Raw genomic sequence first — 71919 nt, 5'->3', positions numbered from 1 at the left:
CCTTCACGCACCGACATCTTCCTTATCACAATCATTTGAACTCCCTCCCAAATATTCATTCTTTACTGTCTTGGTACTATTCTCTTTCATCATCCTCCACTTCCTTTCTTCTGCCGCGTACCACCCACGCTCCACTATTCGTGATTCATTAATAAGGTGGAAACTTGAAATAGATCCTTTCATTTTATCTCTTTCAACTATCTTGACAAATTATCAAGCTTTAGTTGATAAGTAATTATATTTTTAGGATCAATATTACTTAAACTGTGCTGTTAAACTTTTTTTATGGCAAAACCAATCCTTTCAATTGATTTTTTTTTTAAAAAAACTAACGTGGAGTTCTTAACATTTAATCTTCATATTAACGATGATCAAATATAAAAGATCAACGATTAAGTTCTTTACATTATTGCCTAGAAAAGAAATCAACTACGAGAATCAACTCCAATAAAATTTACATGTGTTTCACATAGTTTATAATTCATGTGAATTTTAACAAATAAAAAAATGTAAAATTTATGTGTTTTAGCATAAACGATTTGGGTCATCTCTTGCCCATTATTTCATATGCCTCATTTGTCTCAATCTCACCTAATTACTCTCTCCCTTTCCCTAAGAATGTTTAACAAATTTAATTGATTGAAAAATGCAAATACGAATAAATATGAGTGGTAGTGGGAAGTTATAAAAAGTTTAGTTTTATTCTCATAAGAATGTTAGAAAACATAAGAATAACAATAGAATAAATTGTGTCTAAATAACATTCCTATAAATATTAAATTTTTAGGAACAATTTTTTAAAGCATGAAACAAACATGAGATTGTTGCATTTTCAATACCCTCCTAAGAATAACATTACAAACTTTGAATCCAACGCAACCTAAGACACACAATCGTGATTCTAAGTGTTAATTTTAGCATTCTTTTTTGAGCATTTGGTATTTTATTGTTGGTTATGATGAGGTTTGGAGGATTATCACATCAAATCTTAAACAATCATACAATTGGAGAAATACAACACTTTGAAATATGATCCTCTCATTTATAAATTTTTCAACGTTCATTTTTTCTTCTGATGTATGACATATTACTCATATTTGATATACCGACATTTATTTGTTGAAAATTCATTTTGAGTTCTACTATATTAGAAAAATAAGCTCTAAATAAAATGGCGAGAATCATATAATTTATTGTTGAGTGTTGAAAAGAGATAGTTAAGGTAATTATTATTGGCATCAATCTTGGCTTTTTAAGTGCTACTAGTCCTAACTCAACCCGTACATTCATTACCCATTTTGTTTGATCCATGAATGGTGATGATTTTACTAGTGACTTGTGACTTTGTGTGATGCATTGATGGGTCATAATTTTTTAATGGTTGCTAATGGGGTTAGAGTTTGGTGTGAATCCATGTGGTAAAGTCATAGCCGGGGACAATGTTGACGACATTTGAAACATTGCCACGTCCAGAGGAGAGTGATCTTGATAGAGACAATCATGGGCAAAGAGGAGTGGCGGAAAAGTATAAGATGAATAAAGATCAAGAGCATTTTCTGCTCTATGTTTTCTTTTTAGATATTTTTCCTTTATTATATTTTTTTATGAAAAATAAATGTTATATTTACGTTTGTTACCATGTATAAGATTTCTACTGTTGTTTATCAATTAAACTTCTAAACATTTAGTTAAGGGATTCAAACTTTAATTTTTACCTCTTAGACCTCTTTATTGTTGGTGTTAAATATTATACTTTGCAAAACTCAAAACATGTACCGAAATCAAATGCAATCCAATTTTTTTTTTGGTAAAAAAAGAGGGCAGAGCCCAAATGCAATCCAATTTAATTAATGAAACTGGTTTGTTTCAACCATCAATAAAGTTGAAAACAACCCATACATAAAATCTAGCTCGACACGTCTCTAATCGTGATATAAAAATTTAGCATCGAAGTTGTTAATCTACTAAATAAAATTCAAAATAACATATATATTAATTATTTTTTAGATTAACTTTATCTTATTTGTCCGAGTTTCGGTTCTACATCATTTAGCTCAAATAAGTTGTCTAACTCATCCTCTTATGATAGTTGATTCTTGATTTTGTGGTGTGGACTTCGGATCTAAAAGTGTATTAATGTTTATGTCTCAAGTTCAAATTCTCAAATGTCAATAATTTATGTCCTAGACCAATTGAATTTGTCCTTCTTTAAACCAAATAGCAATTTCTAAAAATAAAATATAATTTTTTTGCACAAATAACCGTTTATTGTTTGTGGCAATACTAAACAAGTACTCCCTCCGTCCCATAATAACTGAGTCATTTGCAAAATAAAAAATGTCCCAAAATAATTGAATCATTTCACTTTTCAATACAATATTAATTACTTTTTTCCTTTATAAATTTAATTAATAATATTTTCACCACACCCAATTCAATATATTCTACTTTACATTTATGATAAAGAAGAATGCACCAATACTTGATAAAAGCATTCAAAATCTTTTTTTTTTCTTTTCATTTATACACTTTTCTTAATCTGTGTGAAATCAAAAAATGACTCAATTAAATTGGGACGGAATGAGTATTATAATAAGATCGCTTTCCTTGTAAAGGAAAAGAAGGACTTTACTTTTGCCTAAAAAAGTCTTTGGAAAAATAAACTCCAAAAGGAGTACTAAAACACCTTTTTGTCAATGAGGAAACCACTTGCGTTTATTTTCTTATGCTTTTGTCACATTTAATATAAAAAATTGGTTTGATTTTTTTTTTTTTTTTTTCAATAGCTTTATACCACATGAACACAGGAAAATTAATAGAAATAAAATTTGAATAATATTATTTGAACACCAAAAAATTGGCACCATATAAAATACACCAATTATGCTTATTGATATGGTGTTGAACAAAAAAAATACCCTTTTCCGAGGAAAAATACTTATGTCTATAGTTTAAAATTTATACACATAAATAAGAGTTTTGTAGTATGTATACAAGTAAAAGGATCTTGTTCTATGCAAAATTTATTTTCTATTACTAGATCACTATGTCACATTATATCTCATTTGACATAAACCCTTCAAAAAATCTCATTTAATCTAATAGTAAAACTAAATTGATTTATTGGTGGAGATAAATGTGTGCATAGTGTAAAATCAATCTCTTTGCATAGCATAGAATCGATCATAAACGTTATCGTGAGTTTAGTGCAGTAAATAAAAACATTTATTAATATAGATAAAGATTAATGTTTAAACTATAGACACGTCACTTATTCATCCTTAAAAAATAAAATAAAATTTAATAGTAAAACGACAACCAAAATCTAAAGCTTTAAAAAAATTATCATAGTAAAATATATTGATCTAACCGTGAAAATAAATTTATAAAAAGAATATTAATGAGTGTCTTTAGACTATTGTATAATAAGGAAACAAAAATAGAAAAATTGTATTAGAAAGTGGTAAAAAATGGTTAAATCAACTTGTAAAAAATTTAAAAATTATTCTTTACAATATAAAATTATTAATTTTGATTATCCTAACAAATGTTCTACAGCACTAAATTTTCGTATGGTGCAAAATCCATCTCATCTGTGTAGCACACAACTGACGGTAAATAAGATGAATGGGACGTCGAGTCATGAGGCACCCAATAATTGGAACATGGTTAAACGACAACCAAAATATGGACCCAAATTATATTTCCTCCTAGGGTCCGTACATCATGTGACTCACACGTGAACTCTGGACCCTGATGTTCATTCATTGGCTTTGTTGTTTTGAGATAATACAGATATATGACCAAACTGCCCCTGCAAAGGATGGTTCATAATTATGTATAGACTTCAATGATTGGTTGTGAACATTTTCGGTACTTTATTTCTTTCATGTGTAGGACCACAACGCACACTTACTCACGCGCATGCACACACCCAATTTTGATTAGACTTCACACCTCTCTTAGTCATGTCTTTGTTTCTAAGAAAGAATCTCATTTCAATTTTATTTGTCATTAGCTAGCTACCATATATGTGTATGTATGTACTTCTACTTCCCTCCCTCACAGCATTCAGCCATAAATTATTCAGTACTCTCCCTTAGCATTATTGTACAAGTTTGTCTCTTTAATTAGAGGTGAGCCCTACGTATTTAAGCTATAATTTGACAAGTAGAGCATTGGGATTATGAACTAATTTATGTAGTACTCCTCTAGATCATTTTATAAGAGACAAATTGATTAACTAGAGTTGATGTATTCGGTTTATAATATAGATCAAATGCATCAACTTTTATTGACTCATTTATTTCTTATAAAAATGGTCAGAGGAATAATATTTAAGCATTTAAGAGAGAAGCAGTCTTTAAAGAGTGTCTTTAGAACATTCACTAACATTTCTTTTGTTTTAATTGCATACTTTGTATTTATGTCTATCTTAATTTGACTTGCAAACAACAAATTTCTTCAATTCACTCAAAAAAAACAAATTTCTTCAATTATAAATGAGTTAGGATTAAAAAATTAACCCGATCAAATTTTATACTTAAAATAGGAAAATGTACAATTAAGCCCTCTTGTTCCCACATCTTTTTTTAAAATGCTAAAGGATAATATTAAGATTTAAGCCCTTTTGGTCACTTGTACTTCCATTCCTTTGTCTCCACATTTATTACAAGTTCATGTAGGAATACTATATTAATGTATGTATCTACTACTACTAGTACTAACTAGTATTCGTCCTATCATAATGAGAGGGGGAGATAAAGAAGGATAGGAGAGACAAAATGGAAACGATTCAAACATTAATAATAATAGTAGCACAATTTGTGAAAGAAAGATGTATGTTGACATTAGGCCAACCAAATCACGATAGCTAGGTAGTGTCAACTTACGTTGTCATAAATGTTGATCTTGAAGGGCCAATAATTTGTGACTATTTATCTCATAAAAATATCGCAATCTAGTCAGCATCTTTCACCAATTAAGGTTTTCACAAATTATTAAGTTATATTCGTTGTCAAAGTTGATAATTAATGGATTATTACATCAACCACTACCCTACTCTCATTTCTCTGTTCCCCTCTTGTCAAAAAAGATCTCTCTGTTCCCCCTAAAATCATTAGCTTGATTATGGGGGTGGAACTATGGGCATGGACAAAACTCACACAAACTAGTAGTTATAGCTCCCTAGCATATGTTTTGTCCCAAACATAGAAAAAGAACGCAACAAATTTAATTGTTTTGGATTGAACCTATGAATTCATCAAATCATTGGTTTAGTTCTTACACTACTACTCAAACTATTGTATACCCTAAACATGCCACCAAAAATTGAATAGATGAAAGTTTTGTTTGATAAACAACTCAACTAAATGTGTGTAGAATATGTACTTATTATACAATGGTTATATATAAGCTATTTCTATATAAACTATTTAGGTTTTATTAAAATTATAAATTGTTTTCATATATTATATATTGGAGAGCTTTTGGGACTAAAGTTAACACAATTTATAGATATCTTATAAGTTGTTTATGTAAGCTCTTTCAAACATATATTCATAAGTGCTTGTCGATAAATAAGTTCAAAATAAATCAATTCAAACATGCCTAAAATCTTTTTTTTATAGGGGGATATGTTATAAAATCTCTTGTTTATTAGTGGGAGGTTAGCGTGAATCCTTGATTATTATTAAGTTCTAAAAGTGAGACCAAGAGACACCACCCCCTTATTATATGTACTTATAATGCTGAACAAAAACCTTTGATATTATAGTATTGTTTGCATGCATGGTTTGCAGAAGTGTTCTCTTTCCCACATGGATCCTACTTGGCACATTATTTTTCCATTTCCAAGTTGTGCAGAAAGACAGCGAAGCACACGTGTAGAATGTCTATACCACGTGCACTTAGGGTCAAAGTAATTACTTTGTGTTTTGGGCTTGATCTGGTCAATGGTCAAGCCTCACTTTCACTTAATCATGATCATCATTATATAATTGCTTTTCTCATATTGGTAATGATATTCTTAATTTCTTCCTTCCTTTTTCTCACATTTCTTAGCTTCCTCCCACTTTCTTTAACAGACAATGCATACTCGAATTGTGTGATTCTCCACACGTGCATGTGCAACCACCTACAAAGGTTAACATTTCTTAATACAAAGGTTAACATTTTAAAGATCTGGCCATGTGACTAGCTGAGCTGGTAATCATGTGATAAACCGTTAAACGAATCCTTAGTTGGTTGGGTTATCATTAAGAGAAAAGTTAACACCCTGACCATGTATACTTTAGTTTTATGGATTTAGTAAAGGATCGTGCTAAGGATGAAATTGAAAATAATTGATGTAATACATAATAATATACATATAATTTTTTAATAACAAGTGTGTTTTTGTCAAAAGAAAAAATAACAAATGTGTTAAAACTAATTAACGAGTGACTGAGTATTCAATATACTCTGATAAATCATTACAACAAAAAATATATATACATTGATAAATGTTGCCGTTATACTAAAATATAAGTCTCCGTGAGCTTAGATCAGTTGGTTGAAACAATGCATAAAATATACAAGATTTGAGATTCAAACTCCGGCCACTACCAAAAATATATATATATATATATATATATATATATATACAAAAAAAACAGTGAATAGTTTATTTCTTCAATTATTAATATTTTTGCAAAAGATACAAAAAGGGTGGGAAAAGGTATATAATTATTCATATAAATCATTATTCGATGATGATTCGGTTTTTGTTGCTTTGCACGTGCGGTGGATTTTGTGGCTCTTGTTTTAGTTGAGGGGTTAGAAACCCAAAGTGCTCCAGCGGACACCAATGCAGGATGCCCGTGCTTGATGTAAGATTAATCTAAGCAACAAGGAGCAAAGGGTATACTTTGCTATATATCAAGTGAGAGTCGAAAATTCAAAATAGATTTTTTTGGAAGAAAAAAAAATCATATTAGATGAAAATCATATTAGGTACTCTTACTCAACACCTCACACTTGAGAAAGAGAATGTTGATGTGTCAAGTGTGAGATAGAAGTTCAACATTGAATGAAAATAAAGGAGAGATGTTGAGTGTCATACGGCAAATTCTATAGTACATTTAAAAATTTGAGTGTACCGGTACACCAAATCATTAAATTATTAATAAAATAAGTTTTTTTTTTTAAGAAAAAGAATTATTTTCTATCATTGACAATTATAATAATTCAATCTTATTTATCAAAAGCTTCGACGAAATAAAATTAACTTTTTTTGTATTTTTTATTACTCATAACAAAGAATATTGATTATTTTTTATGAGAAATTGTTAAAAATTTAATATAATTCTTATAAACAATGAAACGATGTTTTTTTCCCTATGAAATTATGTTTTCTAAAATATAAATATTATTAAATAACATTTTATTTTATAAAATGGTAATTAATTTATAAATTTATGAAGTAAGAGTACCGGTACACCTTAATTTGTGAGGTGTACCGTAGAAGTTCCCGTAAGATATATGTAAGAAAACAAATATATCAACACTTGTTTGATTTATCTAACTGAGGGTGTTGATTTATCCAATGTTTTAAGGTTCCTACGAAAGTCCTAACATAGCAATAGAAATTTACAATCTTGGTTTTTACGACAGAAATGACGGGTTGATTGATTTTAGCTTTATAGCAAAAAATATTAGGTCTCATTTATTATACGAAAACATTTTTCATAATATATGTGTGAGTTTTGTTGAATTAAGATGATTTAGGTTGATTTGGATGATTTGATGTGTTTTGATGATTTGATGAGATTATGAGACTTATTTTATTGTTAAATAAAATAAGATTTGATAAGAAAATAAAAATATTTAGTTGAGGGCTGTTTTGAGATTTTAGATAGTTTTGGGGGAGAAAGTGAGATAAGATAAGATATTAGGAAGATGTATATAAGAGATAGACCTAGTTTAGAAAAAAATATTGTTGTACGTACGTTTTTGGAGAAAAGGGAGAAAAACCAAGAGAAGAGCAAGAAAGACCTTGGAGGGCTGCGATTTCTGTTGAGGCAAAATCCCTAATTAATTTTAAAGATAATAAACTTTAATGATTAAGGATTAAATGGACTTTGATTAATTCCTTGGTATTTAACTTGTGCTCTTGAGTGCTTTCACTAAGACAGGAACAAGGTTTGAATCATACCAAGATGCATATAATCAAAGGACATTGAATCCATGAACTAATTCTGAAGTTCAGAAAGTTAGTTCAGAATGTTGATCAGAGAGTTGATCAGAACGTTCTGATGATAGTTCAGAAAGTTGTTCATAAGCAACCCAGATTCATCAAAAACATGAAGAACATGCAAGTACACTTGACATGAATAAAAGGTCTAGAAAAGTACATCTGCATGGATCTATCAACAAATAAAGGCATGGACAAGGAACTATGTCAAAAGGATCTTTAATGTTCATCCAAGACTATGAACATTAAAGTACTAGGAATATTCCAAAGAGAATATTGTCCTAGATGATGCATTCACTGCACTTCAGTTGTATCTCACTATTAGGTTTGATTACATTAAAAGTTAAGTCTTACAAATCAACCTAAAGTAAGAACAAATGGAACATTCTGAGATCAGAATGTTCACGTCTGCACATGCTTTCAGCCATGAACAGTGTAGTTGGTGGAAAGATGGAAAAGTTAGCAAAAGGAGATCTTGCATCAGAGATAACGTGTACTCTGAACAAAATCAAGCAAATCTCCTTGAAGCATGGGCCTGAAGATTGCAGATCCACTATCCTCTCTCTCCTTCACCAAATCCAAGACATATTTGTTTCAACTTTATCCTACTTTTTCAAGCAACTTTTGATGCATATGGAGAAGTAACTTTTGAGGGATAAAACTTGAACAAATCTCAGGTCACGTATTGGATGAACTCAGGAACTCATCAGACATTCATCCTGGATGAACCCAGATGAAGAACATCATGAATATCAAACATTCTGATGAAGAACACAGCAACATTCTGATGTTCATCCTGGGAACTCAACAACATTCTGATGTTCAGAATGTTCACCCAGATTTTCAAGTAAAAGCTTGTGGGGCCCAGGACACGTGGCATAACACCATTGGTCACCTTACAACGGCTATATGAGCCCAAAGACTCTATAAATAGAGATCAAAGGCTCAGAATTACTTGCACAATTGCAAAGCATACAAGAAAACAACAAAGATTGTTTGAAGCTCTTGCAAAACTGAAATTGATCAATCTCTAAGGCTTTCGTTTACTTAGTGCAAATCAATACTCCTTGTTATCTGAAAGATAACTTCTTCCTTCTCCTGTGTTTGATTCACAAACATTCAACCTCCATACAAATTGTAACAAAGTCTCATCTAGCTTTAGGGGTACTAAAGTGTTAGTTTGAGCAAAGGTTGTAAAAGTCTAAGTGGTTAACTTAGCAACAAGGTGCAAGCCTGCTGAGGCTTAGAGAATACAGAATTGTAATTGTTCAGGTGAACAAAGATTGTAAGGTGCAGGATTTGAGAGGTTATCTCAAGCATCATAGTGGAAACTCTCACAAGATTGTGAGGAGTGGACTAACCCACATTGGGGGAACCACTATAAATTCTCTGTGTGTTTATTCTCTCTTCCCTATACTCTTTATTTACTGTATACACAACACACACAAACACTTTTAATTTATTAAACTGTTTTTGCACTCAGACATCAGAACGTTCTGAAGTCTGCTTTTAACTTAACCATTCCAAGTTTCAACTTGAGAATCAATTTTAAGTTACAGGTTTAATTTTTAAAGGGTCACAATTCAAACCTCCCTTCCTTGTGACTATTTTATCTACTTCAATTTCTACACAATAAGGTAAGGGTGAGACTAATAATTCAGTAATGTTAATTGTTGTAATTCTGATGATTAATTGACAAGGTTATGATTGATTTAGAGAAGTTTTAGAATTAGGTCAAAACCCTAAAAAATTGATGATCAAACGGTAAAATTGTGTTAGATTGATGTAGAAACCGTCCTATAACCTTAGAATATGTTTAGGATGAATTCTGGGATTGAAACTAGGCTTAAAACTTAGTTGGATGATGATTTTCGTGTAGAAAATGCATTATGTCCGAGCCAAAATTCATCGCTCGCCATAGCGAGCTATGATCCTCGCCTCGCGAGTGATGATGTTCATCGCTCGCCACGCGAGCCTTAACCTTTCGCCTCGCGAGTTACTTGGTGTAGCTCGCCACGGCGAGCAACCCTACTCGCCATAGCGAGCTTGACCAGAGAGCAAGATGTTTTATGAGTTTTTGACTTTTGAGTTGAACCTTAGATGCCTTTGAGTACCTTTAGGTAACTACTATTGATTAGGGAATGATTTAGAACGAGATTGAACTTGGAACAACCTTAGTTGGAATTCTGGCTTGTACTCGCCATGGCGAGTTGATGCTTTCGCCTCGCGAGCACTTCCAGAACTGAGTGTTTTTTAGGATTGTGAGACTTGGGTTGTTTGGATTAGTTAGGAAAGGAACTTTAGGTGCTAATGAGACCTAATAATGATATTGACCAAGAACTGTGAAGCTTTATGAATTGTCAAATGATTATGAAGTGAATTATGGATTGAAATATACTTGCTTGAATTATTGTTGAATGATCAAGAAAACTATTGAGAATGATTTGTTATTTAACCTGATGTGATTTGATTATGCTGCAATTGTTATTAAACTAAGTTGCATGAATATGAATAAGTTGATGATGAACTCCAAATTATTGGAAGTATAAGTGATAAGTTGATTAAGATGTTTTTGTTGTTAGAGTCCATGCATTAGCATTCATTGAGCTTTGTCCTCACCATGATAGGAGCTTTGTCCTCCACACGTTTTAGGAGCTTTGTCCTCCGCACGATTAAAGTATATTAATACTTATGATGATGATTGGTACCACATGCATATAAGTGTCTAAGTTGCATTGTCGCATTGTCAAGGTTTAAAGGTGTTTATGTTATTGATGAAGATTGAAGCTGTGATTATGTGATACTTGTTTATCAAAGATGCAAAGTTGATTAAGACTGATTATGATGTTAGTTATGATTTTTGAATTATAATGATTGATGTTATTGTATTATGAAATCTCACCTCTTCTGCTTGAAAATGTTGCTCTTCGTATGAGTAACTTGCAGGTGATCGTGCTTAGTGTGCAGTTGTTGTTTGTGAGTGGCCTTGCCTCACTGTGTCGTCTAGGTCGCTCTGATACGTAACGGGATGGGGTGTTTGATATGCATGCTTCATTCTCTTACGTGAACATTTATGATAATTATGTTATTTTTGATGTTGATTAACTGATAAAACATTTTAATGGGGCCTACGTGCCAAAAACGATTTATGGTTTATGAAACAATTTTCCGCTGCAACGTTTAAGTTATTTGGTTAAATTGTTATTTAACTATTATTGGATTATGTTAAATGTGATATCCCGTTTGTTTATGTTGTTTACTCTGATAAATGTTTAAGAAATTTTCATATTGAAAAAACGGGGTGTTACAGTCAACATTCTTCTTTATATATATATATCGTCTCTTATTTTATATTGACATCAAATGTTGCCAAAGACTTTACTTTTGATGTGTTGAATGTGAATTATAAATCTCATTTTGAATTATAAAATTTTGGGTTAATTAAGTTTTTGGTCCCTATAAATATCTGCAGTTTTGTTTTTAGTCCCTATAAAAATAAATCACACTTTTTAGTCCCTACAAAATTTTCTGTTAGTGTTTTTAGTCCCTGTTAAATTAAAATTTGTTTAATTATGCTTAAACTTCTAAATTTTTTTTACATACATGTTCATAACATCGTAAGACACTCTTTTGTAAATTTTTTTTAGTTTTTTTAACATGTAATGAATTAAATATGAATTTTTCTAAAAGACAAATTTTCAAAATTATATTAATGAAAATTTGGACCTAATAATAAAATTTTAAGTTACTTTTTTGCGGAGGAACTTAGTATAATATTCTAAGTAAGTATGTGAAAAATATATGTTACAAATTTAAAAGTTTAAGCACAATTAAGCAAATTTTAATTTTACAAGGACTAAAAGTATGTGTTGGTCCCTGTTAAATTGAAATTTGTTTAATTATACTTAAACTTTTATATTTTTAAATGATTTTTAACAGACATGTTAAGAACATTATAATAATCTCTTTTTATAAAAAATTAGAATTTTTTAACATGTAATGAATTAAATATAATTTTTTTTAAACGCCAAAAATTCAAGATAAAACTAACGAAAATTTAGACCTAAAAATAAAATTTTGAGCTAATTTATTTTGGCGGAACCTTTTATAATGTTTTAAACAAGTATGTGAAAAATCATTAAAAAATTTAAAATTTTAAGCATAATTAAACAAATTTTAATTTAACAGGGACTAAAAACACTATCGGAAAATTTTGTAGGGACTAAAAAATGTGATTTATTTTTATAGGGATTAAAAACAAAACTGCAGATATTTATAGGGACCAAAAACTTAATTAACCATAAAATTTTAGAGGAAGATGCATGTGATGTTTAAACTTACCTATTGTTACTCTTAATCCTATATTGTAGTTGTCCACGGTGGATATAGGTGAATTTGGGATATTGTATTTTGCTAAAGCATGTTTTGCCATTTTGGTCCTATCGGATGGTAAAGGATGCGCAAAATATCACATGGGTGCAATGATTATATTTTATAAATTTCATGTTGTTGAGGTATCTTATTCCTTTAATTATAGCATCAACGTAGGCTCACATTAATCCAATCATTTTGCTTGTTGATTCTTCAAATGATGAAAGGTTTCTATGTAATTATATGAAGCATGAAACAATGATTATTATAAACTAAATTATTATATTCTGTTCGAATTTCGTTTCTCATCTAAGATTTCTTTCTTTTCTTCATTGAACTCTTATTCAAATTCAACCAACCATGATTCATGGACCCCAAATACTATATGGTAGCCCCACACGAAATTAATTATAATAGAGACTGGTGCCTTGTTGTGAGCATGAGAGGGCCATCATCTTGCTTTAAAAAATGTATAAACATGTACCATATTTGCAGGTGTGTCCCCTACTGTCCATATCTAATGAGCAATTAGAGAAGCTTTTTGTTGGTGCAAAACGTGGTCTACTTGCATTAACGTATTTAAATAGACCATAGATTGTGGCTTAATTTCTTAATTTGCTTTAGAATAGCTTTTGTTGGAGAGTAAGAGGGTTTCATACTTTTTATGGATTGCTACCAAACCGAAGTTTCGGGTCACATGTCACTTGAGATCTCCAATTCTAATTAAATCACGATGATTCAAAAAATTGCTTCCCAGATAATAATACTCTTTCATTCGGACCCATTTATTTTTCTAAAAGCGATTACAAGAAAGTGTAGAAAATCTCCTTTAAAAAAAAGTGTAAAAAACTGATAAAAATAACAATGACAATGTTAAAAAAATAGTAATTTTTTATCAAATAAAACTAGTATTTTCTTAATTTCAATTAGATAACATTTGTTTTAAAACTAGTTGCAGCTATACTGTTGTAGAAAACATTCAAATTTTTCTAAAAGTTTCATCGAACATTTGAAAGAGAGTTTTTTAATGAAGAAGTTTGTAAACCCTCTCATTATACATAAACTTCACTAGAAATATTTTTTTAAGTAAAGATAGAACTAGTTCATTTCATTCAATAGTATTTGGTACAAACAAGGAAGTATATCATAAAAAATATGGGGTTATGATGGAATAAGATACTGTAGCTATACTATAAACAACCATATATTTTGTTTGTCTCCTTACAAAACGCATAGAGAAGTTGTTGTGTGATGCCCAAAGGTGTTTACAACATAAAAAATAAAAAATAAAAAGACTTAATTGATCTGTCGATCCTTTAACTTATTTTTTTTATTTAACTTGGTCCAATTTTAATAATTTTAATCCACTAAAAAAAGAGACCGTTGGATTACGGAGGTCTATCAGATTTTATAATGTATCATTAACACCTAGTTTATTTACTTTCTTCTTCTTCATCACTAAACCCAACAAATTTCATCATCTTCATCATAAAAATCCAAAAGAAAAAATAAAAAATTAAACATTTCCTACAAAATTATTCATGGTGGTCGAACCAATATTTTAACCGTTTTTGGCTTTTTAATTTTATTTTCTACTTCAAGTGAGATGTTATTCATCGACATCCAGATTTGAAAAATCAACAAGGTAATATTATGGACTTTTTGTGATGTTTTTTTTTTATAAGAAATCATGGGAACATGTCATATTTGATTTGATGGTGGTGGTTGTGAATCGTGCTGTTTCCGAAGGTTGTAGCAGCAACCACCATTTAGTTTGCCAACGCTCACGCTGAGACAACTAGAACCACAACTTTTTCCCAATGGCGAGTACCAATTTGTTTATATCCAAAAAATTTCAGTTGAGTTTTGTTACAAATGTGTTACCACTGTGATCGAAGGCGAGGGAAGATGGTTGTGAGTGGAGCATGACAGCGATGGTGTTTGCAGCGGAGAGATGGTGTGTGATGTGAGAGAGGAACAGACGGCGGCAGAAGCAGAGGTTGTAAGCGGCGATTGCATCGAAGGGAGGTCGAGGAGGGTGGGAGTGGAGGTTGTAAGAAATCAGATTCAAAATAGGTGGTTGAATCCTATTTTTGAAACGGGTTGGATTCAGAAGCTTGAACATATCAATGCTCCTTCTGTTCAAAAACCCCACATTCCAATTATTTTACAAACCCAATCTTCATCATTCAAATTTCTTTGGTGTTGTTGTTTGGATATTTAACCTGCCTGCTGTATGTGTGTTGTTCTTCGACCAGTTGACACTTTTAGGTTTAATTTTTTTTTTCCTGGGTTTAATTGATGAAGGATGAATGTAGATGAAGATGAAGGAAGAAGAAGAAGAAAGTAAATATAAATTAGGTGTTGGTGATACACTATAAAATCTGGTAGACTTCCGTAATTCAACGGTCTCTTTTTTTAGTGGATTAAAATTATCAAAATTGGACTAAATTGAATAAAAGAAATAAGTTAAGTGACCGGCAGATCAATTAAGCCAAAAAAAAAAACATCATCAAATTCGTCAAGAGGGATGGTATTAGAGTTCATGACATCTACCGTAATTGTACAATATGACTTAGAGATAACATGTTGTAAAATTTGGATAGCTTCATGGAGACTGATTGCTTCAGCCTCAGTTGAGGACGCACAAAATACCCCATGATTTGACATGCTGAGAAGAAAGTTCCCTGTTGTAGGTTGTAATGGAATTGTTCTTAAAGAGGACGCAATCAACGTTACACTTCACAACGGCCGGAAGCGGTGTCTCCCAAATAGCAACAAGTGTTGTACCTTACACCGAATGTTTTTCTTGTTGCATATATCTTCATTCATTGAGGATGTCACTTGCCCAATTCACAATGACAGGAAGTGGAGTATCTTTGTCTTCCCATATTTGGTGATGTGACATTTCTAGAGGCTCCACAATATCATAGATGCCGAGGCAAGAATGGATGAAGACAACCTGTAAAAAAAACTCAAATAAAAGAGTGGAAAAGACATTAGTGGTTAGCAACAATTCATGAACAATGTTTTTATGGCTTTTCGACAAAACAAAGAAGGTGTGCATTTGCGATTCCACAAATTCTTCACAAACAACACATGTATCGTCACATGGAATCCCCTATTGCAGAAGATGAGACAACTTTGCGAGGCGTTGATGGGCTAGGAGCTAGATGAAAGATAGAACTCACGTTGGAATCCTCATGGATTCCAGATATGACCCCAATAAGTGGTTATGTTGGGCATTATTAGACTCGGCTACAAGTGTAATAAAAAACACTATAAGCATATTTAATCGAGTATAAGTTTCCCTTCTCGGGTATCTCGAAGATCTCTTTGTATAGAGGAATGCTAAGTATGGCCACTGCATCTGTGAATGAGAAGATGGAATGGATCATATCCGGATCCCATGAGGATAGGTCTGGGCTGGGTAAGTCACGTGCCTTTAGATCTTCCATGTGTGGTGGCGGAGTCGTTGAGGGCTTATGCGAGGTGAGGGAGAGAATCCAAGGCATGGACCAAGCGTCAATTTTAGAGTTATCACTAGTTTTTCATTTATAACCCAAAGTAGCGAGAGACTGAGAACTCCATGTGCTCCTGCAAGCATAGCTTGGATTATGACCGAGATCACCTTCCAAGAAATCATGACCAGGGAAATATTTAGCTTTGAGGTTACGTGTGAATAAGGAGCTAGGATCATTGAAGAGTTTTCAACCTTGTTTACTAATGATAGATAGATTAAAGGCTTCTGTGTTTCAAACACCAAGAACACCACAAGACTTGGGAAGAGTAAGCTTATCCAACCTTGTCCATTTTATACCTTTTTGCCCATTCTTTTTCAAGCCCCAACATAATAAGTTCATCATTCTCACAATTTCCTCGTATAAAGAAGAATGAATCAGGAAAAAAACTCCCATATGATAAGATGGGATAATATGCGCAATCAACTTAATAAGGATTTATTTTCCCATCCGTAAGAGAGACCTAAAGCTCCACGATTGATACTTTTTCCATACTCTTGCATTGAGGTAGTTGAAAAATGATTTTGTTACTATGCCTAACCATTGAGGGAAGACCTAAATATTCACCACCACCAATGCTTTCATTAACACCAAGGAGAGATGAGATGGAATTTACCACATTGCGAGAGATATTTTTGCTAAAAGAGATACCTAACTTATCAAAATTTATGGTTTTACCAGACGCGGCTTCAATATCTGAGATAATGTTTTTGAGACACGGTGCTTCAGAGACGAATGTCTTGCAGAAATGGACGTTGTCGTCCGCAAAAAGGAGGTAGCTTATAGGAGGAGTCTTGTGACAAATATGAATACCATGTAATTTCCATTGAAGCTCATGATATTTGAATAAAGACGAGAGACCTTCATCGTATTAAATGTAGAGATAATGTAAGAGATTACATCCGTGTGTGAGGTCGCGTTCAGGGGTGATATTACCAATTTGATCACTATTAAAAATAACTTGGTACTCGACAAAAGTGATACTCATCATCATCATCTAAGAAACCCATCGAGTGCAGAAATCCATTATAATCACGACATCTTGCAAGTAACTCCAGTTAACAGTATCAAAAGTCTTGGGTATATCAAGTTTCAAAACAACATCACCTATTTTTCCTTTGTGCTTACAACACATAAAATGGAGAATTTCAAAGGCTGATAAAGCATTGTTCATGATGGAGCGGGAGGTAACGAAAGTTGTGTGCTCGAGGGAGATATATTTCCTAATTAGAGGACGAAGCCGATTAGAGAACTTTGGAAATGATTTTGTAGAGGACATTGCAAGGCGAGATAGGGTGGAGGTTTTAATGGTTTCAAGATTAGAGGACGAAGTTGGTTAGCAAGAACTTTATAAATGATTTTGTATAAGACATTACAAAGTGAAATGGGGTAGAGGTTTTAATGGTTTCAAGATGATCGCCATTTGGAGCCAAAACTATTTCATACTATAATCATGTTGACAAAACAAACAATATATATAATCTTAATACTAGTAAGTTCTAGCACAAAAGTTTTTAGAAAGACAAGATGTTTCCTTCTAATCAAAGTTTTTGGGTTCACCCGTGGCTTCCCAATAACCTCATGGAGGAGGAGATGTACATAGTGTGTATGTCCAAATCCAACAATGAAAGTGACAATAGTTGGAGTTCTAATTCCTCCAATTTTCCCCTTCTTCCCCGGCTAACCAACTCATTGTCATGCTAAATGGAATGAACATGAGTTACGTATGTACGTGTCCATATATTTAATATGTTATTTGCTTGCTTTATGCTCAAACAGGATGACTGAATCTTGATGATATTTTAATTATCTGTTTCGGTTGAAAGAAAAAAAATGATGTTTGCGTCCGACAAATTGTTAAAGTTTTCCGACGTGGTTTTTGTTCATTGTAATGATAATGTTTTTCTGTTTTATTTTCTCAAAACTTTGTTTCATCAAATGCATTGACTTGTTACATGTAACATGTGCTAACCCTATGTTATACTCACAGTGAGAGCACCATTTACTCTAAATTGATCGTGGATATAACTTTGAGAAATTGTTAGAATAATGTATCCTGAATCTTATATTTTCATTATCGATTTGGTGCAGTTGAAATGTTTAGATTTACTTTTCTTGGCTTTGTGTAATGAATGATTAATGAGCAATTTGCTTTGCTAATTGTTTGAAGTATTAGCTGACTTCATTAAAATCAACGTGAACTTTAAATTCTACATATACTTTTACATTTCCCGAGCATGTATTTTACAAAAAAATTATTTTAAACATTTATGATGTATATTTTGTTTATGAGAAACTCTAAAATAAACATTTCCGTTCAAATTAAACTTTCAGAAAACTCATATTTTAGCTTACCAAAATAAAATCGAAAAACTCTTAAAATCATTTATGACGTGTGAACTTTTGGCATGTCATATGACGGTGAACTCATACAGGCATTCGAATTGTTAAAAGTGAGGATGAAAAACTAAGGAGTAAAAAGTAAAATGGCATAAGAATAAAATTGGAATTTTTGAGAATTTGTAGGGGTGAGTGAAGGTACATACGTAGGAGTATATGGCAAATTTTTTGGATTATTACTTTTTCTACCCTGATCATTTATCGCGCGCCCTATTTTTCTATGCAAATGTCCATGTGATTTTCGAATTTTATAATTCGAATTGAGTTTCCCTTTGTTTTGGGTTGGAAAGACGAGTTTTTTTTAGTAATTTTGATTTTATAATCCAAACACTCTAAAAAATAGGGCGCGTTCCATGATTTTTCAGTTTATAGAATCGAAACACCCCCTCTGCACCCTTATTCAAGGGAAAAACAGTTCGGATTATATAAATCCGAATTGTATCAGCACAAATTATAAGTTTGTTTGTAATATGAATATTGAGTGTAAGGACCACATTAATCTTTATAACTTTTATCATCCAGTTTTAGGTCATTGTTAGTTGTTCTCGGTCGATACTTGATCAGATTGCTTCGAAATTGTTCCAGAAAATCAGGAAAAAAAAATCAAAGATCAAGACTTCCATTTCGTAGAAGAGACTTTGTGTTAGACTCCGCCTATCAAAATTTAAAATTTCATCGTTTTGACCAATTTTTCATTTTGTTTTAATTTTTCATATTCTTAGAAAAATCCGAAAAAAATTGCCTTAGTTTTATTTTATTTTAAGAATTTTTAGTGGTATTTTTATTTGACATGATTTTCAATTTTTTAACTTTATTTTTTGTTGTTTTTAAAAGCGAAATTCGCAACTGCTGAAATGAGAGAGATTATGATTACTGTATATGTATACATAAGTATTATTCGGATTATATAATCCTGAACCCATAAACATTTTTGTAAAAAATAACAGGGTGCGTTAGAAGTTTATAGCGTGTAAAAAGTAATAGTCAAATTTTTGTATGTTATAGAAGTAGGAAATATAAGAAATTCGGGTCCAAGATGCATTACCGTTCAGCCCAAATAAGTTGAAACGAAAAAGAAAAAAAAAACAAGTGTTTCAAAAACCCTTCAACTCCAATCTGTGTAAGGTTTCCCTCTCCGAAAGCTTCCCATTATTCTCTCCGACCATCGACGGCGTATCTCCGGTAAACTGTAGTCACCTCCATTCCCCAATCTCCGAGCATCTCCGTGTTCTTGAAAATTTCACGGAGTTCACCGTTTTGCTGAATAATAATGGATAAGAAGCTCAACGGAGGCACCACCGTCACTGGCGCCGCCGTTTCTAGATCTTGTTCATCAACGCTACAACCTAACTACAGTAGTCGATTAGTTCAGGTAATTATAGTTCAGTCTTAATTTCAATTTCTGCGTTTTTTTTGTCGTTGAGCTAGTTTGTAAACCCTAGCTTCCAATTCAATAACGCACTGTTTGGTTAGAAATTTTGTACAATTAGTTTTAACCTAGAAATGTTATGTTAGGATTTCAGTTATTTTGAATGATGATAAGTTTCTGATTATGTTTGTTCTATTAGTTTGCTGAGCTCCAATCTGTGTATTGAGTATTCAAGTTTGATTAGCTTCGCAGTTTTTTATTATTTACTTGGAATTATGACAATTAACATTAACTGTCGAGTTTTAACTCTCAGCTATAAGACCGACAATGTTGTATGAGACAGAGTGTTGTGATGTAAAAAACCAACACAAAAATATAAATTAAGCTTAGCAGAGATGAATATGCTTTGTTGTATGTGTGGTAAGACTAGATGAGATAAGATTAAAAACGAGAACATGAAGAGAGAGTTGGGGTAACACGTAAAGTAAAAAAGATGGTGGAAACTAGTCTTAGGTGGTTTGGACATGTAGAGAGGAGACCTGTAGATTCTGTAGTAAGGACTACGGAGAGTAGGTCAGTTGGAGGGTAATCAACTCACTAGAGTCAGAGGAAGGCCTAGAAAAACTAAAAGAGAAATTGTTAAGAAAGATACAGAAATTAATGGGTTTGATAGGAATATAGTATACAATAAAACATTATGACGTCGTTTGATCCATGTAGCCGAGTTCACTTTGTGGGATCAGGCTTGGTTGTTGTTGTTGTATTAATGTTAAAGTGTACTAGTACCTTTTTATTTTTGGTGTGTGTGTGTAATTTGTAAACCGCTCTATCTGAATGCATTCAATTCTGATTCCAACACTGCTCAAATGAGCTACACCCTGGTGGGGTTTTTGAACCGTGTAGTTTATATTGCAAACGTAGATCCGTGGAGTGATGTTTGTTTTAGAGGACTGCGAGGAGTTCTTGTGGTAACGTGTACTGTAAACCTACTTAGAAATTCACTACCAAAAAAAAACCAACTTAGAAATTGAATTCTTGTTCTTTATTAATTAACATATTCCTAATTTTACAAATCTCATAGTAATTAACATGTCTGGGTTATCTCACGGTTTTGTGGGATGGGAATTTTTTGGGTCGGGGTAACGAGCTATAAATTGACCGGTGAAAGTGAGCACATGTCATTTGCGAAACCTATTGATAATCATAGTTATCAAGCAAGGATAGCAGTCCGTAGCAGCTGACCTCAAAAAAGCTATAGTGGGATGGATGACTGCTATTCTGAATTTATCCATACATGTTTAATAAACTAATGCTAGATATATAGATGCCAAACCATCAAAATAATACTCAAAGTCAATAAATGAAATAACAATTAAATGCCACAGGTCTTAAGCAAGTTATATAAGTAAAAAATGCCAAAAAAACTGAAGAAATCAAACAATTTTAATCTTCTAATGCTTAAAGTCACATAACGTTAGTTTTCAAAATATAAAAAATGGCTAGTAAAACAAGTTTTTATTTTCTGAAGCATTTAGGGGCCAATACATTCGTGAAGATTTGCAATTTTGGCTGCTGTTGCGGGTGTTACTGCTGCTACAGCAGAACACTCTGCTGCATACTTCCAGTTGAGGTCACTGGCTGCTCCAGTCCGCTATGTTGCTATGCCATAGTGTGCTATTGACAACGTAGTTCATACTAATATTTATTTTATGGACAGTGCATTTGTTGTTACCCATGTCAAATCCTTCATTTGGTTGTAAATGGAATTTCAGTTCAAATTCTTATTATGCCTATTTAGCTCAAGAAAAAAAACTGTATTTTGCTGTAAATAGAGGTTAGCATTTCATATTTTTCAAATAAATGATTAGTGTTTAAGAAAAGGGAAAAATTGACCTTTGACGTTTTGTTTCAGGAAACTTTGGAGCACTTGGCTTCCATTGATCTCATTGAATTGTGCAAAGAAGCTAAAGTTGAGCGCTGCCGTGCCACTAGAGATTTAAGAAGCTGTGGTCGCTATGTCCACCATGTGTTGAATTCATGTGGGCATGCCTCATTATGTGAAGAATGTAGTCAACGGTGTGACATCTGTCCAATTTGTAGAAGCCCAATTCCAAAGAGTGGTACTAAACTGCGTCACCGACTTTATTATGAGTGTATGGAAGCCGGCCTTATTTCCAAAAGGTGTGATGAGAGATTTCAAGAAATAGAAGATGGGGAGAAACAATTAACTGCTGACGTCCAACGCCTTTATTCTCTATTTGATGTCGCACTTGAGAATAACCTGGTTTCCTTAATTTGCCACTGTATCCTTTCTGTGTCACTAATTTTTGGCATAATTTTTTTTTTTTTTTTTAAAATATAATACCCATTCATTGGTAAGGGAAGTTATGTTAGCAAATTTTGTGTTCGTATTAGTGTTATTGTCTGAGACTAAGAGTAACTCAGTTTGTTTTTATTCTCCATTCCCCATGTTTTGTATTGGTTCTGTTGTCTTGTAATTTTGCCTATTATCTCTACTTTGCATTTTCTTGACCAGAAACTTTACAGATATTACAGATGTATGTATGGATGAAACCGCTGTTTCCAGCGATCCTATCATAGCATTTTTGTTGGATGAAGTGGTAGTGAAGGATTGGTGCAAGAGGACATTTAAAGACATCATGACTGAACTACAGGGAATTTGTATCCTTTAACCTTTTTTAGCTGTTGGTATCTAAAGCTAATTAGCAGTATGACCTATTTTTCGAACTCATTACAATTTGTCTCCCTAACCGATTTTACTAGATAAACTTGACATCTCAGGAATGAATGATAGATTAAGTTTACTTCTAAAATTTTCATTATACTTGAAGGGCATATCAAATGTGCTAGACATTTTGGAGTCATCTTTTAAGGGTACTCTTTCAGCACAACTTCATGATCTCCACCATCTTCAAGAGAGCATATTAAAGACGAAGCAGGTTTGGTTTTTGCAAGAATTTGTGTTCAATGTAGAATCCTATATTTTCTATAATTCTTGAATTTGCATTGATATCTACATGATACTATGTTTTTAATCTTGAAAAGTGTGGATGTTGTGACCTTTTTTTAGAAAATCATAGTGATGTTATATGTTGTGTGTTAAAGGCATTTAGTGGAAGTATATGATATTTATCCTTACCTTTCATTGATATTGTTAGTATACCCTATTCTGGTTACCTTATATGTCTTTCTGTCTCAGAGATATGAAGTTCTTATAAGTATAAAGTAGCTCGTTGCAATCCTCATTCTGGTGATTAATTTATTTAATTGTTGTACCCAGCATATGGAGATTATTATTTGGTGTACCAGACATAAATTTTTGGAGAATGTGAGATCTCGCTTTTCCAATAGTTCATCATGGGCTTCAGTTGTCCGCAAACGGAAGTCAGAAGCAATTAGACGTGCTTGGCCTGATGCAATAAATGAATCCATGGAGTCAAAGGGGCATGATGGATCTCTATTTATTGAAGATGCATTGCATAATCTTGATTTGGATGAGGTGATGATGCCTGAAATTGGAGATGGATTAGAAGTTGCAGCCTTGCAGAAAGAGGACACATCAATTTTCAGGTCCAATACTGATCATGTGCTGAGTTACTATCCCTTCAAAAATCTTCGAGTAGCTGCTGACTTACTCTTTTTGCATGGAAGTTCTGATGTGGTCATTGCAAAACAAGCAATTGTATCCTTTTACTACCCTTACATTTTATTGTGGGTTTGGAACTCTTGATGTTCCTGTCGGTAATGATTATTATTTTGGGCTATACTTCTTTCTTTCCTTAACTTCCGTAGTTCCTCTATTATTTGTACGATCGCCACTGGACTATTCCTGATGAAGAATGGAGAGACATACTAGAGGACTTTGCAGCTACATTTAGTATTAGCAGGCACTCATTACTTGAGTCTTTGACTTTTTACCTTCTTGATGATCACACAGATGAAGCGTTACAGGTAAGTTCGGCATAATATTATGCTTGATGAGTTTCAATGCTTGTTTACCTTGGTGAAAACAAAATGATAAATCTATTTATATCAAGGTTGCTTTACTGATTTTTTTTAACTATCACTGATGATAAGGATTATATTCATCTAGGGAAAAGAATCTAGGGACTCTAGCAGTATGTATATCTATTATATATTGGAATTTTATATTTGATTCTTATATAAAGCACGCGATGGTGAGAATGTAATGGAGCTTGACTGCTTGAGTTGTACACTACATGCTTGTTTACTATTATTTTTTACCCTTTTGATGAAAGGGCAGGTGCTATTGTTTTTTCTCAACGTAAAAGATCCTGATTGTTTGTCAAGTGTACCAATGGCAATAAATAATAGCAACTAGAAAATACAATAGCAACTAGAAAATACAATGGCAACTAGAAAATACAACCCCCCCTTCCCAAAGTTAAAAAGAAGTTAAAAAGAAGTTAAAAATCTGATCTCGGAATAGTTGTGTTTGTGTACAATTTGTTGCATATCGCAACATTAATGTATTATGGACATGTTTATTTCCTTTTAGAGTAGTAATGTGATTTATTATTCTGTTAGGAAGCATGTCGCCTTCTTCCTGAAATATCTGGCCCAACTTCCCATCCTAAAATTGCTGAAGTACTGTTAGAAAGGGGTAGTCCTGATACAGCTCTCATGGTTTTGAGATGGTCTGGACGTGATGGTGGGTTACAGATGAATTCACTTAGGGATGCTGTCACTGCAGTGCGGGTAAGGATTGAGTGTGGGCTTCTGACTGAGGCATTTATGCATCAGAGAGTTCTCTGCACCAAAGCAAAAGAAAAGACTTTCAATAAAGGATTGTCTGGCGATACAAAAGAGAATCAAAAAGGCCAAAATAGTACTGGGGTTGAGTGGGTGGAGGTCCTGGTAACAGAGATTTGTTGCCTCTGTATTCGAAGAAACTTGGTGGATCGAATGCTAGAACTGCCGTGGAATTCTGATGAAGAAAAATACATACACAAGTGTCTTTTGGATTATGCTATTGAAGACCCCCTAAGGGCAACTGGAAATCTGCTCGTTGTGTTTTATATTCAGGTAATCAACTTCAATAGCTTGTTCCACTAATAACATCGATGCTACTAATTTATTGATCTTGTTAGTCCATCGCTTTTGTTGCTTTGCTTGTGGTGGTCTTTGCAGTTGTAATTTTTGCATTTTGTAAATGTAACTTTGCTCCCTTCCCCATGTTTAATTGGTCCCTATCACGCATGTCACTATTATACACCTATTTGGGTTTTCATATCCTTAGTAACAATTTCTTATACATATTTCTTCAGCATCTACTATCATCAAGTCCTTGCTTGCCCATTACCTATATCCCATCCCAGAGCAAGTATAGTTCCCTCTGGTTTATCCTGCCAGATCCACTGTTGGATGAGTAATTGTCTTTACCTCCTGGAATTGTCTGGAGTTTTTTTATTGAACCCATATCTTGTATAGGCTTAAAATGCAACTTGCTTCCTGGATTTTCTTGATGTGACCCTCTTCTATAATATTTTATTTATGGCCAGTTCCTCCATATCAGTTGTGAATATGATTGAGAGCCTGTTCTTTACTTCGTTCCTGCATAGATCTCATGTGGCTTCTAAAGCCTGATCAATGGATCATATGCTGTTAGCCTTGGTATTGATCCGGGCTTTATATACCTAACTTTCATTAGGTTATAATTCTTGCCATAAATAAGCTCGAACTTTGTTTTGCTTCTAAAATGTCAAGTTAATTTAGCATAACTTTCTAACAGTAATATTTAATTTTGACAAGACAAAATTTGTGGCTTATACATTTATGATTTATCTGGTTTCAGCGCTACAGATACTCTGAAGCATATCAAGTTCATATTAAACTCGAAAAGGTGGAGCAAGACTTCATTTCAAAAGGTTCTATCAGTCAAGAATTTTTACCAAGATTGGAAACAGCTATTCAATGGAGATCCAATTTGGTTGTAAGTAATTTAAAATATAGTTTTTTGAAGCAAATATTTTCTGCCAGACTTATCCTCGAACCACAACAGGCATTAGTTATTTATTTTCTGGTTTGCAGTCACGGCATATATTGTGCTCGTTCTATAAATAATTGAAATGTTCATAAAACTGTCATTGTTACATTAAGCTTGCAAAATGATTTTACATTTGAATGAAACAGAAAAGAAGCTTGGAGTTGTTGCCAGAAGTTGAGCAGGAACAACTGAGAAGCGGAAACTTGAATGAGAGTGCTGCTACTTCTCATGGGGTAGTTGAAATTCCTGATAAATCTGATGTTCATCAGGTTCAAGATTCAACGTCAACCAGTTTATTGATTCCTTCTTCTGCTAATCATTCTCTCATGCTGCATAAAGATCATACAACCGCATTGTTGGGGTCATCAACTTTAGCGACTTCGGCTAAAATCGGCACACCTTTCCCCACTACTGGCTCTGAGCTTGGTAGTTTCATTTCCCCATCACATCCTCATGAGGGTTTGTTTGCCAATAATGAGAGGGTTTCAAGTCATCAAGGTAAAATTGCCAAAATTCTTAGATATGACAACACTCCAACTCCAAGGAATCATAGGATCTGTCTTACGAATGGTTCACGTCCGAAGGGATTTAGCAGATCACCAAGCAATTCCCAGGAAAATGTGCCAGACAAAGTATTGCCTGGACTTGAACGGAACCTGCTTTTTGGTCATGATCAAACTAGCAGTCCCATGTTCTCCTGGAAAGCTACAGCTAGCCCTGTTGCTAGATCCACGCTCAGCTCTCCTAAAGAATTTGCAAACAACATCCCAAATATGTATAGTAGGAATCTACAATCACATAAAGATGATAATAGTTGGAATTTAGGGTCTACTAATGATCCAATGGATGTTTCTCTGAGGTAAGAATCTAGTTACCCCTTTATTTATAACCGTTTCTTTTCTTTTGTGGAGTTTAGCTGTTATGTACAAAATTGGTTTAATATTGTGTAGACTGAATTCTTCTTTGTACTTCATGTCTTTAGCCATACAAAGAAGAAATTAAATACTGAAGTGAACATCAATGGTGGACCAAGATGGAGATCCGATGAAACTAGTGATGAGGAAGCAGAAGGTCAAGAAAAAGCGATGGATATAGCTCATTATGCAACTCCATCCAGAACAATTAGACGAAGCAGAGTTGCCAAGAGATGAAAACACATCTTTTTTGGTAATAGGATTCTTGGAGTTTCATGAGAAGAATCAGGAAGGCGCACATGCAACAGTTTTTTTTTTTGGACGAGAGCTGTGCTTTTATGAAACTTCAAGCTTTTACTTGCACATTTACACTGGTCTCGGTATTACGACTAATATTCAACGAAGGAAATATTTAGTAAAAGGTGCAACTATATGCCCTTTTTCCTTTGGCGTTTATCCGAGTTGTTATATTTTTTTCTCTTGGAGAAAGATTGTTTAAAATTGATTATGTTTTGAGAAAATTTAAAGCTGTAGTAGGGAATGTATTGATGTATTAATATTCTCTATAGTGAAGGCGTGGAAGGATGAATTCACAAGCCGGCTTTTCCAAGTTCGGTAATTTTTTTTGCACTTCTTGAAGCTGAGATTTAAGGTAGCCAGCTTTATATTATGATGATGATGGTGGATTATAACGTTCTCAAGCTAGACCTAAACTTCAAATATTTTCGACAAATATATATTTGTTTCGTAGTGTATAAACCATCTTACTTTCCATTGATGAATGAGATACTTTGAAGCTAGACCTAAACTTAAATAAAAAAAACTTCATGATAGAGGTGGCATGGTGTGACGTAAGATGCTTGAGATCTATAGTTATATGTTCTAAGATTCGACTCTAGTATATACAGATGAAAAAACATAGTATGATGGAAGATGTAAATCTTTTAAATAAATTCTCTTCCCCGTTAAAAAAGAGCTCCTTCAATCTCTCTCAATCCTCTCTACCTATCTATCTCTCAATATCGAGATAGGTGATGATTAAAAAAGTAAAATATAATAATAAATAAATATGTAAGAGACTCGAGACTATTTGAATGAGGAGTAATACTTATTTGAATGATAATAAATGATTTTTTCAGTTTAACCAGAGATCTTGAGTCTAATTAACTACTAAGAAAACAATGGTGGTATTCTTAAGAGAGCTTTGTCATCTATTCGTTGTCATTGTTACAGGGATTAGTCTTTTCAATTGTTATAGAGGATATTTAATTTACAGCAAAAAGATATATTGAGGGAATTCCAACATTTTTCTAATCTATTTTATAAATAAACTGTCCTTTCTCTTATATTTTTCTGCTTCTAAAATTTTCCGGCTTCTATCCCTTTCACATTGCAGGAAAGATACATTTATCAATAGTAAAAGGTGTAATGGTTTGGTTTGGTTTGTTTTAAAAAGCAATAATACTTACAAAACTCGATTTAGTTTGTTCAAAATTTTAAATGCTTTTTGCGACATCTAATTTAAATCATATGTTTTGTTCTTTGGTATCAAGTTTCATCCGTTGGAGGAAGTTATATTCAAGATGCGTACACTAAACATGGATACCTCATTTAATTAAGATTCAAATTTTGTTCCCATTGTGAGAGTCTAGTTCATTCTACTATATCTAATCCCGTTGATTTTAAATCAATTTTTTAATAAAAGAAATCTAATACTGTTATGAAAATAGACAACTCTTTATGCTTAAGATAAATAAATTTACTCTATTAAACAATGTTCTAAAAACTACTGAAACCAGGACAAATCCTTGATTGAACCACAAAAATATTTGAACCGTAATAAAAACATATTCAAAGTTTAACAATTGAATCGTCTGAATCGATTTCTAAAACACTAATATTGTGATAACAAATGTATATGTAAACAATATTAACAAAAGTTTATTTCTCAAAAGGGACTTGATACAATTAATATTGGAGAAAATTTTGACAAATATATTTGTTGTTGTAGAATATTTAACAATCGATATTTTGTTGACGATTGAGATTTTTTTTAACTATATGATTTTCAGTGTTCGACTAGAGGTAAATAAACATGGTCAAAGATTGTTCCGAACACAAATCTGAGTTTTGGAACTTTAAAAAAATTCGCTCTTAAGTCTTAACTACGTTTATTTTTCGAATCTTGGTCCTTTTAAAAGATCTATGTATCTCTAATAGTGACCAACCTGATAAAAAAGTTTCCGTTAAAACTAGCAGGAGTAACTCTAAGCCCCCTATTTGACCTGATCTTTATTAGAATTTGATGCTTGATTTTTTTAAAAAGGATCTTGTTAACCGATGTCTTTGGACATTAGTTAACACACTAAAAATAGAAAGAAAAGTAAAATTTCTTTTAAAATGTATAATACAATTTTCAAGAGAATATTTCATTTTATATGTCTTAACAAGTGCCCTAGAGGCATTTGTTAATATCTTCCTTTTAAAAAATACTACATCCATTCCTTTTTAATTGTCACTTTTTGACATTTTACACAAATCAAGATAATCAATAATTGTTTTTACTTTTGATGCAATAAGTTATTCTTTTACTATAATAACCTTATTCATTTAACATCTCATTTCATATATTTCTCTTTCCGCAATAAATAACTAAGGATAATATTGGTAAATCAACATTTAATATTGCATTGAACTTTAAAAGTGACAGTTAAATAAGAACAAAAAATTTCTTCAAAAGAGACGGTTAAAAAGAAACAAAGGGAATATAAACAAAATAACAACAAATAAAATATTGATTTATTCCGCGAAATATTTTCTCTTGAAACATCCCACAAGGCCACAACCAAGTTTTATTTTTCTTTTTTAACTTTCTCATGTTTTTTTATATATATATTTTTTCATTTATTATTTACTATTTACCAAGTTTTTTTTAAAAGATCTATTTACCAAGTTATAGACATGATTTCTCATGTTTTTTCTGTGACTTTTAAGGTGCACAAATATTTAAATTGGTGTACCGATACACAAGTGCTTATTGTACCATTGATTCAAGAGTTCAAAATTCAATGGCTTAGATTCAGAAAAGACAACTCACTAGTGAGCAGTGAATCTTCAAGAAAATGAAAATTGCTTTTATATATTCATAAAAAATATAATGAAATAAAATAATTTAAACTAAAATAATTACCTGATATTTGATTGGTGGTCCTGTTAAACTCAATTTTATTACATATTAATAATTCAATAGCTTTCGGAAAATAATTAATTAAAAACATTATTTTATAAAAACACTAATAGATATAACTTAATTAAAAATATAATTTTATAAAAAATAATTAAATTAGCATATATTAAAAAACCTATTTATGTATGCATTCATTCTTTTTACGAATGTTTAATTAATTATTTTTTTTAATCGGTGGTACATCTTCATTGTAAAGTTTGCTCTAAAAAAAAAAAGTAAATATAACGTAAGCAAATGTAACTTGGGAAAATTACCTTAAAAATGAAAATGTAGTGTAAATGCTTTTCTTTAGCTTTAGTATTTGAAATAGTACTTTGTGGAAATTGAAGTCGTATACATACTTTACAATCATAAACCTGGGGTACATTAAGTTGCCCTTGTAAAATTTGGTTCATTGAATTTTTAATATCATGGATCTATGGTTATAATGCACTTGTGTATGGGTACACAATTTATGTACTCTAAAAGCTACCGTTTTAACCAAGTTGTATGGGCTCCAGTGGCAAGAAGCTCATTCCAAGGACGTACCTGAGAAATATCGGGTTCGATTATCAGGGGGAACAACACTTGGCCAGTGCGCATGCCTCTACACACGAGCCGGATTAGTTGCTCACCATTGGTGGGTCGGAAACCAGTGCGAAAGCCAAAAAAAAAAAACCACTGTTTTTTTTATATCTTTTTGTTCATAATTTACTAGTTAGGTCAAATGCATCTAAAGGTCCTTTAAGTTATTCGTTTTTCCCAAAGTCGTCCTTTAAGTTTCAAAAGTACCAAACAAGTCCTTTAAGTTTCAAAAATCTCAAACAAGTCCTTTTAGTTTTTGAATCGTTTCAAACAAGTCATTTTAGAGGATGATGGTGATGATTTAGATGATAGTAAAAAGAGCATTATCCACCATTTATCATGCCTAAAAATATGACTAATTTTAAGTAGGTGTTAGGAGCCAGATTTGGTACCAAAGATGAGTTCAAGGAAGCAATTACCAACTATGTTATCTACAATAGGACTTGCTTGAAACGATTCAAAAACTAAAATGACTTGTTTGAGACTTTTGAAACTTAAAAGACGACTTTGAAAAAAATGAAAAAACTTAAAGGATCTTTAGATGCATTTGACCTACTATTTACTATGTTACAGACACAAAGTTTCAATCACCCTTTAAGCTGAAAGAATCTTCTCTTTTAAATGAATTTTCTCCATGCGAAATCGAACTCATGATTACTTAATTTCTTTCGTTTATGTGTAAAATTTTAAAGACCCACAAGAAACCAAATGAAACGATTTTTGCTTTATATGTGCCCTCAAAGCCAAAGCCACAAGAACTCATGAATACCTAAATACCTTGTTTTATAGGTATATTTGAGCAAATAGAGTGGCGAAAAGAGCAACTATGAAATGAAATAAACATTATGGGCTTGAATTACACAACAGCCCAAAACTTATATTAGTGTATCTGTCTGTCTGTCTGTCTGTCTAGGGTTTTCTTTGTTCTTACTACACCAGTGTTAGTGTTGTTCGCAGCTCTTCTTCGCATCGTAGTAGTACACTTCGCACCTCTTCTTCTCTATCGAAGATGAGGTAATTTTTTCACTCTCTTATTCTACTTGTCTCTATTCACTTTTTTTTTTTTGCTTCTTTAAGCGTTTTTTTTATAAATTGAGTTGCTAATTGTTATTTTTCATTGCTAACTGAGATTTGATTTATATGAATTTTAATGTAACAATGTTAATTATGCAACGAAAACAAAAATGGGTTTTGATCTGTTTGCATTGTTGATTATTGTGTAGTAAGCTTCAGAGTGATGCTGTGAGAGAAGCTATTACAGGAATCATGGGTGATTCCAAAGAAAAAAACCGTAAATTTGTGGAGACTATTGAACTCCAGATTGGTTTGAAAAACTATGATCCTCAAAAGGATAAGCGTTTCAGTGGTTCTGTTAAATTGCCTCACATTCCGAGACCAAAGATGAAAATTTGCATGCTTGGTGATGCCCAACATGTTGAGGAGGTAATAATCTCATGTTGTACTCAAACAAACTGTTTGTTGGATTCACAAACACGAAACACCGATAATGATTTGAGAAAAATGACATAATTCAATGTGCCGAACACTTGTTTGATAGTAGCAAATGCCTTCTATCAAAAGTAGTTATTGCTGAATTGAAGTCAACACGAGTTTCGAATGTGTGAATTCCCATTTATTTTTGTGCTATATGAATGTTTTTGGTTGATTGATATTAATCACTTATTTTCCTGATGAGTCAAATGACTCAATGTGACTTAGGATTAATAACTTATTTGAAGCTTATACTACAAGCAGAAGCGCTCATCATGATAAGCGCCTATGTATAAGCTATTTCTATAGCAAAAGATAAAATAAAGTTAGATTGTTTTTGGAAAAATGATAAGCTGTTTTCATAAGCTATCTTGGAGAACTTATGAAAATAAGCTGAAAACAGCTTATGAACAGTGAAAATAACCTGTTTTAAACAAGTTCTTCCAAACAGTGTCACAAAATTTATGCCAGTAGATAAGCAAATCCAAACAGACACTTAGTAACCACAATTCAACATGCTAATGTCTTTCATTTAGTCTTGATGGTAGTAATTTTGCATCCGGAGCATGGGATATTTTTTTGAATATATGTTTGTTGCTAAGTTTCTTGTGTTAATGTCTTACACTCTAATATGCATATTGTAGGCTGAGAAAATAGGATTGGAATCGATGGATGTTGAAGCTTTGAAGAAGCTAAACAAAAATAAGAAACTGGTGAAGAAATTAGCAAAGAAGTACCATGCCTTTTTAGCTTCTGAAGCTGTTATCAAGCAGATTCCTCGTCTTTTGGGTCCTGGTCTCAACAAGGCAGGCATGTGTTTTCTTTTGGGCGTTTTGGATTGCTGTCTCTTTAGTTATATTTTGTCCACATATATCCTGTTTATGTTTTATGTTAGTAATACATGTATGTATTGAATCATTTTAAATTACCAACTGTTTTTGGTTCATACTCTATCCGTTGCTTCATTTTATTTAGCGACCAGGTCTATTTGAAAGTTTGCCATAAATTGTTTCTTTCAAATTTCAATTATTGCTTGGGCTGATTTTGAAATTTTGCATGACTTTGCAGGTAAGTTCCCTACACTTGTTTCCCACCAAGAATCTCTTGAGGCCAAGGTTAATGAGACTAAGGCTATGGTCAAATTCCAGCTTAAGAAAGTGTTGTGCATGGGAGTAGCTGTTGGCAATGTCAGTATGGATGAAAAGCAAATATTCCAAAATGTACAACTCAGTGTTAACTTCCTTGTGTCCTTGTTGAAAAAGAACTGGCAAAATGTAAGTATTCCACTCATAACAGAGTAAAATCATTGCTTTGTTACCTTAATATTTTGTGGTGGTGATGATGAATCATTGGATGATGAGCAATAATAGGCCTACTATAACATCTATTTTGTTTTATAATTAACAAGTAATAGTCTGACATTAGAGGACTGGCTTTCAATATCCAACCCAAGTATATGTCTATTGAAGTTTTTGCCTCAACCTTGTGAAGATGTCGCCGTTCCTTGTTTTCAATTTTCACAGCATATATTTTTCATCGGTGTTGCTCTCAAGTGTTTTTACTGCTGTTTTCTGCTTTAGAATAAAAATAAATAATCTGGCTGCCATCGAGATAATGTTAACTATTTGTTGGTTTCAGGTTAGGTGCTTGTATCTGAAGAGCTCCATGGGCAAATCTTACCGAGTCTTTTAAAGGCTTGATTTTGAATACAATGAATTTGGGATTGTGCGTAATATTTTGTTATTGTAATAGCTGGGACAAGAAGAGTTTTTATCATCTTTCTACAATTTTGTTGGTTGAGATTTTGTTGTTACAATTTTGTGTTCTTGAATGTTGTTTAATTGGTTACAAACGTTGGATAATTATAGGGGAGCTAATTTTAATCCCCGGGTTTTACATCTTTTTGCCTCTTCTACTTTTTCATCTTTTAGTTTTGAAAATAGTAAAATATGATTCATTTTTACGCATTAAAAACTTTACTGATATAAATTGATCTGCCTTTGGCCGTCCATGCCTGCCTCGGGTCCATCATCCCTCATGTTGATGAAGACTGGTATTTATTGGGGACGGCATTGTTGGCTGAGAGTGGCTTAGTAGAACGAGGACCGTGTGTTTGACTTTGGTGTGTAAGGTAATGACAAATTCAGTTGGAAAAATCAAATAAGCGTGGCTTTATTGGGTAGTAGTACTAATTTAGTCAAACATTGGAATTGGTCGGAAAAATTTGGAAATATCCCTAACCCAACATTGGAAATAGATAGAAAATTATATAAATGATTTTCATTAAATAAATAAGTTGGTTTTTTTTTTTTTTTACTGTAAAAAAGTTTCATTCAAATGCTAAATTTGTATCCAAAGGATAGGATAGTTTGGGCATTTCTTGTCCATATTTTGAGATCAGTACAAGTGATTAAGATGGCCAAACACAAACTAAATGTTAACAAACCAAAATTTTAATCTTTAATAACCTGACTAACTTTTTCTACAAATGATTGAAGGTTAATAAGAATTTGAGATCCACATTCTCTAATTTCATCCAACAACGAAAAAAGATGTTTTCAAGTGTTTGATCAAACTGGTCAAGTGTTCTTTTAAATCGGTTATAAATGGTCTATGAGATAACCAATCCAACCGCATATTGAAAAATCATTTCGCAATTGAATTAATAATTTAAAGTATGGAATATTTTACTAAATGGTTAATAAACTTTATTAAAAGACGAATTATTTAAAAGAAAAAAAAATCAATCTTTATAATCTCGTGTATTATATCCTTTTATGAACAAGTTATTAAAACTTTTAATCCAACTATATGTATCTCATAACTGAATTCTAAATTACTAGGAAAACTTTTAATCTATATCTCATTACTGGACTCCAAGTCACTAGAAATTTTTTGTCACATCTTTGCCTCTTTTGACACAATTTTCTTTTTTTACACTATTTCTTTATCGACACCTTTTCTATTTTCACCTTTTTTCACAATTAAAAATTTCCTTAAAATAGTAGTACTCCCTCCTTTTCAAAATGAGTGTCACTTTAGCTAAAAAAATTGTTTTAAAATGAACGTCACTTTACATTTCCGATACAACTTTAATTTTTTTCTTCCAACTTTTTTCTCACACAATTTTCAATGCAACTTTAATTTTATCTTTTTCTTATAAAATAAGGGCATTTTAGAAAAAACGTTATATCCAATGATTATTTGATTCCATTTCTTAATCTATGTGTCAAAGCCTAAAACACCGTCATTTTGAAACGGATGGAATACCAGATAGAAGTAAGTCAGTCTTACCTAAAAAGCACGTGTGAAGAGATGAAGAAAGAAAAGTCAAAGAGTCGATAAAAGGAAAAAAAGAAAACAAGGAACTAGTTTCAATTCTAATGAAAAGTCGATACTCCACAAAGTAATGAATTAAATTTGGACCAAAGTTTGAAAAGAAAAAATCAAACGTGGAATATGTGTTAGTTAATCTCATTGTCATCATCATCATCACTCATCACTATACAAAAGGAAGTAGAACAAACACACTATCCTCCTCGTTCTTCATTCTTCAAATTCAAACCAAGACCAAATTAAGTGTTCCATTCTTCAAACCATGGAAGGTGTTGATCATTTAGCTTTCGAAAGGAACAAAGCTGAATTCGATGTGAACGAGATGAAAATCGTTTGGGCTGGTTCTCGTCAAGAATTCGAACTTTCCGATCGAATTTCTCGTCTTGTTGCTTCCGATCCGGTGAATGAATTCCCTCTTTCTTTCTTTTTCAATTTGCTTCTTCACTATGCAATTATCATTGCTTATACTTACTTGTGCTTCGATTTCTTCTGTTTTTTTTTTTTACTATAAAGTTGACTTCGATTTCTTCCGTTTTTCTCGGATATGTCACCAATGCTATCTAGATTCTATTTTTTTTACTTTTTCTATTTTATGTGTTTTTTTACTCTTTCGCGTTGTTTTCGCTTATCTAAAGATATTATCGACTTTGATTAAAATTAAACTAAACAAAATTGAAACCTCTTCTTAGTTAGTGTAGTCCTCAAATTCTAAAATGATAAATGAAATTTAAAATATAATTTATCACATTACACCTTTTGGATTTGTTGATTTAATATTGAATTTTTTTTAGAATTATTAATGTGATTAAATATTTTCAAATTCAGGAGTATTTATTTCAAAATTTCATTAATTTAAGAGGTTTAGAGATTTTTTTTTTTTGAGAGGTTTAGAGATTTAGAGATTAATGAGTTGGATCCTAACATGGTTTATGCTAGACATTACGGTTAAATTTGATCCCACTTAGTGACATACGGCTTGATTTTTTTTTTTTAGGGGATAAGGCTTGATTGTTGTTGTTATTGTATTAATTTTAGAGATAATTGACAGATTTAATAATTTAAAGGGCCAAATTGATTATTCATTTTGATTTGTTATTCATTTTTATTTGATCTTACGTTAAAATGTTGCATTTTATTTTATCTATTTTTTAAATATCTTCTCTAAAGGCTAGATTTTGAATTTTTTGGAAGGAGCTATGTGAAAATGATGTTACTCATAATTTATCTATAAAAAAATATCAATTTATATTTCATCTAGTTATGCATTCAGAGATTTCAATGCCTTGGCGATTAGTTAATGTTTTGCATGCCACTGTTCAACTTTAACATGTATGTAGGTAGCTTTTGTTTCCCACACCTTTGCTTTTTAGTTTGGTGATAATGATGAATGTGGTTTATTTAAAAATTTGTAACCTTGCTTGGTTGTTTGTCATTTCTAGGCATTCCGAAAGGATAACAGAACCTCGCTTGATAGAAAGGAGTTATTTAAGAACACTTTGAGAAAAACAGCTTATGCATGGAAAAGGATCATTGAGCTCCGTCTTAATGGTGAGTCTTTTTTTTTTTGGTGGTGGCCGGGGTTTGAACCCCGGCCCTTGCATATATTAATGCATTGTCCTTACCAACTGAGCTAAGCTCACGAGGACAATGGTGAGTCTTTTGGCATTAGTGTTGTATGCATTTGGTTTATGTTATTTTATTCCTTGGGACACAATTAGTTTCCTGTTACATTTGATATTTTTCATTCTTGAAAATTCCGTGTATTGTATTCTTTTACAGAACAAGAAGCTTCCAAGCTTAGATCCTTTGTAGACGAGCCTGCTTTTACAGATCTTCATTGGGTATAATTCAAGTTTTTGTCCTGTTTTCTATACAGCTTTATCAGGTTGTGTTAAACTATAATTATTCATATTCTTTTCCAGGGAATGTTTGTGCCTGCTATCAAAGGACAAGGAACTGATGAGCAGCAGGAAAAATGGTTACCTCTAGCTTATAAGATGCAAATAATTGGTTGCTATGCCCAAACTGAACTTGGTCATGGATCCAATGTTCAAGGGCTAGAAACAACTGCAACATTTGATCCCAAAACAGACGAGTTCATTATTCACAGCCCCACATTGACTTCCAGCAAAGTGAGTGAAATGGGTGATGTCTCCCGAAAGCTTTTACAGTTATTTTCTGTTTGGGATTCTATAATCTTATAATGTTATTAAGTGCACTGACAAGTGCAATCAGGGAAAACAATTGTGTTTCTCTCATTCATTCCTCAAGTTTATTTGTCTGTATTTGGATATATCATGACCTTTTATTGTTGATTTAAAACAGTGGTGGCCTGGTGGGTTGGGTAAAATATCCACACATGCTATTGTTTATGCCCGTCTTATTACTGAAGGTCAAGACCAAGGAGTGCATGGTAACTGCCAAATTTAATCATCCAAATTTCTTGTGTTAGACTCAGACGCAAATTTATTAACTATATGTGCTATTTGAAGGTTTCATTGTCCAGCTGCGGAGCTTGGATGATCACTTGCCTCTGCCAGGTATAACTGTCGGAGATATTGGAATGAAATTTGGAAATGCAGCATATAACACCATGGATAATGGAGTTCTGAGATTTGACCACGTACGAATTCCAAGGAATCAAATGTTAATGAGGTAGTTCAGTTTTAGATATTTGTCCTTTCTCTAGTCTCACCAACCAAAAAACCGATAATCTTAGTTGGAGGTTTAATAGTATATAATTTATAGTACATAAATGATCTGTGAAAGCAAAGTTACCGCAGTCCTAACCACTAGGCAATGTATGTGGGTGAATTCACAAAATGGGAGACTGAATCAAAACCAATACATGAATAAAAATACTTTTAGTCATTATCTTCAAGTGAATACCGGTAGGGGGAATATTTAAAGTGGTTTATCTATGAATGAATAGCATTTCTTTGGAACCCACTTCTCTTACAGCAGGCAAGAAGTTAGCTACTTAGGACTAAATGCCTTGTTAATAATCAAAGATTGAAACATTGACATTATTATTTGCCACTTCTTTTTTAATGCAATTGTTAATAGGTTTGCTTTTAGATTATTTACGTGTGTACTTAGATAACTGGATAGAAACGACGATTGAGAAAAGCAAACAGGAACAAAGGGCTGTCTTCATCCTGTGTAGAACTCATCACTCAGTTGTGATGGGTGGGGGAAAGATCTGTAACAAATAAAGCATATATTAAGATGACCTTCTCTAATCATTTTCAATATTAGCGTGCTTTTCAGTCTTTGTCAATAGAATAATGTGGCAATTACTCTGTTTTTCAATCTACCAGGGTTTCACAGGTCACTAGAGAAGGAAAATATGTACAATCCAATGTTCCAAGACAGTTAATTTATGGAACTATGGTATATGTGAGGCAGGCAATTGTAGCTGATGCATCAACTGCTTTGTCACGAGCAGTTTGTATTGCTACCAGATACAGTGCTGTTCGAAGACAGTTTGGATCTCAAAAGGGAGGTCCTGAAACACAGGTAAGTTTTAAAACCTATTGGTGCAAGTATATTGCTTGTTGGAGAATTCATAGTCATTATAGATATGCTAATGAAGATTCTTTTCAATAAGTAAATTTGATGAAAGCGATAAAAAAAAAGGTTGAACCCAAAATTACAATTAAATATTAGCCAAATCATTTTAATTAAGTTGTTATTGGTTGTGTAGATTGAGGTAGTTTTTCTTTTTACAAAAATAAATAAATTGTTTTTGTAATTCTTGTAGCAGGAAGGTTGATGGGATTCTTCCTCATCTTTGCATTAATTATTTGATATTGACTGGATAGAATAAAATTGAATGGTTAGAGTTGTCTTTTTAAGTTTGATGTGTGTGTCTTACTTTGTGCTATCTGTTTCGATTTAGGTGATTGATTACAAAACACAGCAGGCTAGACTCTTCCCATTGCTAGCTTCTGCATATGCTTTCAGATTTGTTAGTGAGTGGCTGAAATGGCTTTACACGGATGTGACTCAAAGATTACAAGCTAATGATTTTTCAACATTGCCCGAGGCCCATGCTTGCACTGCAGGGTTGAAATCCTTGACTACTTCTGCAACTGCTGTATGTTGCTACTTAATATTACTTTCTATGCTGATTGGTTTTAGCTGTTCAATTTAATTAATTTTTTTTTAGCTTCTTTAGATTTCATCTAAATGATTGTTTTCGCGATTGATTCATATGTGGGATTTTTTGCTGTGCCATCCTTTCGTGAGATTCCACAAATGTTACCGACAACTCTCCTCCCTTAGTCTATCTCCTTATGTTGAAGCTCATTTCCTCATTTCTATAGTTCCACCTTATGCTGATCAATTTGTTATTTGAAACATGTGAATATTTTAAAGACATTGATGGATTTTACTGTGCATTACTGCTAAAACTTTTTACATGAACTCTGCCGATATGAGTTTGAAATTTAAAGTAAAAAATAACACTACAGATCAGATCATGTTGTGATTTATATATTTTGCAAGATCAATATAATTTGTTTACCCTTAATTTATTGTTCATTTCAACTATTTGTATGTGGGATAACTGGCTGGATGAGTAACCTTCTCTTCATTTAAATGATTAAAATGTGTTTGTTGCTGTCATGTGTTATTACCCTTTAATTGTACCATGTCATATACGTGTTCTTCACTTTGTAACTCTGAACTTTATTGAAATTCAAATAAAATAACTTCCATTCACAGGATGGAATTGAAGAATGCCGTAAACTATGTGGTGGTCATGGTTATCTTTGTAGCAGTGGTCTACCTGAGTTATTTGCAGTTTATGTTCCTGCCTGCACATATGAAGGAGACAATACTGTGCTGCTCTTACAGGTTTGTTAATTTTTAAATATCTTATACATCATTCCGGTTTCCATTGTTTAATAATATCTGTTAATTTGTTTACCTACTTCCATGTGGGTGCGTCTAAAATCTTCATGTTTTTATATATGCCTATTGGTATCCTTAGTACATTTTTGTGTTTACATTAGCTGCCTGATTTAGGATGTTTTTTAGGAATTATCTTGGGATGTTTTTGATGACTAGAAAATCTCATATAGGTGGCAAGGTATCTTGTGAAGACTATTTCTCAGTTGGGCTCTGGAAAGAAACCTGTTGGTACCACAGCTTATTTGGGTCGAGTGGAACAGCTGATGCAATATCAATCTGATGTTAAAAGAGGTATAATGAAATCGTAATCTTTTTACAACTTAGGCAATGGTTTCGTTTAATATCACTAAACATGCATGTGTCCTTTGATTTGTGATTTTATATACTTGCTTTTTATTCCTTTCAGCTGAGGATTGGTTGAAGCCTAATGTAGTGATTGAAGCATTTGAAGCTAGGGCTGCCAGGATGTCTGTCGCTGTTGCTCAAAATATTAGCAAGTTCTCTAATCCCGAAGAGGGTAAATATTTTGATATGTTGTTTGAATCACAAGCTTTATTGACCTGTCTGTGTAGTTTATTTCTTGATTGGCGTGTTATTGGAGACCGTAGGCGTTTTAATTTTTTAGTAAGAAATCACCCACCTGCAGTTTTACGAATAGACTGAATATGCAGTCCTGTTACAAAATTGCGATTTTTTTTTATTTTTTATTTTTTGTAAATTTTGTTCATATAGGTGACACAATGCAAAGCTACACGTTTTATACAAAAACTCTTTTAAGGCGTGTGTTAATTTGTTATTGTAATTTGTGCAACATGATTGGATATTATTGTTACTTGCTAATAGCTTTCTGATGTTAGGTTTTCAAGAACTATCAGTTGATTTAGTTGAGGCAGCAGCTGCTCATTGCCAGTTAATTGTTGTTTCCAAGTAAGTTTCTACTGAATTCACTCATCAGTTGTTTTTAATTAATGTGTCGGTGATTGCTATCCTTGTGAGCTTCATGATTGCATATCTATATTTACAGTAATACTCAATTGTCTCCCGAAAGAACAAGTCTATATTCTAGAGAAACACATAATAGTAGTCCCCTTTCCTTAATTACTTTTCATGTAGAGTCCAAATTTGATATCATAGAAAAGCACTTAACAGTAGTCCACTTGAAGACAACCACTTTAAAATAGTCCGAAAAAAGTACAGTGTAGTGTAGTAAATTTGAGAACATAGAAGTTGATCATATCATAACCTTGTGTTTTTCAGATTTATAGAGAAGTTGCAGCAAAATATTCCTGGAAAGGGAGTGAAACAGCAGTTAGAAGTTCTGTGCAGCATTTATGCTTTATTTCTTCTTCATAAGCATCTGGGCGATTTTCTTTCCACCGGCTCCATTACTGAAGAACAAGGATCACTTGCCAATGAGCAATTGAGGTCCTTGTATTCACAGGTTTGTCCTAAACGATTTCTCGTTAATAGCATTTTCTGCTTAATATTAACTGTATTATAAGAAGGCTGATGATTTTGTGTGTTGTTAATTAGGTTCGTCCTAATGCAATCACGCTTGTTGATGCATTTAACTACACTGATCACTTGCTTGGTTCGGTTCTTGGACGATATGATGGAAATGTGTATCCTAAGTTGTATGAAGAGGCTTGGAAAGATCCTTTGAATGATTCAGTTGTTCCGGATGGCTTTAAGGAGTTTGTTCAACCAATGCTTAGGCAGCAACTTCATAATGCTAGACTCTAGAGTCTTTTATAATTGCGCTGGTGGTACTATTTTTATTGAAAATGGTCAATAAAGTTGCATGGAAGGATAAATAAATGTAGATGAATACATACTAGGGGAACTTTGATATAATCAGTTAATTTCCATGGTTAATAACATTCATGAGAGGAAGTAGCAAATTCGGTGTATCTGGAATGGAACTAGAACATCATTATTGATTTATGTATAATTTTTTTTGGTGAATTTTTTTTTTTTTTGCTGCTTGTGACATGTACTGCATTTCTAGGCATAACAACATCACAGGCTTATGGGTTGTGATTGCTTCCAACATTGTGTTATTTTGAAGTTCTTTATGTAATTTATACTTCTTTTTTTAATATTTGACTTAGTGTCACATCCTAAGTAAATTAGCGAATTTTTTTTTTTTTTTTGTATATTTTAAAAGTAAATAAAAATTGTTGTTTTAGATCAATAAAAGAAACAACTGTTATTAGTAAGATTATCTCTTTCAGAATTATTTTTAATAGAACTAAGAAATTTCAGAAAAATGCAAAAAGTTCAGAGGCAAATGACGGGCGCTTCAATGGTTGGCTAAATTGTTTAAACTATTATTTTTTAAACAACCATAGGTAAACTATATTAGCTAATCAATTACAGTCTTATGTTGGCAATATTATTGGTAATCGGAGGAGAATCACAAAGTGAACAAAATAACGGTTAATATAGAGACAACAGATGCATGGTTTAATTTTACATTTCATTTTAATTATTATTTTTTAAATTTTTTTATGAAGTAGAATGAGAAATAATATGAATTTAAAGAAATTATTTGACTGGTATTCATGAGTGATACACCAGTGTTCAATTCAAAAACCTTAAACAAAGGATCATAAATGTATGCTTTCAGAAGAAAAAGTATGTATGCATTGAAAAATATTTGGTTAGGAGAGAAAAAATGGTACAGGGAAAAAAATCTACTTTATGTATCCAAAAACAGTTGATCTATAAAAAAAATTAGTTAAATGCAGAAAGTATTGGGGAGGACTTTGGGAAAAAAGAATTTGCAAATGGAAAAAATATGGAGGTTTGAGAGGGGAAAACTTTGAAAGGTTTAATTTTCTTCATAACTCCAAAAGAAAGCCATAATGGTTGCCATGGATGATTATTAATATAATATAAAAATATTCAATGGTTAAATTTATGAAAATTTAATGTATAGATCATGTTTAAATTGAAGTGGTCTACATTCATGAGTCCCGCAAAATTACGTGAATCCGATATAAATTTAGTATGACTCGTGTGAATTTTAACCAATAAATGAGAGTGTGTTGAAAACTTTTAATGTGTTTATTTGAGAGTGTGGTTTTAACATTATTCATTTTTGCTGCATTTTTAGAAAATAATCAACTTATTTTAAGATCAATCTCATCATCCACAAACAAAAACTCTTATTAAAGGCAAAACAAAACTTTGTATTTACTGACCCAAAAATATTTTACATCTTAGAGATTCAAACTCAAAACTTAGAAAGGAATACACTTCCAAATCTCAAGCTTCACCACCTAGCCTAGGTCTTAGGTTAACATTATTCATATGTAAATATGGGTGGGGGATCACTCTATACCCATTCTCGATTTATTTCTTTTGGGACCAAAGAAAAAGGCAAAGGGATGCAGACAGGCACTAATCTCTCACATAAACATCAAATTAATATGAATTGTGATACAATGACATTTCATATTTCCATTTAATTGCGATGCAAGAGTCAAACGAGCTACTATCATTTCTTTTGAAAAGGCAAAGAAATATGCTTCAAATTAGAATCTTAAGTCTATGCTGGCAGAACAAGAGAAAGCTGAATCCAAGGCTATTGAGAGAAAATTCTACCCAAAGTATTTTTTGAGGCTTAAAGTGAAAATTCAGATGTATCTTTTAAAATTTATTTCTGTTTGATTATAAAACTATATTTTATCTTTATTGTAAATTATAGAGTTTTTGTACTTTAAAATATAATTATTAAAGTGGATGTAAAATTTTGATGTGTGTGAATTTTATATTGGAGCTTTATGGATTTGTTTAAGAGTAAATAGGCAATTACTCCCGTGCCCGTCTGTCCGCTTTTTCTATTGCTCTAACGTAGATATATACTTGATTATGTTTCTTTGTGTAAATTATTATATAGATATTACATCATACACAAATATAATTTATTTAACACGTATAAGAGTAATATATAAAACTTATGACTTGTGAAATAAAATCTGAAGAATACAAAACTCTTGGTTTAATTTAGATCTGATAGTTTGATAGTTGTCTGTTATCACTGCATTTTGCAGATTGCTGAAATGAATAAAACTGTCTAAACAAATTAGAAATCAAAATCAAAATTAAATTTCATAAATAAATTAAAAATCAAAATTCTATAAAACAATTAGTTTATAATTTGCTGACAACTACATACACCAAAAATGGAAATTGGCTTTATATATCTTTATAGAAGATTATAGATTACTCTTTTACTTCACCCGTATGTGGCTTTATAGAAGATTATAGATCATTCTTCTTCTTCAATCTTCACCCGCATGTAGATGAAACCAATCCAATCCTTTTGTTATCGATTTAAAGAGAGAGATATTTTGAAGGAAAGGAGAATCATAACCCGCATGTGCCTTCATTTTATTGATTTGAGTGACTATCTAATAATTGAAAATATAAAATAGAGATTGACAATGAAACCTGATTCATTATATAAACTCAAGTGATGAGAATTGACAAACTGTATAATGTCTAGGCATAAGAACCATACTTTTTTCTCTAAACCATGAAATTATGAGAAAGAATCTTTTAACATCCACTACCTTCAACATCTTTCTCAAAAACATGTTAACCCAAATAACTTGCGTTACCATTGATAAAAAAAAAAAAAAAAAAAGTAAATGTTGTATTATGAATATTATTCATGAATGAATTTTGAAAGAGAAAGATATTAAAATTAAAATTTAGAAACATACTTGGCATTGTCTTCTTTCCTCTTATGTAAGTGATTTCACTTTTTTTTCAATTAACTTATGTTTCCGTCAATTAGAAACTGACAAATGTAAACCATCAATATTGAAGGTGTATAACCAACAAATAATAGTAAAAGTGAAAATTCTTAAATAAAAAAGTTGAAAGAAACCAGAAGGATGTTAACATAGAGAACTAAAATTTATAGTCATGAATCTCTCTATTCCCTCTCCGATATTTCCTCCATCAATAGTGCGGTTGTTTTAATATCAAAGAGCAGTTACATTTTGATTTTAAAATTTGATAACTTATTTCCTTATTCATCCGTTGATATTTTTTTGGAATAATTGCAATAATTGAGGGGTAAAATAGGAAATAAAATAGGCTACACCTAAATCATGTTTTGCCTTTATTAATAGTTTATTAATAGTTATAGATTATTATTTTAAATCAAACTTAATTAACCATGTTTAAAATTAACACATTAATCTTTGTATTTCATTTATATTTTTTTTAATGTGCTTTAAATAGTCAAATAAATCAACTGTCGTGGGATGGATGAAGAAATATACTACTAAGCACATTTATTTATATATATTAAACCAACTGATATCATTTACAGTATTTTTTTTTCGAGTAAATAGTCAATTTCCCCCTTAAAATTGTAGGTTTCGTCAATTATCCTCCTGAAATTAACAAAACTTCAATTCCCCTGAAATTGCATAACGTTAATCAATTTACCCCCTCCGTCAAATTTTGCTGTTAACTGTTTACGATTATGAGCAAATACCCCCCTGAAATTTTGCACTTATGTGCAAAATGCCCCCTAAACTTGAAAATTCTTTATTTTTTTTTAGGGTTAAATATGTTTTTGGTCCCTATAAATATATCAACTTTTCATTTTAGTCCCTCTAAATTTTTCCTTCAACTTTTAGTCCCTATAAAATTTTCAATCACTACTTTTGGTCCCTATTTTTAAGTCACTTTTTGTATTTTTTAATGAAATTGTTCAGAAATGTGTAGAATATTGTAAAAAATATTAACCCAAAAAATTAGAATTTTTTAACAAAACATAAATTAATTATGAATATTTAACCGTCAAACATATAAAAATTCATATTAAATTCATGTTTTGTTAAAAAATTCTAATTTTTTTTGGGAGAGTTTCTTATAATATTATGAATTTTTCTGCATAATTTTATTCAAAAATATGTATTCTACATGTGGGTTTACTTTAAGAGAGGGACCAAAAGTGAAGATGGAAAATTTTTGAGGAACTGAAAATTGAAGGAAAATTTTTTAGGGACTAAAACGAAAAGTTGGTATATTTATAGGGACCAAAACATATTTAACCCTTTTTTTTATGCTTGACTCAAAAGATATTAAAAGCAAACAAATTAACAATTATTGATCATATAAATATGTATGGAATGTATGTTTATGCAGCTATTGGTCAAATAAATCTTTATGGAATGTATGTTACTCTCATGTGTTTTAAATATATACATATATAGAAGACTTTTTTTTTACACAAGTTGGTAATTATGTTAGAGTATGCAGTCATAAAGTACACAAGTCTTTGATAATTGTGTGTCCATAGGTTAATATCTGCAGAAGGAAGAAGAAATATGGCTTGTTGATAAATATGAAATATGAATGAAAATGTTGCACATGACAAAACCATGATTTCTTTGTCATATATTCATTCATTTTCTTGTGAATAGAATTTTTATGACAATAGGTACAATATACTACTTGAAGAACTAAATGTATGATTTTTTGTAAGAAAAAAAATCTAAATTTTTAAGTTTAGGGGGCATTTTGCACATAAGTGCAAAATTTCAGGGGGTATTTGATCATAACCGTAAACAGTTAACAGAAAAATTTGACGGAGGGGTAAATTGATTAACGTTATGCAATTTTAGGGGAGTAATTGAAATTTTGTTAATTTCGGGGGTAATTGACAAAACTTACAATTTCAGGAGGGAAATTGACTATTTACTTTTTTTTTTTTTTTCCTTTTAAAATGGATCCATTTCCTTTATAAACACGTGTAAAATTCCATGTTGGTTGCATACACTCACAGAGACGGAATAATACTATATACAGCTCAATTGCTAGCTGTAACAATATCATGCAGGATGTTTGAACTTTGGACTCTCCGGTTCTCCGTATTTAAATGTGGGAGCCTCAACTATTAAACTAATTGACAAAAAATAATTCATGTTGCGTTCACTCACAATCAATCCCATCAAATCTCAAGCCACCACTATTTGAGTCTCTGCAGTACCCACCATACTTTTCATTTACTCCTCCCTCCCCTCTTGTCTCTTGTCCTAAAAGCATGAAACAAGTTTCTGACCCTATTTGTTTGAAATAAATAAATTATGACCCTACAGAGAATGGATAAGATTCTTTTGAGTTACAACAAATTTTGACCTTAATTTTAATATGGTGAATAGCAGGTTTAGCCCCATAACTTTTTCAAAGTTGTGACTTTAGCCTCCTAAAAAAAATATAAAACCGTATCCTAAGTTTTACATATGTGGCAGTTTTGGCCCCCAAGGCCAATTTTGACTTGGTCTACGCTGACGTGGCACCTTAAGTGAGGTGCCACATGTTATTTTTTTGTTTTTATTTTTTTACCAAAAATTGGCCTTGAGGGGCCAAAACTGCTACAGTTGCAAAACTTATAAGTCGATTTTGTAGTTTTTTTCTTAGGGGGTCAAAATCGCAACTTCGTGAAAGTTAGGGGGCGAAAACTGCTATTAAACCTTTAAATATTAATAAAGGTTGTGATCAAATGCAAAGTATCTCCAATGTTAGGTTGTTCTACTCCTTCACCCCTGAGGTTGCACTTGAGAGATGGTGGAACAATTTTGGAAAAAGCCACCTCAACCTTTCAAATTAGCAATCAATTACCTACAAAACCGTGAATTCCTTCAAATAATCAGCTTAACAAGAATTAAGTTGTTAATGCCTTAATAAAGATAACGCAATAAAAGTATTATTTATTTTCTTTCATTTATATATTTTTTTAAAAGGCTAAAAGGAGATAAATATATTAAACAACCAAAACAAGTTGAATCAGCACAAGAAGTGTCGAAAACAACTTGTTAAGTAACAGAGTTATAATACAATGAGCAAAGAGACGAAACTAAACAAGGAAGAGAAACAGGCTAAAAAATTGCAGTTAAGCAAGTTACATGATTTAGCTGCCAAAACTTGTAATCGAAACCAAAGTGATGTATTTCGAAAACTTGTTCGTTTTTTATTATTCTTATTGGAGACAAAACCCTTTACCTTGTTTACAGACTGTTTTGTAGAGTCTGTTTTTGGTCTTTGTTTTATGGCGGACTTAGCCTTTTTGTATTGTAATTAACTTTCTCAGCTTTCTCCGGCACATCTTGTGCTTGAGGGACTGATTATTTTAATATATATCTTTTAGTTTCTTCAAAAAAAACCACTAAGATTGGAGCTTCGCCCGTTCAAACAACGCCTGCATGTTCTCCTCCTTTCTCTAATAATTTCGTCTATTATGTTCCTTCCAAATTACCCAAACAACATAAAGCCAAAAAATGTTGAGAGAAAGCCGAACTCTATTCGAAAATCCCCCCACCCCAGGCCACCAAACTGAGTAAGCTGATAAGAAGCTGGCATGAAACGTCGTAGTGAAGCGTAACTAGTTTGAAATTAGATACCAAAGTCTACCAAAAAAGTCACAATTAAAAAACAAATGATCTCTATCCTCGTGAAAACCTCAATTCGCAACACAACCCTGATCATTATTAGCTAAAACATGCCTCTGTGCTAGATTATCCTTAGTTGGAACCCGGCTGGAAAAAACTACTAAGCAAAAGTAGACACTTTGAGACTTTAACCACAAGAACTTAATATTATTCCGATGATTGTGATCTTCCACCGCTGTCAAATAATAATAAGCAGAACTAACAGTATAACAATGTGAAGCATGTAATCTCCAAACCCATCTATCGCCCCTGCCTTCTGCAGAACAACTGATGTTGTACGTGCAACACACTCCCCCAACAACTCATCCTTCCAAGCAAACAACCTTCTACGCCACTTCCACACCTCACCATTCTCACACCCCATCCCAAAACAAATATATCTGATGTTGTCGCCAATTTGTTTTTCGCTAACTCAAACAACCTATTACAAGTAACTTTTAGAGACATCCCTTGAATCCACATGTTTATCCAAAATAAATTAGAATTACCATCACCAACCTCATGACTAATATTGTCAAGCATCCACCCTCCCTCTATATGCCTTACACGGGGTCTAACATTAATGATAGTCTACCACCACACAGATCGTCCTACCCCTCCACAATAGACACCCGTCCCCCCCCCCCCACACACACACACCCGCGCGCGCGCGCACCCACACCCATCATAGCGAGCACTTAAAACCCTATACCATAAAATTCTCAAACACCACTTACCCAACAAAGCAAGATTAAAATCCTTCAATCTCTTAACTTCCAAACCACCTTCTTTTTTCAAACAAACAAAATCTCATTTCATCCAAGTTATTTTCCTAAGATCTTGCCCCCCCCCCCCCGAAAAAGCAAAAGCAAACGAGCCCCATAGAGAGGTTACGACTGTTCCAACCAGACAATCTTTTTTTAATCCGATCAATCAACAAGTACCAAAAATTAAGCTTCCTAGGATCTCCATCAATAAGTAACCCCAAATATGAAAAATGAATTCAGCCATGCTTACAATGCTTCATGGTAGGTAGCATCATCATGCAACCAAGAATTAGAAGCATTGACCCCGAACAACATACTTTTGTGGAAATTAACTTTTAATCTAGAAACTGCTTCAAACAAAATAAGCACGACTTTCAAAGCTCTAATGTTAGCCCAACTTTTAACCCCACCAAAAGAGTGTCATCAACCTCAAATATGAGCTGTACTAACAAGTGTTCTAAAAATATTATTTAAAAAATTCATCGTAAAATTTGTCGTAGAAATATAAGTAAAATTATGGCCAAAGTAGTACTTATATTCCCCAACTTTTATCATTTATTTTTCTCCACAAAAGAATAACTTTTATAATTTTTTTTTTCGCTTTTGAATTGGACCATTTCCTTTATATATACGTGTAAAATCCCTCTGCACTCACGATCACACCTCAAACAAACCACTATATAAACATCTATATATAGTACCCACCACATTTTTCATTCACTCCACACTGTACTATCTTCCCATCTCTCTCTTGTCTCATCTCCTAAAAACATGCAACAGGTTTCTGTCTCTTCCTCCTCCATTGAAGATAACAAAACAAAAAACAATGGTGATAATGGGAAGCACCCATTGTATCGTGGAGTAAGAATGCGTAGTTGGGGAAAATGGGTTTCAGAAATTAGAGAGCCCAAGAAAAAATCAAGAATTTGGCTAGGCACTTATCCAACACCCGAGATGGCAGCTCGAGCCCATGACGTTGCGGCCCAAGCCATTAAAGGCAGCTCGGCTTACCTCAATTTCCCCGAATTAGCTCAACAACTTCCACGCCCGACCACTAATTCTCCTAAGGACATTCAAGCCGCTGCTGCTAAGGCAGCGACTATGGGCTCTCTCCACGAAGCCCAGGACCAAGACCACGACATACAAGAAACGTTAAATGATGAGGATGATACATTCTACGACCTCCCTGATCTCTTACTAGATTCAAATAAGAGTTCAAGTGAGTTTCATTATTCCTCCATGTCGTGGCTCGTGGCTGGAGCTGAATATCCAAACCCAAGTTTTGGGCTGGATGAGCCTTTCCCGTGGGAACCTTAGCCTTACTAATTTGCTATGGCGCTGTTCTTCCAATCTACAGCTTCATATTTGTTAATTACTACTACTCAGTACTTACAAGTACTTGTTTCAATGTAGAGGCAAAATGTAAAGACATATGTTAAGGAATACATAAATAATAATTATGTTTAGTAAAAAACAACTTTTTATATTTTGAAAATGAGATACACAATTTTTAATACAAGTTTTCTATATGATTAATATAGTAATAGTGCTCTATGGCTAGGGGTCACAAATTGTCGTTTAACTTTTTGTTGGTAAATCAAAGACATCTTTCAAATTAACCGAGATTCATGTATGACATTGATATCTCTTTAACAAAAAAAATATCATACATAGTTAAGGAGCTTAAGTGTCAACCACTTATATGGCTTTGCGTTGAGGTTTGGCATCTTCCTTCCATATCTCTCTCTCTCTCTCATACATCAACTACACGCTTTTATGTTTTTTGTCAAAATTAGCTTCACGCATTTAGCAAAGAAAACTACCGACAAATAATGGCATGGGAAAGAGTTAATAAACTCAATGTTATAAAATTTGGACTACTCATGGATTTACTGTATATTTTACTTAAGATCCAATTTGATACCTTATGATTTACTAGCGACCCACCATAACGACTTATGAAGCCATATACATGTTTTTAGTTCAGTTGGTAAAGACAAATGTATAATATATATAATATTTTAACCGTGTTTAATTGTAAAAGACCTAGGCCCTTTAAACAATTGGTAAGGGATCGTTAAACGATAAACTTCGTATCAATGTCAAGGTAAAAAAAAAAAAATCAGATTTATGATTGGATATATAAAAAAAAAATAACCGTGTTTAATTGTAATCTTTAAATACATACAATAGTACACCTTTAAGAAAAAATAACGACTAAAACTAAGATAGTTCAATTCATCATTCAATCGCTCGATCACTGATATTTTTATGTAAAACAAGCCCTAATCAATTTGATTTTGACCAATTGCATGCATTTTAAATTCAGTTATTGATTTGACCTACCATTCAACTATACTAAGTTTGAGATCTATGCAATTAGTGATTTGACCAACCTCTCACATCAGAATGCAGTTGAATATTCTTAATATGTTTCTATGATTTGCAACAATCAATAAGAATACTGGTACAAATATTATAGAAAATCGAAATAAATTATTAGCTTAATGGTGTGCAGGATTGTATTTTGTTTTTAGAATATATTTTGTTTAGTTTGGAAAATAGAAAAAAGCCCGATTGTGAGCTTTGAATGAATGATTATACAATTTTTCAGTTTCTGATAATTTCTAAAGATTGTTTTTAGAATAAATTTTCTTCAGATCAATTTTTTATTATACAATTTCTTGCAATATAATTTTTAGAACTGGAATGTCTTGCTAAAAATAGTGCAAAAGGCAGATGGAAGTGGGACCTCAGCAATCACAGAAACATTTGTAAAAGTAAAAATGAGAGGCAATTGAAATGTTAAAATTGCGATACCTTGACAATTCACATCGAGTGTCTGATATCCACAAACATAAACTTTATTTGTAGCTTACGTTAAGAAATATAATAAAAAAATCTATTAACAAAAAGATCAATGAATATTTCTCATTTATTTGAGATATATCAAAATACTCATGTAAATATAAGTGAAACCCGATCAAAATTTCAGGAGGTTAATAAACTTTAGTTAATGACGATTGTGATATGTCAAGTGTGAGTTGAAATCTCGTATCGAATGGAAGAGTTGAGTGTAGATATGATGTATAAACTCACTTGTGTGGTCTTAGTCCAGTGTGATAATCCAATTCAATGAGACTTCCCTCATGGTTCAATAGTGGTATCAGGATTTGGTTCGACATGATGGAGGAGCGGGAGAGATTTTAATCTTACAAAGTGAGAAGATCTATAAACATGATGCCTAAGATTTTAGCAATGAAACTCTTCCTCATCGTCCAACAATGACAAACTAATCAAGAGAACACAATCTTTTATTAAATTTACTTACCTTTCGATCAAACTTTAGAATATCAAATTCTTTTTCCGTACAAATATTTATTTTTTTATTGGAGAATATAAATATGAATTAGCATGTGTTTGGTTGTGCAAAGAAGATAATTGATTTTGATAGAATTGGAAACATTCATGTAAAAATGAATCGAACTATAAATTTGTGTGTAAAAATAAAATTTAGAATCAGAAACTACAGATTCTAATTTTAAATATAATCAATCATGAATGCCAAATCAATTCTTCTCAACAACAACTAAAAGCCTGTTTGGTTTGGCAATGAGACAACCAAAATCACGTTTCAAGGCATTCCCACCGTAGAAATGAAGAAGCTAGAAAACTGAGCTTCTAGTTGAACGAGATTTCCCACCGCTAGTTTGAAAAGGTAAAAGCCATATCAAACAGGCCATAAATAGTCAAAATTAATTCTACAGTCGATATTGATCATTTTAAAAGTGAAATCAAACATACACTTAAAAATTAACATAAAAAATTAAGTCACATTTGCGTAAGCGTGAATGTCATCAAAACTTAAAAAGAAACATGTGATGAAAAGAAGAAAAAGGGAATTAGTGATGTGAATATATATGGTATGCAGGTGTTATGGGGATGGATGATGATAATTATTAGCTTCACTTTAATAGGAAAGATTACAGAGACAGTTTAACTAAAAAAAAAGTTGTGGGCACATCCCAAGTTTGGCTTCATGCCGTTATATGACTCTGGTGACTCAAATCAAATGCTTCTTTCATTTATTAGCAGCATTGTCATTTCGTGCTACAAATCTAGTCGTCATAGACCCGCCACATGGCCAATTCCGAATGTTTGTCTTGTCCTTCATCTCAGATTTGACAACTTAAAAGTAGAAAAGTTTAGTCCCACCAATATCATTCATTTCTGTTCCCTACCCAAATTGATGCATGCACAACGTCATCATAAGTAAATCATGGATTTATGCATGCGTACTCTTTCTAGAAGGAATGTGTATTTACTTCATATGAGTAACTTTTTTGTTAGCATAAGTGTTTATTATAACAAATGTTTACATATTAGTTATTTATATGGAGTTGCTAGCGAGTGCGACACTCTTTAAAAAAATTATATTAAGAAATCATTTTTTAAAAAATTAAATATTTTGATTTAAATATACCAAGTTTTATAACAACTTAAATATTTAACGAGTATTCTGGGAATACTCGTTATCATTTGTCTTATTTATATAACAAGAAGATAAAATTAAGTTAAATTAATTTTGTAATAGCTATAGATTGTTTTCATGAGCTATTATGTAGAGCTTATAAGAATAAGTTGAAAACAACTCAGTGTGTGTTTGGAACCGCTTTTGAAAACAATTTTCGTCTACATTCATTTATTATTGTAAGACTTTTAAGTTGGATCAACATTAACATAAGACAATGTTTCGTCATAATCATAAATAAAGAAACAAATATGTAACTTATTCCCTATTATTATCCCTAACTAGATCCCTTGCGAGTTAGATGATAGGATAATAAATATTTCTCTCATGTGTGTGATGCATTGATAAATAATATTGTATGCGAGAGTATGATTCAATGAATTTGTGAAAGACTTTTTTAAAAGAATAAAATAAAAGTAGATGATAACCAAAATTTATTAACAAATTAGTTGATAGAAAAAATAGAATGAACTTTTTTTTGAGGAGATTAATAAAAAAAAAAAGATATTAGCTGACTAATGAGCATGCTTGGATTGGATATTAAGCGGGTGAGTGAATGGAACAAATTGTGAGCTTTTTTTTTTTTTTGAAGGAAAATTGTGAGCTTTTTGTTTTGTATATTTTTTTAAGAGGGGAATTTTGTTTTGTTCATTATTATTACTATTATTATTATTTATTTTAGATGATTAAAAAACTGTCATTTTAAAAAATAAAAATTGACTACCGGTTAGTTTTAGCTCTGCAGTACTAGGAGGAGAGCTAACATTTATCACTGAAGTTTTTTGTTTAACAATTGTTTTCATAATCTAAATAAGTTGAATATAGTTATCCCAAAAAATAAATAATAAGTTGAATATTGAATCACAAAAACCACTTTAAGTTTTAGCATATTGAATTTTCAATCACTGGCTTGCAATTCTAAAAATAGATCAACTTTCCTTTATCCTGAAAAAGAACATTACACTTGTGATAGTGATTCAATTGAGTACAATATGTTCCCAAAATTATACAATCTAATGAGTAATGACAGTTGCATATGCTGAAAAGAATCAGGCCAAAGAAAAGATTGTCCTTTAGGCCATTTTTAAAGCTTTTGCTTGATGCAGTGCTCCTTGAGATTCCGCAAAGCTTGCCGAATTGTATCCTCGTCTTGATTGGAATATTTCAGGCATAACAACCTTTGCGCAACATGATAAGCACTCTGTATTGAGTGATTCTGCAAGCAGTTGACATCCATCCTTTTCTTTTCCTAATGACAGTGAGTCATATCACATGTTAGTGTTTGTGCTTAGTGCCAGTTTATGTTTAACACTTGCTCTTTGTCCACTGCATACTTAACAAATGGATATGAAAAACAGACAAGAAGCAAACAATTTTGTGAAACATAGCTGTATTCAAAATAGATAGCACAATCATGGTGATGACAGATTGACAGCTTAATGAAATAAAAAAAATAAAAATAAAAAGCCAATTAACCTGTTCATATAACAATTCGTTTGACTACAAATTTTATATGCATTCATGTATGAGTTTCCATGTAAAAATTTAAGCACATGATTCTCTGCTATTTGCACTGGAATTTCCTCCAAGAGTATTTATAATTTAAGGAATCAAGCTTGATTGTCTTTTCTTTCATGGAAAGTTAAAGTGTGCATCATTTAAATTAATATCCTCTTAATATCAAGCTTGATATAATCACCTTTTCTGAAATCCTTAATGTGATCATTCTGGCGGTCTCAATAACGGAGGTTGGTAATCCTGCCACTTCTGCTAAGAGAAGGCCATAATGGGGGATATGTTTCGGTCCTTCCTTAAGTTGAAACTAAGTAAAGAAGAATATTAGTTTGCAGATAGTCATCCAATGCAAGAGAAAAAACAGAGATACTACCTTGAACTCCAAATGGTTGTTTTTTAATTCGACATGAAAGTGGAGAATTTTCACGTTGGGATAGATTGTTGCTAATTCCGCTATATTCTCCATATGAGTGGCAAATATCGTATACCTGAAGGAAGATTAAAAACATGGCTCAGAAGACATGATTGTCCAATATATAAACATGTTTGTTTGATGGGGAAAACTCTTGCAGTCTCCAGTTGTCTTACTATAAACAATTCAATACCAAAGCAGTGAAGGAAATTTTAGCTCCAAGTTTTCGAGTGTTTGTGTCTGTTATTTCTTTTCAATTTAACTTCCACTGAAATAATGGGAAATTGAAAAGCTAACGGAGACCTTTGATTTATTAGTTACAAGAATTCCATGCCATAAAGTTTGTTAAAAATGCCTATCATAATAAAAAAAATAAAAAGAAGCAACAATTACGCTTTTAGTGACAAAAGATGCTCGCAGCAACTCCAAGCTATTGCAAACCCATCAGATGAAGAAGTAGCCCTACCAAGTTCATCCATAACAATCAAACTCCTGCATCAAATAAAGGTTTAAAGCTGCATGCATACCAAGAGTGAAGAAAATCAAAAGGTGGTGTTACCTCTCTGAAACATTCTGCATGATAAAAGCTGTCTCTTTCATCTCTGTCATGAACTACACTTCCAGATAACTTCATATATAATTATAAACATATGAACAGAATCAAATAGCTTCAAAACACAGGCATCAAGAAATTGTACCGTGCTAGAGTTTGATTCAAGATTATCAACTGCACCCATCCTTGTGAAAACACGGTCAACTACCCTAAGAGTTGAGAAGCGGGCAGGAACGTAACACCCAACTTGAGCAATGATAACTATGAGACACACTTGTTGAAGGTAAGTACTCTTTCCGCTCCTGGGGAAAAGGAATATAGAAATAAATCTTGAGACTATACTCTTCATCTAAACAACTAGCCACACAAAAAGAGTAAACTTCGCTGTAGTTTGCGAATAATTCGCATTTAAACTGTAAGTAACACGTACTAATTTTAAAGAATGATGACGGGTTTTAAGGTACTGTTTGAAGGAAAATACACAAGACATGCTCACATCACCTAATTAAGTCTAGTTTTAAGGCGTGTTGTTATCAGATCTTTAAAGCGACAACCTCATCTGAAAAAAATTTGTTCTGTATCGTCTGTACTATATTTACTTATCACGCATAAGCACATACGCACTTCCGTTTTCTTACCAAAAGAATTTAGTCATGACTCGTGGATAGTCATTGTCTATGTCAGTTAAAGTTCGTCTAGAATTTCACTGCCATCAATCTCCGGTATGAACAGTTATCCTTTAACGTGAAACAAATATTTTCTTACATATTAGGGCCTGTCACAATCGCCATGTTTGAGGCTTCAGACAGAAATATATTGTTGGCCTGCAACACAAAAGATTGATTTGCTCAATAAAAAAGGGCAGAAATTCTTGAACATTAAAAAATGTCACTATGTTGGGAGAAACTGCAATGTTTACTGGGGATGCTTATTACTTACAACAAAATCATTGTGTATGCTCTCCAAGATTGGGTGTCTACCAGAATCAATTGCCATTGGCCCATTCTCTAGCAAATAAAATAAAAGATCAATAGAGTTTTCTCCATCGCAGTACAAAAATGCTATAGAAATTACCAATTTTCTTACCCGTAAATTCTGGTCTTGTATATTGATCCACGGGCTTAGTCGAAATCATATGAGCAAAAGAGTTCACAATCATGTCTAACAAGCACAAGATTTCAGCTAGCAGTGTCAACGCAGAGACATTCTCACGAATCGCATCCATTAGTTCTGTAAAAAAAAATCTATTACAATATACATTTATAACAGGGAATTACAATACCTGAAAATATGAGATATTGCAAATTCAAGGAAATAAATATATAGGATTCATATCTACAACTCATTTGTTGATAATTAAATTTACGGTTTTAATATTTATTAAAAGACAAAATCCATTTGATGAACAATTGTTGCAAGTTAAACTATCTTAATTTAATTTTGTAAGCTTACATTAGGTAGTGCCTAAAAATTAGTCGGATAATACTAATAAAAGATCACCATATCCCGTCCTGAAGATATTTGAAAGTAAGTACCTCACAGATGTTGAATATAAAAAATACTTAGTTTAGAAGATGAAACAAGAAAAAGAAAACATGCCAAATCAAATGAAAGTTTACATTAGGTAGTGTCAAAAGTCAATTATGAGTTGTGTAATTTATGCACAAATGAACGAAAAAAGAAAACATGCCAAATCAAATGAAAGTTTGTATTGGCAGGTGGCACTTGGCAGTACTAGTACCTTCGAGGCAAACCTCTGTTCTTGTATAGCATTCTGCAGCTGCAGATTTATTCCTAGCATTCAACTGCAAGTTTTATTAAAATAAAATAAAATTGGAGTTTTTAGGAGCCTAAATTAGTGTGGTGACATATCAAATAAATGCAGCTGCATTTTATGTGTTATATTTTAAATCAGAAGCTTGGATTATGCTTAACATTTTGTGAGTTAAAAAAATTCATGGGTCAACCATATACAAAACAAAGATAATTTTACCAGTGAAAAGCTTAAATGTCTAATCAAATTTGACACTTATAATTGATACACTTCCTTCAGATATGAGCCATTATACATAATAAGGAATCCCCATCACTGGCAGGAGGTAGATGGAACAGAGGGATCATTTCCTTCTGTGGTATATATCCATCGAATGTCATTATTGGGAACAATGCAGTTAGCTTGACCAAGATCTTATCAAACTTTAATGTACCCACATTAAAGCCTTTGAATTAGTAGACTCTAACCAAATGCGTCCTCAAACAAGTATAATTAATGTATTTAAATAGGCATTTTTTACCTGTATATTATTATAAGTGGAATAGAATTTTCGTGTCTAAGAAATCCAAATGATCAAATTACTCACAGATGCTAGTTCCAAAGTTGAGCAATGAATGTTGTTCCCGTGTTTTACAACCTATTCCAAGCAGGGAAAAGTTATTAGGTTCGGAAAAAGATAAATTTAAAAGGACTATCCTAAAAATGTAGCAAAAAAAATCCAATCCCTAACCTGAATGAACTTGTTTGGAAGCTTTCCTTGAATATTCTTCTGTGGTATAACAAAATGAAATCCCTGTCTGTTTTTAAATGTAAGCTTTAAATTTGGCAACTTGAAATCCTCTCGATAATTGTTTGCAAGATTGTGGATAGCTGTGTAAGAAACACCAAATTATTTAGGAAAGCCTCATACGATGAGCTGCATTCAAAGAAAGATTACATTGTTGACAGGAAAGAAAACTTAGCAATCATGTTTATAAACCTTCACTGGTTTCACAAAATGATTTTCGTGAAATATCCAAGAGACCGTCAATTCCAGCCTTAACAGCAAAGCATTGCTGAGTGCAGGCAACAAAAGGAACCCGTGCATGAAGCACATCTTCATCAATAATTTCTTCTATTCTGTAACAAAATTCCCAAAGACGTGAGCTGATTGGAAATGTAAATTGACAGTGATAGTTTTTTTTTTTTTTTTTTTTTTTTTTTTTTATCAATTAAAATATTGTATATTACTCACTAAATAGTTTACATTGCAGTGGGATGTGACCATTTAGAGTATCAAGCTTTCTCAATATCCAAGATTTAAAAGCAATTCGTAGAATTTTTTTTATCCAGTAAGGTAACCTCTTGTGCGCTGTAAACACAATTTCCTAGGATGGGGCATTTCATACTAATCCGGAACTCCATCACATATCTTTGTAGCAAATTCGTAATATGGCAAACAATCATTTGTTGATTGTTGATTTAGCAATATTTTGGTCTGAATATTCTAGTCGGCCTTTTCCCCGTATTACAGCTTCAGAACAATTTTAACTCAAGTAATAAAGTTTTCATCATCTTAGATGTAAGAGTTGCATGTACGCACTGGCATATAAGAAAACATTAGCATACCTTTTCTTAATAAGATCATATTTTTCATTTTCACAAACAGACTTGTAGATATTTGAAAGAAGGGAACTTTTGGCATCCTTAAGCGCCTGTTATGTTTATCAGAAGAAAAGATCTGTAACATCTTTTCATTATTTGATAACTTCAGGAATACCTAACTCTAATGAAGGGTTAGTGCCTGTGTTAGTGTGTGTGTGTGTGTGTGTGTGTGTTTGTGTGTGTGTGTGTGTGTGTGTGTGAGAGAGAGAGAGAGAGAGGTACCATAGAAAGTAATGGAAGGGCATCTAAAGCAGTTTTAAGGAGGATTACACTCGATACCAGCACTTGACTCTTTTTAGAACGATCAACTGATATAGCCTCAATTGTAACTTTCTTTGGCTTAAAGCAGAAGTGGCATAATACTCTATCTGAAACCATACAGTATGTATGTGTTACTACCGAAGATGTATAAACTTAAAGGCTAATTTCAGTTCAATTATGATCTTAGTTACCAGTCTCTTTTGGAAATTTACGCAAAAACTGACAGAGGGCAAAAAACAGTTGTTCATTGTTCATCAGTTCATCCTACAATGAAATATTAAAGAACATATCAAAATATATAAACATAAAGGAATAATGTAAAACCTCTGTCCAGCAGTTCTCAAGCTTAAAAAAAATCAAATCAGACAACAATTAGGACTGGAGTTTCAGACTAGAGCACTAAAGTTTAAATAAGAATACACCGAGACTGAATTCGATAATAATGGCAGACTTGTAAAAAAAAAGGTAGCAATAGTAAACTGAAAGGTTAGCAAACAAAGAACATAAAGTTAAACTTGAGAGAATTTGATTGAAACTGACTAGGCAATCAAGACGAGCGTTGATTGTTTTGATGTCTTTTAGAGGCTGCAACAAATTGGCACGAAGGAGCCTAGTCCTGGAGGAAAAAATAAGTGTCAATCAACTAATGCTGCGCCTGGAAACTTGTGTGAATCATTGCATACCCTCCAATAGTTTTAGTTGTCTTGAGCATGTGAAATAGACTTCTCTTTTTGTTGCTTGTTCCCAGTAGGGCAGAATGAAATGGCTCAATAATTTCCAAGTTTTGGACACTGCGTTTAAATTTGAAGCAAGAAATATATTATCATAGACTAAACAGATGATATATGAAATGTTAAATGGACTTTATATCCAAACTTTATTTGCTGAGAATATATCACAAAAGTAAGGTTAGGGAATCAGAGAGATTAAATCATTACAATATTATTTTAGGGAAAGCAATGTAGTTTGTACTAGCCCCCTCACCAGTGAAGTAAGAACTTTCAGCTTAAAAAAGCAAGAAAGCAAGCTTACCTGGTTGCATCAATATTCATGTGATCAAAGGATCCATTAAAGGTGACCTGAAATTGAGAAATGCACACCAAAAATGGTGAACTCAATCTACTATACGCTAAGTGCAGACTAAAACTCATATAAAAATGACGCAGGAGATTTGTGATTAAAGATTTAATAGTTATAAGTATACAGAGGTTGGGCATTGTCCAATGACCACTGTCCTAAAGAACATTAATAATCCATTGAATGGAAAATAATGGTTGGAACTTGGAAGTTTACAATGCAAGCTGAATATTTGAAGCTTTGTACTGATACATTTGAAGGATGTGGCAACAGGCTGACGGAGTATACTGCCAGTGCACATTGTTGGTATATTACCAAGCACCCTAAATATTATTGGTTTTGCACAATTGAATCATGTAAAAGTAAACTTCTAACTCCCTTCTTCAACCTCATATTTATTTAGTCAAGGAAAAAAAAAAGAAACTTTTCTAAATTGCATGTGTTTTGGACATTCAAAAAGATATAGTGCATCTTGGGTTTTTCTAATATAGCCTCATAGTATGTTTGTGCAATTAATAATATCCAATACCCGAGAAAGAGATTAATTCATTTACTATTTTAAATTTGAATTTGCAACCATGCAAATCTGCGGAGGTCTGCATGATGTGCCTGCATGCAATCCTATAATGCTACTTACAAGATTCTTACACTCATAAAATAGCACAACTTTACAAACAGTTGCCGCACTTAAAGCTCAAATAGAGCCACGTATATTGTTGTGTAGAGTAGGAAGTGCATAAGTTGTTTATTGTATATACCTTATTTTCATACAGATATAGGGAATGTTGGCAAGATAAGCAATATTGAGTTGAAAGTTGAAATTACATCTAACTAATATTCCATAATTTTAAAAAACATCAATGAAGGAACAACCATGCAACACATACCGACAATGAGTGATTGGTAATAACCACCCCTTTTTCTGTTTCAATCCTGGCAATCATAGTAAAAAATGAATCTCAGGCAATCGAACAGTAAGAAAAGAAGTATTAAATAATCATAGGTATATACATGTAATCACACACCAAAAGAAAAACATGCACACATTACATGTTTGTCTTTGTGCAGACACAAACACTTATCTCAATGATATTAAATAATTTTAGATTAATATAGAATTCTGTACAGCTTTATATAATAATATCTTCAAAAGAATGGAAAGGAAGTAAATCAAAGTTACTGATGTAATTGGTATAATCAAAGAGATATAATCTACTGTAACTAAAAAAAGAGAGAGATAGATACTGTAAGGGAGTAAATCAAAGTTCATCATTCAAGATATTCTCAACATATATTTGGGTATTGGTAACACTTTCTCTGTCTTATTTTACCTGTCCTATTTGGAATATTGGTTTGTCTCAAATTATTTGTCACTCCAAATATCAAGAGAATATTGACTACTTTGTTTTGACAAAAAGAGTATTAACTACTTGTTTCCAATAATATCCTTATGTATTGGTATATTAATTTATTGTATATTAGTTAATCATTCTACCAAACTTCTACTACAATAAGAATATTTTAAACTTTGAGTAAAAAACAGATTATTTAGCCTTCGAAAAGAGTGTAGTACCACTTTAAAGTAGCGGCAGCGGCAGCCAAGCACAGATAATACTGCTTGTAATAAGTGTCCAAACCAAGTGCTGAAGGATCCTTGGCTGCTAGGTTTTTTATTAAGATAGCTCCCTGAAGCACAAAATTTAGTGCATTTCTGAGGAAAAAATTTGCTATAGAATCCTAAACCTTGAAATCAATTGAAATGAAAGATAAAAAGTATGTGCTAAAACCTTTGTGTCATCAAAACAACCACGGGCCAACACTACCTGCATATAAAAGAACTCCAAATGAAATGTATTTCATACAGACATCATGCACAGCAGTTTTGCACTGAAAAACATAACCATTAGAAGGATGTAAGGACAAAGAGACATGATCATATTACCTTCTTGACTGAACCATAAAATCTATCAACCAATTCAGTAACTGTACTTGTAGAACTGGAGGCTGACTTGTTTGGAGGAACGATGATCACAATGGGATCATAGAAATGCAGTAATGTCTTTGTGTTTTGATATGAACTACTGGTTTCAATATATTGTGAAAGGTGCAGTGAAGCAGACCTCAAATCAAAAGCCGCTAATCCAACCTGTCAGAAAATTCAGTTGATTTGATCCAAGTTAGGCACTATAAATTCATTTATTTAACTTGAACCAGTTCTTTAATACCTTAGAAGTCATAATTTTTTTTTACTAAACTCTAAAAATTGGACTGACTCGTTCTTTTTCAAGTTACGAAAATGCATAACATGGGAATTTCAACTTATGTACGAATTCTTTGTTAACAATCCTTTCGAACATGTATGAACTTTCTCATCACTCGACTGAATTCCTAACAGGCAAAAGCCCCTTTGTAATGTTTATAAATTAGTGGAAGACATGTTTTCACTCTTTATGCTTACGATCTGACTTGTTAGTTATTTCAAGTTTAGGATTATATTAGTAACAAACGATGCATCAATTTCTTCCTCAATGAATACCATGATCAATTCAAATTCCTTCATGGCTGTTAAAGGAGTATAAGGGAGAAAACACAAGAACGTACTACACAGAACTAATAGTGGCCGGTTACTACGAAATAGAAACCTGGTTATAGCAATCAGACATAATTATCAAAAGAGTAAATAACCGGAGTGTCGAATATTTTGGGAAAACATTAAATTTTGTACCATTAGTAGCAAATTTCATTGAGTTCGCTTCACAGTAGAATGATTAAAAAAAATACAGAATATATTATATAGTAATTAAAAAAATTTGAACATCAAAGGTGCATGTGATCTGGCTGGTATCCTAGTAAGAATTAGGGAGGAAAAGTCAAACACTTCTGATAACAGAATCAATAAACATAAAATGCATTTTTCACATTCTGAAGCAATCCACAAAATAATTAAATACGAGAATGAAACTACTTTCCAGCTCCAATAACGCAAATCCACTTGAAATTCGGAAATCAAATCTAGATTTCCATTTCTAACCCTTGCATGATTGAAATTCCTACAACGTATGAATTGATAAGAATAATTAAAAGCACAGTTTAATCCTGGAATTTGTGTGAATTTCATTTCGATCAAAATCAACTACAAGAATCAAATTGATCTGAAAAGCAAACGATGAAGTAAATTGAAAAAGAGAACGAGAAGATTATGATTCCATTATTGCATGAAAACTAATTGAACTGAGTATTGAAGATTGAAACCTCCTTAGCTCTGTTTTCAATGATGCTGACAAGGAAGCTTGAACCTTCTCCACCGTCGTTTTCCATTGTTGTGTGCTTTCAATTTTCACCACATTTTGATTTTCGCGCCACCTTCAGTGATACTACTTATAAGAGCGTTGGTTATTTTTTTGACGCGAGGTTGCACTTTTCACCGTCGTATTCGGATTTGAATCTATATTTATTTATGTTTTTTTTTTTTTTTAGGAATATTCATTTATGTTTAAATATGCTTACATAACTGTACCAAACAAAATTTGTACCAAAAAAAAAAAAACTGTACCAAACAAAATATATATATATATATGCTTACATAACCTGACAAAAAAAAATATATGCTTACATAAAAGATAAAAAAAAAAACTTTTTTTTTTAATTTGTGTTTGAAACAACATGTGGTTGATTAAAAAAAAACTCCGCTATCAAGATGTAAGTGGTAAGAATTTTGGACACCTTAAACACGTGTTTAAAGGAGATTTAAATTTATTGCCGTAAAAAAATCTTTGCAGACATGTGTCTGTGACCTTTTAATTAAGATCTAACGCTTTTGAATTAAGCTCACTATTTTATAATTACAAAATAAATTAAATTTGTTTTTTCTTAACTAACTGATTAAGATTGAATGGTCACTGATGTCGTCATGACTATGTGATTGTGAAATAGCTTAGAGCACTAGCTTTTACAAATGAAGAAACTTATTTATGAGGTTTTTTTTTTGCAAAAATAAGTATCAAACTACCATCCTTTTTCAATAAAATACACTACTACTACTCTTTTTATGATTATGTGGGTTTAAGAGACGGTGACATTTAGAATACACAAATGAATCTTTTTGTGTATGATACACAGATGTATTTTTAACCGTTGATATAATATTAAATAATTCAATTGCCAAGATTGAAGAATGGGTACTTGCTTAGTGGATTTGATGCTCAATTGTTGCTATTTGCAAATATGGTGTGGAGCAATGAAGCATTTATGAAAAAGGAATTACATAAAAATAATATAAATATTGAATACTAAAAAAATGTAAAAGTAATCGGAAAAATAGTTTACAAAAATTTATTGAATACAAATTTTTATTTTTGAATGTAAAATAAAAGTCTGATAAATCTATATACCAAAGAATTTTAAATCCGATAAAAACAAGTAGTAAAAGTTTTTTTTTTGGATAGATTAAAATAAATGTTTTAAGAACAAGTGGTTATGAAAAAAAAAATAATAGGATTAATACACAGGGAAATGGTGTTATCTGTATACACTTCATCGTTTTTTTAGAATGGTTTTTATTTTGTTCAAATCATTATATGCTTCTTTTATAACAAATATTCATTTAATCAAGATTATTATTCAACACATTCATAATTTTAATGGAATCCGCAACCAGAAGACTCTTCTTAACATGAAATCAGAAAACTCTTTTTAATCACGGAGATCGGAGTAACGGTGTTCAGCCTAGAAAAGATTACCGCAGCGACGGCAACAAAATTCGGTAAAACTTATTTTCTGTCGACAATTGAATCAACGACAAGGCGTTTGACTTCTGACATTATTGTTTGAGGTTGGTCTTGCGTATCGTCGTCTCAAGGGAGAAAGGTGCTTATCTTTATGGTGGTGGTGGTTGTAGTTGGAGGATTCATGATTTCTGAGAGCCATTATTTCGATGACGATTGTAGTCGTTCTCGTTGCGTCTCCGGCTTAGTTTCAAATCGCAACTCCATTCTCTCATGAGTTTGGCTTAAATCTGATGGGTTTCTTCAACCTGTTTGTTTTAGATCTGATAGGGTAGTTTTTATCTGAGAGGGAGATGATGGTTGCGCATGAGAGGGAGAAGATAATGATTTTGAGGCGCGACAGAGGTACATAAGAGAGGGTTTGAGCCATGATTCTGGGTTTTGGGAAGGAAACATTGATTCCGAGGTTCAACGTTTGAGGTGTGAAAGAAAGGCTTTGAATCGTTTTTCCAAATAAATAAATTGATTTTAATTTTGATGAATCAGAACCGTAAAGGTAAAACAATGGGCCATATTCATAGTATTTAAAATTATTGGGACAACCTGTAATATAATAAAAGTATGTAAAGAGGGGGTAATACCTATTAATACATTACTGGTTAACCGTCTGCTGTGGGTAAAATAAATCTTTTGTATGATACACAATTTCATCAACTTGTGTATTGTAAACGTCACCTTAAGAGACAAGTGTTTGGTTGAAAAGTGGAAACAAGGCAAATAGTAGCAGCATTACTACTTTTTATGCTTTGTAACATGTGTCTCTCAAGACCAAACAATCATAAAAAGAGTGATAACAGTGTATTTAATTGGAAAAAGGATGATAGTTTGGTACTTATTTTTTAATACAATGGTAACAGTGAAAAAAAAAAAAAAAACCTAGTTAAAAGAAGAGAACATACATTGTGTCACTTTCCAACAAAGATCAATTTATGCTAAACGATAATAATACTTCATATATATATAACATGGTTATACAAAAATCAGTTAATTTTTATTAGTTTGGATCAAAATTACCTTTTTTTTAAAGAATCAATATTAATATTGTTAGTCTTATACAAGGCTGGAGATCAAATCCGAACCTTCTTATACTCAACTATCACACCTGCAAGCCAGTTTTATATCCATGGATCAAAATTACTTTTTAGCGTGTGAATTTTTGTTTGAAGGAATATATTTATCCATTTATTTGCCACGTTCTATAAATTGGAGAATTATTTTATATTGCTGTAAGAAATCTAATATGGTTTCGAGTAAACTTGTGTTTGGTAACGAAAGCCAGACATACACTAATTTTTGTCAAACCACATTTGATCAACTCAAACGAATCCTCTCCGGTTGAAAGAGCGAAAAAAAGTTCGAATCTCTCAATCTACTCTCAGACTCGCTGTTTACCACTTTTTAACAGAATAACACAGCTCAATAGTTAATACAACCAACATTCATAAATAAGTTCATCACACTGTTATTTCACAACTTTTACTTGGCCTTGGATGTTTACTTTTGAGTGTTAATTTAGTTATCATTGTGCAAAAAAAAAACTAATCACTCGAGTCAGACAGAACTACAATTGATGATGACTAAACTCCACTTCAGTAGTTTTAATGCTATTGGACTCCTAAAAACTGAATTCAAACTTTGGACCTCTGATTAAGTTAAAAGAGACTTGAATCATCTCATTCAAACATAAAGCACTCTTGGGTGATTAAATTCTTTTACTAGGATCTAGGAGGTAAAAATTGGTTAGACCACAAACATTGGGTCAAATGAGGTTCGTTCCTCAATCAAGGCTGCAGCAACAGTGGGACTCTACCGTACTCGCCAACGGACTTGTTAGAATGGAGTTCCATTTCAATATATGGTTCAATCATTAACAACTAGCGTACGTTTTGTACCAATAGTGTTACTCGTCTAGTTTGGAATTTGATTAGCATAAACAATTCACTCAGCAGGACAGTTGCAATAATAAAGAAAATCAGAGCATGTAGTCAAAATTGAGTAAGAGCAGCAATGGGATGAATCGAGTGTCACACCATCATAAAACATCATAAACCATCAAAATCACTTAGCAGATACTTCATAAAGGCAAAATCCATGACAGTCGTACAAAAACTTCAAATTGAAATTGACAAATCAATGCATATTGAAGCTTAGTTAGCTTTTACATGTTGCAAAACAACATTATAGGCTTCATGTTCCTCCCCAAAATCCTGCCAAAAAAGAAAAAGAAATACTTCAATTTACATATAGAATGAAAAAAGACACCAGGAACATTTGCATTTCAAGTGTAAGCCATACCTTGACAACCACACAAGAGCATCCGGTAACCTTCCTAGCTTTACCTTCTGAATCAATCTTGCACAACTACATGGAAAAGTATACCCAAAAATCAATACAAAAAAAATGACGCAACAAGACTGCACTAGAATGGATAAAGAACAATATAAGAATAAAAATTCACAATATAAATTTGGGAATTGGGAGCAAATGGATGTGCTCGAGGAATTGTATAAAACTAGGTTAAGAATCAAGGTCACTTACACCAGCCCACTCTCCAAGTGTCTTTGCACTTGGAACTGTCAACAAGCTAACATTGTGCTCTGCGCAGAGGGCTTTCACCAATTTGACATAATCAGGTTGGTCACAATCTTCAGCTAGAACACAAAGCTGTGCAGCATGCTTCTCAATCACTTTTGCACCTTCATGAAGACCTCGTGCAAGACCACCATAAGCACGAGACTTTCTAAGCACCAGCTGCAGGGCAGTCATGATGTCCATTGGCTCACCTGGAATTGCAGCAGCAACAACAGGCTCAACTGCAACAACCTCTTCTTCACTGCATAACGAAGATTTTTTTCAGCAGTCAGCAACTTATCAAAGATTCTTAAACTTGTCAAGGAAAAGCTATTCATGAGACATACAAGGACCAAAACATAGAAATAGAAAAATGTACAGACACTTTTTACCAGCAGCTACCTGAAGACAAATCATTTTCCCACCAACACTGCAATGCATATGATTAGTTCAGTTGTTTTCTTAATTACTTCTAGTTATTACTAAGGTGACCGGATATCAGATTCAATTATCTAATCAAGTTAAACTGATTCAAGTTGTTTCAAAATCAGATCTTAAACGATAAAACTAAGGGCCTAGTTGGATTTAGGGCCCGTTTGCGTTGTCTTATTTTTCAGCTTATTAAAAACAGCTTATGCAAATAAATAAGCTTTTATGTTAATTCATACGTTCTCACTAACAAAAGTTAGATACATAAACTGTTTTTTCATAAACTACCTTGACAAGCTTATGAATAATGCACAAAAGTTTATTTATTTGCAAGCTCAAAAATAAGCCAGTCCAAACGGGCCCTTAGCGTATTTAAACTTATCCGCTGGTAAAAACACTTGTGAGATTGTTTAGAAAAACTTATGAAAACAGCTTATGACATGTTCCTTAGCTGTCTTCAGCTTATTTTCATAATTTCTCCACAACAACTTATGAAAACAGCTTATGGGTTATACAAAAACAGTTTGATTTTATTTTTTCTTTTGATATGGAAATGAGTTATAATAAGTGGTTAAGCTATCAGATGTCTATCCAAACAGGGCCTAAATTATAATTGCATTTGAAACTTTGAATATAGGTCATATGATAAGTGCAACAGAATAAATTAGCATACCCTGACATATCTCTTGGTTGATATAAAAGAGACGGAGTTTAATTCCTGCATAAAACAAAATGGAACGGATAGATTATGATCTGAAAAACAGAAAGAGAAGCGAAACCGTGAGAGAACAGAAGTTTGAAGTGTACATACCAGCTGGATGCGATTTGCAGGAAGGCGGAGACAGAGGCACGGGGTTTCAATTTGATGGAAGATTAAACCCTACTTTTCCAATTAATACCGCCGTCTATTCTATAACGTTTTTTTAAGTAAATAGGCGAGTACCTCATGAAATAATTATCTCTTAACTTAACAAAACTTTAATTACCTCTCGAAAATTGTATAATATTGGTATGTTAATTTCCCTCCTCCATTAATTATTTCACCCCTCTGTCAATTTTCTTTAGTCAAATGACGTCACATTAAACTGTCTATTAGGCATGTGTCACCTGAGATACAAAATTTCCCAAACATTTTTTCAAAAAAAAAATCTGAAGTTTTGCGGTTAATTGCAAATAACCCCTTAAAATTTTGCACTTATGTGCAAAATGCCCAATAAAATTTATAATAATCAAGCAAATTGATACCTGTGACAAAAAAATATTATTTTGCTCCCAATTTTTTTTTTATCTTTATCATCATATCATCAAAGACCCTTGTTTTGAACCATGTTGCAGGAATCAAGCAAACGAGTTGAACCTGGTTTTGTCGTAATGATGATAAAGATAAAAAAAAAATTGGGAGCAAAAGAATATTTTTTTGTCACAATGACCTATTTGCTTGATTATTATAAATTTCAGGGGGCATTTTGCACATATCCGTTAAAAAAATCTAGATTTTCTTTTAATTGGGAATTATTTTTTTTACCCTTTGTGACGTGACATGACACGTCAGACACATGACAGTACCACGTAGACAGTCAAATGCCACATCATGTTGACTGAGGGAGAAAATTGACTGATGGGGAAAATTGACTAATGTTATGCAATTTCACGGGGGTAATTGAAGTTTTGTTAATGTCAGTGGGTAATTGACTAAACTTACAATTTTACGGAGGTAATTGCATATTTACTCGTTTTTTTATTTAATTAATAAAATAATCTTGAGTAAATGGTTAATTTTTTTTATTGTGTATGAAAGAAAGGGCCCAAGGAAATACCACCAATTTCTTCAATAATAAATTTTTTGGTAAAATTTTTTATAGGTAGGGTGTATATAGAAATATGTGGTATATGGGGGTATATATAGCAAATTATGCCAAAAGGCCAAAAGGCTTCAGCCCAAGTAAATGTTTGGAGGCCTTTCAGTGAACTTTGCTAAATACAGTCCCGAAAAACCAAATATTTCTATATGCATCCTCCACCATAAAAAACACCAAAGTTAACTCGGTAATTCCATCAACGCCACATAATGGCAGTCAAACTATGAATAACAAATCACATTGAGAAACCCTATCAAGCTTGATCCACCTGAAAATTCTAGAATGCAACCTGTAAATAAAGACATTTAATCTACGTTAAGGTGCACATTCTCTAAATCCTAAAAATCTCACGTCTTCGATCATATCACATGCCAAGTTGATCGTTAGAATGTATGTAAATACACCATCCTCTCAAATGAGACATCAATGTCCTTAACCATAATTCCACTACTCCACTAATCGATATAGATCCACTTGGATCAAGGCTCATGACTCATGAGGCATACTACTTATCTTGGTGTGACAATGTTTCTACTGTACCAATAACATTCAATTTTATCCCAAAGTCTTTCTTCCGATTCATTTTGAGATAATTTAAAAAATAGAGAGAGTAAAACTTAAAATATTTAGACATGTTTTTCATTACATCACATCATATAAATACTACATAAAGATATATGTTAGTGAATAACATGACAAGAAAAAACGTTCATTCATCTCGTATGGATCATTTGATTTTTGGGTCATAACGGAAAAAGAAAATTTTCTATTAAAAGTGCTTATCACTCTATCTACTAACAATATATAAAAATCGAAGTGCATCAAAATTTCACGATCATCCACAATTAAATGCAAAATCTTAATTTTATGGACACATTTGTCATTTTGCAAAAAA

At 32.4% G+C, this 71919-nt stretch overlaps 6 protein-coding genes across 8 annotated transcripts; 4 read left to right on the top strand and 2 right to left on the bottom strand.

Moving 5' to 3' along the window:
• Positions 1 to 19611: 19611 nt before the first annotated feature.
• LOC11435603 (E3 ubiquitin-protein ligase HOS1) lies at positions 19612 to 27549 on the top strand. The gene is made up of 10 exons (XM_003611294.4): positions 19612 to 19897; positions 21807 to 22197; positions 22442 to 22576; positions 22679 to 22854; positions 23196 to 23597; positions 23708 to 23866; positions 24464 to 24961; positions 25731 to 25868; positions 26069 to 26781; positions 26905 to 27549. The coding sequence occupies exons 1-10, from the start codon at positions 19796 to 19798 to the stop codon at positions 27071 to 27073; spliced, it is 2883 nt and encodes a 960-aa protein (XP_003611342.2). The 5' UTR covers positions 19612 to 19795; the 3' UTR covers positions 27074 to 27549.
• A 3954-nt stretch (positions 27550 to 31503) lies between these two features.
• LOC11428420 (60S ribosomal protein L10a-1) lies at positions 31504 to 34038 on the top strand. The gene is made up of 5 exons (XM_003611292.4): positions 31504 to 31661; positions 31871 to 32090; positions 32783 to 32948; positions 33207 to 33412; positions 33777 to 34038. Exons 1-5 carry the CDS (start codon positions 31657 to 31659, stop codon positions 33828 to 33830), a joined length of 651 nt encoding a protein of 216 aa, XP_003611340.1. The 5' UTR covers positions 31504 to 31656; the 3' UTR covers positions 33831 to 34038.
• A 1507-nt stretch (positions 34039 to 35545) lies between these two features.
• Positions 35546 to 42446, top strand: LOC11435602 (peroxisomal acyl-coenzyme A oxidase 1). The gene is made up of 14 exons (NM_001417283.1): positions 35546 to 35874; positions 36914 to 37022; positions 37254 to 37315; positions 37397 to 37606; positions 37800 to 37887; positions 37967 to 38129; positions 38795 to 38993; positions 39376 to 39573; positions 40203 to 40334; positions 40562 to 40682; positions 40798 to 40908; positions 41249 to 41318; positions 41649 to 41832; positions 41925 to 42446. Exons 1-14 carry the CDS (start codon positions 35737 to 35739, stop codon positions 42132 to 42134), a joined length of 1995 nt encoding a protein of 664 aa, NP_001404212.1. The 5' UTR covers positions 35546 to 35736; the 3' UTR covers positions 42135 to 42446.
• Positions 42447 to 50321: 7875 nt separating this feature from the next.
• LOC11442158 (ethylene-responsive transcription factor ERF034) lies at positions 50322 to 51116 on the top strand. Its single transcript, XM_003611290.3, has one exon. The coding sequence runs from the start codon at positions 50386 to 50388 to the stop codon at positions 50929 to 50931; it is 546 nt and encodes a 181-aa protein (XP_003611338.1). The 5' UTR covers positions 50322 to 50385; the 3' UTR covers positions 50932 to 51116.
• Positions 51117 to 55061: 3945 nt separating this feature from the next.
• LOC11436948 (DNA mismatch repair protein MSH4) lies at positions 55062 to 64824 on the bottom strand. 3 transcript variants are annotated; one of them, XM_024783790.2, is made up of 24 exons: positions 64634 to 64824; positions 63324 to 63527; positions 63169 to 63204; positions 62955 to 63067; positions 62269 to 62314; positions 61337 to 61383; positions 60988 to 61095; positions 60845 to 60920; positions 60496 to 60568; positions 60266 to 60411; positions 60008 to 60093; positions 59379 to 59518; positions 59130 to 59269; positions 58986 to 59036; positions 58367 to 58430; positions 57712 to 57855; positions 57565 to 57632; positions 57391 to 57449; positions 56771 to 56927; positions 56632 to 56684; positions 56466 to 56534; positions 56034 to 56148; positions 55845 to 55967; positions 55062 to 55394 (listed from the first exon to the last, which is right to left on the bottom strand). In XM_024783790.2, the coding sequence occupies exons 1-24, from the start codon at positions 64697 to 64699 to the stop codon at positions 55230 to 55232; spliced, it is 2349 nt and encodes a 782-aa protein (XP_024639558.1). In that variant the 5' UTR covers positions 64700 to 64824; the 3' UTR covers positions 55062 to 55229. The 3 variants fall into 3 exon arrangements, with proteins under 3 accessions (XP_024639558.1, XP_039690800.1, XP_003611337.3); XM_039834866.1 differs by having other exon boundaries at positions 56466 to 56564; positions 56632 to 56645; XM_003611289.4 differs by having other exon boundaries at positions 56466 to 56564; positions 64634 to 64823.
• A 3313-nt stretch (positions 64825 to 68137) lies between these two features.
• On the bottom strand, positions 68138 to 70135 carry LOC11436487 (40S ribosomal protein S12-2). The gene is made up of 5 exons (XM_003611287.4): positions 69977 to 70135; positions 69839 to 69883; positions 68704 to 68998; positions 68461 to 68526; positions 68138 to 68372 (listed from the first exon to the last, which is right to left on the bottom strand). The coding sequence occupies exons 2-5, from the start codon at positions 69844 to 69846 to the stop codon at positions 68313 to 68315; spliced, it is 429 nt and encodes a 142-aa protein (XP_003611335.1). The 5' UTR covers positions 69847 to 69883; positions 69977 to 70135; the 3' UTR covers positions 68138 to 68312.
• Between the last annotated feature and the right edge of the window lie 1784 nt (positions 70136 to 71919).

This window comes from Medicago truncatula, chromosome 5, assembly GCF_003473485.1.
Source record: "Medicago truncatula cultivar Jemalong A17 chromosome 5, MtrunA17r5.0-ANR, whole genome shotgun sequence".
NCBI classification, from domain to species: Eukaryota; Viridiplantae; Streptophyta; class Magnoliopsida; order Fabales; family Fabaceae; genus Medicago; species Medicago truncatula.
This window is presented reverse-complemented; position numbering and strand designations above follow the sequence as displayed.

Excerpts from the sequence above, each read along its gene's own strand:
- LOC11442158 (XM_003611290.3), top strand. The coding sequence starts at position 50,386 with ATGCAACAGGTTTCTGTCTCTTCCTCCTCCATTGAAGATAACAAAACA.
- LOC11428420 (XM_003611292.4), top strand. Across the intron at positions 32,091-32,782 it reads ATGCCCAACATGTTGAGGAG|GCTGAGAAAATAGGATTGGA; the intron begins GTAATAATCTCA and ends TGCATATTGTAG. Across the intron at positions 32,949-33,206 it reads TCCTGGTCTCAACAAGGCAG|GTAAGTTCCCTACACTTGTT; the intron begins GCATGTGTTTTC and ends ATGACTTTGCAG.
- LOC11436487 (XM_003611287.4), bottom strand. Across the intron at positions 68,527-68,703 it reads CACTTGGAGAGTGGGCTGGT|TTGTGCAAGATTGATTCAGA; the intron begins GTAAGTGACCTT and ends TTTTCCATGTAG. Across the intron at positions 68,373-68,460 it reads GCTCTTGTGTGGTTGTCAAG|GATTTTGGGGAGGAACATGA; the intron begins GTATGGCTTACA and ends CTTTTTTGGCAG.
- LOC11435602 (NM_001417283.1), top strand. The coding sequence starts at position 35,737 with ATGGAAGGTGTTGATCATTTAGCTTTCGAAAGGAACAAAGCTGAATTC. Across the intron at positions 37,316-37,396 it reads CTTTTACAGATCTTCATTGG|GGAATGTTTGTGCCTGCTAT; the intron begins GTATAATTCAAG and ends ATTCTTTTCCAG. Across the intron at positions 38,130-38,794 it reads AGGAATCAAATGTTAATGAG|GGTTTCACAGGTCACTAGAG; the intron begins GTAGTTCAGTTT and ends TCAATCTACCAG.
- LOC11435603 (XM_003611294.4), top strand. The coding sequence starts at position 19,796 with ATGGATAAGAAGCTCAACGGAGGCACCACCGTCACTGGCGCCGCCGTT. Across the intron at positions 22,577-22,678 it reads GACTGAACTACAGGGAATTT|ATAAACTTGACATCTCAGGA; the intron begins GTATCCTTTAAC and ends CGATTTTACTAG. Across the intron at positions 25,869-26,068 it reads AATGGAGATCCAATTTGGTT|AAAAGAAGCTTGGAGTTGTT; the intron begins GTAAGTAATTTA and ends TGAATGAAACAG.
- LOC11436948 (XM_003611289.4), bottom strand. The coding sequence starts at position 64,699 with ATGGAAAACGACGGTGGAGAAGGTTCAAGCTTCCTTGTCAGCATCATT. Across the intron at positions 61,384-62,268 it reads TTACCAATCACTCATTGTCG|GTCACCTTTAATGGATCCTT; the intron begins GTATGTGTTGCA and ends TCTCAATTTCAG. Across the intron at positions 58,431-58,985 it reads CAACTTTGGAACTAGCATCT|TTGAATGCTAGGAATAAATC; the intron begins GTGAGTAATTTG and ends TAAAACTTGCAG.